Genomic DNA, 72,089 nt, shown 5'->3' with positions numbered 1-72,089 from the left:
ATATTTTCATGCGTTGTCGTAAACAGAACTCCCTCTGTACTGATACATATACGTTTTTCTTTTAATTACAGTATCTCTTTTCGGACTGGTCGGGCTTTCTAGATTTCTAGATTGGAAGAAGTTTGTTTGAAATCTGTCTTTGGGTTTCAGAAAATTCAGAATAACTTCCCACCTCTGACTTAAGCTCCCCCTTTGTAGAATGATAGGATTTTTATGCATGAACAATAACCCTGTTTTATTTTAAGAATGGGGCTCTAAAATGGATGGATGAAGAGCTTAAGTTCAGCTGCCAAATATGGCAGGCATGTTGTGTATAGAGTTTGCAAGATATGCTGTTCATTCTTACACTTAAAAAGCTTAGTCAGAACAACTATTTCATATTCCAATACATAATGGAAGCACTTTTCTTATCTTTCTTCCATGCTTTTCATTACGTGATTCAATAACCATGATGACAGGTAACTTGACTATTTTGTATCTGTATTTCAGGTCTGCACCTAATCATTTTCTTTCTAAAGAACACCTCTGAAGTATCATTACACAGGAAGTGAGTCACTATGGCTATCATGGAAATTCGAGTATTTAGCATTTTCAATATGTTATTTTCCCCCTTTTTTGTGAGTTAACTGACATAAGGTTGCTTCAAATGGAATATGTACTAATAGTTGCATCACATTATGCATTTCCTTCATTTTAAACCTGCCAAGTTACTTGTGTGTCCGTCATGATATTGGTGCGATTTATTTTCCTAAAGGGTATATTCATCTCATCAGAAATTTATTTTGTGTGGCTTTTGTCTTCCTAAATTACGCGTGTTTTTTTTCCTGGTTAGCTAACAAATTATTATTCTAGCGCATGATCTACTAAGGGCTTTTTACCTTGTTGTACAGTTTATCATTCTAGAACACTAGACTTTTCTCCACAGTTAGGATGTTGATATAAAAAGTTTAATTCATGTTTAATCCTTCCAGAGCTAAGCTTAGCTTAGAGAAACTGTGGCTTGCTGCATGCCATCCGTGTCATACAAAAATGTTAAATTCCATTTCTTCAATTTTGTACATGAATATGCTGCACTACATGAGCTGAGACATACTCAGAATGGGAGCAAAATAGTCCTGACTACTAGCGAACTCTTCTAGCTCGCCGTGTTCCCACTGGGGCCGTTGTAGTCAAGCCCAACAATTCAACTTGTGAAGATAACATGGATTTAATTTTTCCAGGACAACTAACTTTTTTTAATATTTATTAAAAATTTGCAGCCATGTTCACTTGGACAATACCTATACCTACTAGAAGAACGCCCTTGCAACGGGGCCACATTAATTTTAAAATTTCAATATCAATTATGTTAATATTATATTTAATATTCTCATACATATTAAGTGACATTGACGACATTTTTTACCATCAAATTCACACACACACACACCCTCTCCCTCCCTCTTCCTCACTCTCTCTCCCCCTCTCCCTCACTCGGGAGGTGGGACGAAAATAAACCCGAAACGGAGACTACCAACTGAGACATTAGGAGTAGAGATCATTTAGTTGATAAGAATAAATAAAAAACGGTGTTAAAAAGGAGAAACGGATTAGAATACATTGAAAAACCAAAAGGACGATGTAAAAGGGGAATCACCCTGCCCCCCGGGCCTTGCCACCGAACCGGCTCAGCGGTCCAGACCCCGCGCGGTCATCTTCTCCTGTTCCCCGAGCCGCGTCGCTACAGAGCCGGGCTCCCGCCCGACCACCTCGCTGGCATTGAAGGGGAATGGATAAGGGTGACGCCCTGCCTTCCATGCCCCCATGGCCTCACTCCTCCTCGACGCCCCCTCCCAAATCCACTTCTCCTCCTCGCTCGCTCGATCCCGTCGATCTGAACGAAGTCAGACGCGACGGCCACCATGACCGACCCCGTCCACACAGCCAATGCCCTCCCTGCAGGCTAGGAGCTTGTCGAGGAGCTCCGAACGCCTTCGCTACTTCGTCTGCGCCAACGAGATCAAGTCCAGCACCCCCGCATCGACGTCGCTGCCGTCTTCCTCAACCTTGGGCCATCGCGACATTGCCGTTTGATCCGCGCCGCCCCGAGCTCCCATTGTTGGGGAACGTAGCATAAATTCAAAATTTTCCTACGTGTCACCAAGATCTATCTATGGAGTCATCTAGCAACGAGGGAGGAGTGGATCTACATACCCTTGTAGATCGCGCGCGGAAGCGTTCAAGAGAACGGGGTTGATGGAGTCGTACTCGTCGTGATTCAAATCACCGATGATCCTAGTGTCGAACGGACGGCACCTCCGCGTTCAACACACGTACGGAACGGAGACGTCTCCCACGCCTTGATCCAGCAAGGAGGAGGGAGAGGTTGATGGAGATCCAACAGCACGACGGCGTGGTGGAAGTAGCGGGATTCCAACAGGGCTTCGCTAAGCGCTGCGGGAGGAGGGAGATGTGTCACGGGAGGGAGAGGGAGGCGCCAGGCCTTAGGTATGGTTGCTCCTCCTTTTCCCCACTATATATAGGGCCAAGGGAGAGGGGGGAGGCGCAGCCCTTGCCCCTTCCTCCAAGGAAGGGTGCGGCCAAGGGTGGGGAGGAGTCCATCCTCCCTAAGGCACCTCGGAGGTGCCTTCCCCTTTTAGGACTCTCCCCTTTTTTCTCTCTCTTGGCGCATGGGCCTCTTGGGGCTGGTGCCCTTGGCCCATATAGGCCAAGGCACACCCCCTACAACCCATGTGGCCCCCCGGGGCAGGTGGAACCACCCGGTGGACCCTCGGGACCCTTCCGGTGGTCCCGGTACAATACCGGTGACCCCAAAACTTGTCCCGATGGCCGAAATAGCACTTCCTATATATAATTCTTTACCTCCGGACCATTCCGGAACTCCTCGTGACGTCCGGGATCTCATCCGGGACTCCGAACAACTTTTGGGTTACCGCATACTAATATCTCTATAACCCTAGCGTCACCGAACCTTAAGTGTGTAGACCCTACGGGTTCGGGAGACATGCAGACATGACCGAGATGACTCTCCGGTCAATAACCAACAGCGGGATCTGGATACCCATGTTGGCTCCCACATGTTCCACGATGATCTCATCGGATGAACCACGATGTCAAGGACTTAATCAATCCCGTATACAATTCCCTTTGTCTAGCGGTATGTTACTTGCCCGAGATTCGATCGTCGGAATCCAATACCTAGTTCAATCTCGTTACCGGCAAGTCTCTTTACTCGTTCCGTAACACATCATCCCGTGGTCAACTCTTTGGTCACATTGCGCATATGATGATGTCCTACCGAGTGGGCCCAGAGATACCTCTCCGCTTACACGGAGTGACAAATCCCAGTCTCGATTCGTGCCAACCCAACAGACACTTTCGGAGATACCTGTAATGCACCTTTATAGTCACCCAGTTACGTTGTGACGTTTGATACACCCAAAGCATTCCTACGGTATCCGGGAGTTGCACAATCTCATGGTCTAAGGAAATGATACTTGACATTAGAAAAGCTATAGCATACGAACTACACGATCTAGTGCTATGCTTAGGATTGGGTCTTGTCCATCACATCATTCTCCTAATGATGTGATCCCGTTATCAACGACATCCAATGTCCATGGTCAGGAAACCGTAACCATCTATTGATCAACGAGCTAGTCAACTAGAGGCTCACTAGGGACATGGTGTTGTCTATGTATCCACACATGTATCTGAGTTTCCTATCAATACAATTATAGCATGGATAATAAACGATTATCATGAACAAGGAAATATAATAATAACTAATTTATTATTGCCTCTAGGGCATATTTCCAACAGTCTCCCACTTGCACTAGAGTCAATAATCTAGTTCACATCGCCATGTGATTAACACTCACAGGTCACATCGCCATGTAACCAACATCCAAAGAGATTACTAGAGTCAATAATCTAGTTCACATCACTATGTGATTAACACTCAATGAGTTCTGGGTTTGATCATGTTGCTTGTGAGAGAGGTTTTAGTCAACGGGTCTGAACCTTTCAGATCCGTGTGTGCTTTACAAATCTTTATGTCATCTCCTAGATGCAGCTACCACGTTCTATTTGGAGCTAATCCAAATAACTGTTCTACTTGGAGCTATTCCAAATTGTTGCTCCATTATACGTATCTGGCATCTCTACTCAGAGCTATCCGGATAGGTGTTAAGCTTGCATCGACGTAACTCTTTACGTCGAACTCTTTATCACCTCCATAATCGAGAAAATTCCTTAGTCCACTAGTTACTAAGGATAACTTTGACCGCTGTCCTGTGATCCATTCTTGGATCACACTTGTACCCCTTGACTGACTCATGGCAAGGCACACTTCAGGTGCGGTACACAGCATAGCATACTGTAGAGCCTATGTCTTAAGCATAGGGGACGACCTTCGTCCTTTCTCTCTATTCTGCCGTGGTCGAGCTTTAAGTCTTAACTTCATACCTTACAACTCAGGCAAGAACTCCTTCTTTGACTGATCCATCTTGAACACCTTCAAGATCATGTCAAGGTATGTGCTCATTTGAAAGTACTTTTAAGCGTTTTGATCTATCCTTATAGATCTTGATGCTCAATGTTCAAGTAGCTTAATCCAGGCTTTCCATTGAAAACACTTTCCAAATAACCCTATATGCTTTCCAGAAATTCTACGTCATTTCTGATCCATAATATGTCAACAACATATACTCATCAGAAATTCTATAGTGCTCCCACTCACTTCTTTGGAAATACAAGTTTCTCATAAACTTTGTATAAACCCAAAATCTTCAAAGCATACATTCCAACTCCGAGATGCTTACTCCAGTCCTTAGAAGGATTGCTGGAGCTTTGCATACTTATTAGCATCTTTCAGGATTGACAAAACCTTCCGGTTGTATCACATACAACCTTTCCTCAAGAAAATCGTCGAGGAAACAATGTTTGACATCCTATCTGCAAGATTTCATAAATAATGCAGTAATCGCTAATATAATTCCAACAGACTCTTAGCATCGCTACGAGTGAGAAAGTCTCATCGTAGTCAACTCCTTGAACTTGTCGGGAAACATCTTAACGACAAGTCGAGCTTTCTTAATGGTGACATTTACCATCATTGTCCGTCTTCCTTTTAAACCCATCTGTACTCAACAGCCTTACGACCATCATGTAGTTCTTCCAAAGTCTACACTTTGTTTTATATATGGATCCTCTCTCGGATTATATGGCCTCGAGCCATTTATCGGAATCCAGGCCCACCATCGCTTCTCCATAGCTCGTAGGTTCATTGTTGTCTAGAAACATGACTTCCAAGACAGGATTACGTACCACTCTGAAGTAGTACGCATCCTTGTCATCCCACGAGGTTTGGTAGTGACTTGATCCGAAGTTTCATGATCACTATCATAAGCTTCCACTTCAATTGGTGTAGGTGCCACAGGAACAACTTCCTGTGCCCTGCCACACACTAGTTGAAGAGACAGTTTAATAACCTTATCAAGTCTCCACCATCCTCCCACTCAATTCTTTCGAGAGAAACTTTTCCTCGAGAAAGGACCCGATTCCAGAAACAATCCCTTATTGCTTTCGGATCTGAGACAGGAGGTATACCCAACTGTTTTGGGTGTCCTATGAAGATGCATTTATCCGCTTTGGGTTCGAGCTTATCAACCTGAAAATTTTTCACATAAGCATCGCAGCCCCAAACTTTTAAGAAATGACAGCTTAGGTTTCTCTAAACCATAGTTCATACGGTGTCATCTCATCGGAATTACGTGGTGCCCTATTTAAAGTGAATGTGGTTGTCTCTAATGCCTAACCCATAAATTATCGTGGTAATTCGATAAGAGACATCATGGTATGCATCATATCCAAATAGGGTGCAGTTATGATGTTCGGACACACCATCACACTATGGTGTTCCAGGCTGTATTAGTTGTGAAACAATTTCCACAATGTCTTAATTCTGTGCCAAACTCGTAATTCAGATATTCATCTCTATGATCATATCATAGATCTTTTATCCTCTTGTCACGACGATCTTTCAACTTCACCCTGAAATTACTTGAACCTTTCAATAATTCAGACTCGTGATTCATCAAGTAACTATACTCAACATCTACTCAAATCATCTGTGAAGTAAGAACATAACGATATCCACTACATGCCTCAGCACTCATTGGACTGCACACATCAAAATGTATTACTTCCAACAAGTTGCTTTCTAGTTCCATCTTACTGAAAACGAGGCTTTCAGTCATCTTACCCATGTGGTATGATTTGCATGTCTCAAGTGATTCAAAATCAAGTGAGTCCAAACGGTCCATTTCCATGGAGTTTCTTCATGCATATACACCAATAGACATGGTTCGCATGTCTCAAACCTTTCAAAAACGAGTGAGCCCAAAGATCCATCAACATGGAGCTTCTTCATGCGTTTTATACCGATATGACTTACGTGGCAGTGCCACAAGTAGGTGGTACTATCATTACTATCTTTTGGCATGAACATGTGTATCACTACGATCGAGATTCAATAAACCATTCATTTCAGGTGTAAGACCATTTGAAGGTATTATTCAAATAAACAGAGTAACCATTATTCTCTTTAAATGAATAACCGTATTGCGATAGACATAATCCAATCATGTCTATGCTCAACGCAAACACCAAACTCGATGGTAGAGGGAGCGTACGATATTTGATCAACCTTGGAAATACTTCCAACACATATCGTCATCTCACCTTTAGCTAGTCTCCGTTTATTCCGTAGCTTTTATTTCGAGTTACTAACACTTAGCAACCGAACCGGTATCTAATACCCTGGTGCTACTAGGAGTACAAGTAAAGTACACATCAACACAATGTATATCCAATATACTTCTATCGACCTTGCCAGCCTTCTCATCTACCAAGTATCTAGGGTAATTCTGCTCTAGTGGCTGTTCCCCTTATTACAGAAGCACTCAGTCTCGGGTTTGGGTTCAACCTTGGGTTTCTTCACTAGAGCAGCAGCTGAATTGCCGTTTTATGAAGTATCCCTTCGTGCCCTTGCCCTTCTTGAAACTAGTGGTTTCACCAACCATCAACAATTGATGCTCCTTCTTGATTTCTACTTTTGTGGTGTCAAACATCACGAACATCTCAAGGATCATCATACATGTCCCCGATATATTATAGTTCATCACGAAGCTCTAGCAGCTTGGTGGTAACGACTTCGGAGAAACATCACTATCTTATCTGGAAGATCAACTCCCACTTGATTCAAATGATTGTTGTACTCAGACAATCCGAGCACAAGCTCAACAATTGAGCTTTTCTCCTTAGTTTGCAGGTTAAGAAAATCGTCGGAGGTCTTATACCTCTTGACGTGGGCACGAGCCTGAAATTCCAATTTCAGCCCTCAAAACATCTCATATGTTTCGTGACGTTTCAAAAACGTCTTTGGTGCCTCAACTCTAAACCGTTTAACTGAACTATCATGTAGTTATCAAAACGTGTATGTTAGATGTTCGCAACATCCACACACAACGTTCGAGGTTTAGCACACTGAGCGGTGCATTAAGGACATAAGCCTTTCTAAGAAGCAATAAGGACAATCCTCAGTTTACGGACCTAGTCCGCATAATTGCTACTATCAACTTTCAACTAATTTTTCTCTAGGAACATATCTAAACAGTAGAACTGAAGCGCGAGCTACGACATAATTTGCAAAGATCTTTTGACTATGTTCAGGATAATTAAGTTCATCTTATGAACTCCCACTCAGATAGACATCCCTCTAGTCATCTAAGTGATTACATGATCCGAGTCAACTAGGCCGTGTCCGATCATCACGTGAGACGGACTAGTCATCATCAGTGAACATCTTCATGTTGATCGTATCTACCATACGACTCATGCTCGACCTTTCGGTCTTCTGTGTTCCGAGGCCATGTCTATGCACATGCTAGGCTCGTCAAGTTAACCCTAAGTGTTTTGCATGTGTAAAACTGTCTTACACCCGTTGTATGTGAACGTAAGGATCTATCACACCCGATCATCACGTGGTGCTTCGAAACGATGAACTGTAGCAACGGTGCACAGTTAGGGGAGAACACTTCTTGAAATTTTAATGAGGGATCATCTTATTTACTACCGTCGTTCTAAGCAAATAAGATGTATAAACATGATAAACATCACATGCAATCAAATAATAGTGACATGATATGGCCAATATCATATAGCTCCTTTGATCTCCATCTTGGGGCTCCATGATCATCTATTACAAGAACATGATCAATCTCATACATCACATATATCATTCATCACATCCTTTTGGCCATATCACATCACGTAGCATACCCTGCAAAAACAAGTTAGACGTCCTCTAATTGTTGTTTGCATGTTTTACGTGGCTGCTATGGGTTTCTAGCAAGAACGTTTCTTACCTACGCAAAGACCACAACGTGATATGCCAATTGCTATTTACCCTTCATAAGGACCCTTTTCATCGAATCCGATCCGACTAAAGTGGGAGAGACAGACACCCGCCAGCCACCTTATGCAACTAGTGCATATTTGTCGGTGGAACCGGTCTCACGTAAGAGTACGTGTAAGGTTGGTCCGAGCCGCTTCATCCCACGATGCTGCCGAATCAAGATAAGACTAGTAACGGCAAGCATATTGAACAAAATCAACGCCCATAACTACTTTGTGTTCTACTCGTGCATAGTAACTACGCATAGACCTAGCTCATGATGCCACTGTTGGGGAACGTAGCATAAATTCAAAATTTTCCTACGTGTCACCAAGATCTATCTATGGAGTCATCTAGCAACGAGGGAGGAGTGGATCTACATACCCTTGTAGATCGCGCGCGGAAGCGTTCAAGAGAACGGGGTTGATGGAGTCGTACTCGTCGTGATTCAAATCACCGATGATCCTAGTGCCGAACGGACGGCACCTCCGCGTTCAACACACGTACGGAACGGAGACGTCTCCCACGCCTTGATCCAGCAAGGAGGAGGGAGAGGTTGATGGAGATCCAACAGCACGACGGCGTGGTGGAAGTAGCGGGATTCCAACAGGGCTTCGCTAAGCGCTGCGGGAGGAGGGAGATGTGTCACGGGAGGGAGAGGGAGGCGCCAGGCCTTAGGTATGGTTGCTCCTCCTTTTCCCCACTATATATAGGGCCAAGGGAGAGGGGGGAGGCGCAGCCCTTGCCCCTTCCTCCAAGGAAGGGTGCGGCCAAGGGTGGGGAGGAGTCCATCCTCCCTAAGGCACCTCGGAGGTGCCTTCCCCTTTTAGGACTCTCCCCTTTTTTCTCTCTCTTGTCGCATGGGCCTCTTGGGGCTGGTGCCCTTGGCCCATATAGGCCAAGGCACACCCCCTACAGCCCATGTGGACCCCCGGGGCAGGTGGACCCACCCGGTGGACCCCCGGGACCCTTCCGGTGGTCCCGGTACAATACCGGTGACCCCGAAACTTGTCCCGATGGCCGAAATAGCACTTCCTATATATAATTCTTTACCTCCGGACCATTCCGGAACTCCTCGTGACGTCCGGGATCTCATCCGGGACTCCGAACAACTTTCGGGTTACCGCATACTAATATCTCTATAACCCTAGCGTCACCGAACCTTAAGTGTGTAGACCCTACGGGTTCGGGAGACATGCAGACATGACCGAGATGACTCTCCGGTCAATAACCAACAGCGGGATCTGGATACCCATGTTGGATCCCACATGTTCCACGATGATCTCATCGGATGAACCACGATGTCAAGGACTTAATCAATCCCGTATACAATTCCCTTTGTCTAGCGGTATGTTACTTGCCCGAGATTCGATCGTCGGAATCCAATACCTAGTTCAATCTCGTTACCGGCAAGTCTCTTTACTCGTTCCGTAACACATCATCCCGTGATCAACTCTTTGGTCACATTGCGCATATGATGATGTCCTACCGAGTGGGCCCAGAGATACCTCTCCGCTTACACGGAGTGACAAATCCCAGTCTCGATTCGTGCCAACCCAACAGACACTTTCGGAGATACCTGTAATGCACCTTTATAGTCACCCAGTTACGTTGTGACGTTTGATACACCCAAAGCATTCCTACGGTATCCGGGAGTTGCACAATCTCATGGTCTAAGGAAATGATACTTGACATTAGAAAAGCTATAGCATACGAACTACACGATCTAGTGCTATGCTTAGGATTGGGTCTTGTCCATCACATCATTCTCCTAATGATGTGATCCCGTTATCAACGACATCCAATGTCCATGGTCAGGAAACCGTAACCATCTATTGATCAACGAGCTAGTCAACTAGAGGCTCACTAGGGACATGGTGTTGTCTATGTATGCACACATGTATCTGAGTTTCCTATCAATACAATTATAGCATGGATAATAAACGATTATCATGAACAAGGAAATATAATAATAACTAATTTATTATTGCCTCTAGGGCATATTTCCAACACCCATGTCTACCCCTAAGGCGCCATTGACACCGCCATGTTCTCCTCTTGCCTTTCCCCTGTTTCCCCTCTCGTTTGCTCTCGTTAGGTATCTCGCGTGGCCGAGAACCGCCGTCCGCCATGGCCACTGCAGGGGTAGCCACCGAGCTCCTCGGATTGACCCCGTGGCACATGCCCGCTCCTATGCACGCCCATGCCCGAGCCTGCCGCTCTTCTTCCGCGCCCGCGGGGCCACTCCCTCTCCATGCCCACGCCGGTGCTACACCGCGTCGGTCGCGCCCGCCGCTGCCGTCGCGCTCGCCGCAGCCACCGCACCACTGTGCCCCGCGCGACACACACCCTGGCCGCGCGCCACACTCTCGCTGGCTGCGCTCGCCCCGTCTGCCGCCGCCTATCCCTTCGCTCGCCCCGCTGTCACGCCCCTGCCTCGCGCCGCCTCATGTCGTGGCCATCTTCTGCCGGCCGCCCCCTCAGCCACGCCGGCCGCATCTCTGCCCTCCACCATCGGCCACTCGCCTCGCCTGCTGCCTGTTGCTTCCTGCTGCTATGCGCTGCTCTACCACTGGTACGCTGCTGCGCCATGCCCTCGACATCGCCGTGGACAAATGTGGCGGAGGGATTGTTAATGGAGTAAGAGAAGGAGGTGGCGGAGAAGGTGTGGAGAGGCAGGAGGTCTGGGGCGGTGTCACCTGGCTGTGGTGGAGGTGTTTATGCGAGAAGGAGCCGGAGTGGAAGGAGAGGTCACAATTGGAAAGAATCACACAAAAAAATCATAACCCGAAGATCTCAGTTCAAAAAAATGCTAATATCAATGGAGGGGTGATTTCCTTCAATAGGTGGAAAACATAGGAAATATTGGTTGTTATCAAGGAAAGGTAAAAATTTAGGAAAGTTAGGATTTTTGAATTGATTTCTATGCAAATGGGGTTTTATTGTTTGGTAACGTGATATCAGTACCTGCCCGTTTGTGACGTGTCTGATTAGGAAAGTTTGCAAATATTAAGAAACTATTTATTGGGAGGGAAGTTGTGACGTGTCTGTTATTTGTTTCCTAAAACAAATTTCACTAATAAGAGAAATCGATTGATTTAGATAAGTTAGGAAAGTTAGATTAAAATGTACTCCCTCCGTTCCTTGATATAAGGTGTATAGTATTTTGAGAAAAAATCCGAAATATAAGGTGTATTACCTTGCACCACTCGCTTGGATATTTTTTTTAGGGATTTGATTACATTTTCTTATACCAGGCAAGCTCCTCTATTTTCTCATGTCAATTAGTCAGTGTAATCTCGCCCAAAACTTGTGAAATTTTCCCTCCACGTGCGTTCTTTAATTTTCGTGCCAAAAACTATACACCCTGTATTTAGGAACGGAGGGAGTATTATTTGTTTCCTGAAAATCTGTTATTTGTTTCCTAAGACAAATTGAACCAATAAAATAAGTCGATTGATTTGCATAATTTAAGGAAGTTAGATCCGTGATTTGTTATACGTTAGGAAAGTTCTGGTTGTAATAAAGAGTGGAGAGAAAAATAAACCGGTGGACCAGGGTGGGAGGGGGTGGTGGGAGGAGAGACGAAAAAACGAGTGAAAATAAACCGCGGACCAGGGTGGGAGGGGTGGTGGGAGGAGAGACGAAAAAAACCAGCGAAACTAAACCGCGGAGACTATTCACCAACTCGTCCATTAGGAGTAGAGATTATAAGTCCTTGAAGTTCAGACAATAAAAAATGGATATCCTGAAATCTTTATTATACAATCATTTTGGTATTCTTGAACTTCAAATGACATCATCAAAAGATAATTTATGGTTTGTATTAAATTTGACCTTTAGGCATGTGGTATCATCAGGCACTATAGATATTCTTTTTTCCAAATTTCTAGACTATGAATTAAGAATTAAATACTCATGTGATTTTAATAGGATGCTTTGCTCGAGACGTGCATTGCACGTGCAGCCTACTAGTTACTATAAAAAGCAACTCGGCAAAGTCTGGCAGATGGGCCCCTCTGTCGAGTAGGCGATGGAGTTGTGACGATGATCTATCTCTGTTGAGTTTTGGCTGATGGAGCAGTGCCGTGCAGCAGAAGTAGAGTTGGGGCAGCACATCTCCGGAGTCGTCTCCTGCTCATCGATCTCCCACGTAGCCGACTGGATACCATGAACTGGTTCACCGGAGCGGCACAAGTGCATCACCTCTAATGGTATCCGCGCGTGCAGGAGGAACTCGTGCAGTGGAGTGCTAGGTCCGATCACACAACCCGCGACGAGTGGAGTTGGCTAATTACACATGCAAAACCTTAGTGACAGCGCCAAAGCGATCCCCTGAATACGTGTGCCGCACCTCCACTATATATAGGCATCCATCACGGGCTCAATTCTTGGGCCTCACACGGTTCCTAAAGCCAAAGTCTACTCGGTCATGATTCAAATACAGTTCGGATCACATCCGACCAGTGTCCTCGTATCCGACCTCATAGGTTCATTCCCTTTAGTGTGCGACCCCTTAGGATCTCATCGACTTGGTCGCAGGTCAGATCTCCTCCGATCTGCTTGGTGGTAGCGGCCTCTAGCAAGGCGTGCCGACCACCAAGTAGACAATAAAACCGGTTGGCGAACATGTACAACGTGTCACACTTATGTTTCCTTTGGCACATGATATATGTTGTCGGGCTCAAGGCGAGTCTGTCATCCTTGTGCTAGCCCGACCACTTTGTTGTTCCAGTGATGCCGACCACAAACCAGATTATCTCATAATCCTTGTCGCATGGCCATGATTATCTTGGTCAGATCACATGAGGGGCTCAGGGTATATCTCTCCTGACCGGAGTGGCAAATTCCATCTTGCTCGACCATGTCTTGCAGCTTGGGTCTGGACAAGCCCGAAACCTACCTTTATACCTACCAAGTTATGGTGTAACGTTTGGTCGGTCCAAAGTAGGCCTGTCACTATCGCGAGTATGTGCATCATCTCAGGTCTTGGGACATAGAACGTATGTTGTACTAGAGAGTCGCATATGACCTATCGCTGCGTCTCGTAGTCAGGTCTATTCGACTTGAACCATATCTAGATTTGGATCCGACGAATCCGACCATATCTTCCTGAGTCAATATTATCCGGATAGCATCCAATGCATCATGGTTAGAGAGACCGGACCATCCACCGTGTAATATGCTAGTCTAGTTAGTTGTGCGTCCACACGGCCCTTTCGACTAGGGACCATTTAGGACATTCATCATACAATGCATAGTATCGCAAACAAGTCACGTACTTGTGGATACAAATCACTGATAATGTGCAAGGACTATCTTTATTCATAAACACATAGGAAATATCATCATACATGATTGCCTCTAGGGCATATCTCCAACAGAAGAACAATAGTCGAGTGAAATATGCATGTTCAAATGGTCAAGTAAAATATTCCTATCCAAGAGTCATGAAGCTTAAGGTCCACAAACCACAACATATTCCACCTACGTTGTTACAGAAATTTGATCACACATATTTTAATTTGATCAAATGAAATAAAAATCTAAACCTAAAAACATCAAGCTCTATAGTTGTTTCGCTGCAATATCAAGAAAGCATTCATTTTTAATAAAATGAATATGCAGTTAATCCTCAACTTTGAGCATGGGCTAAATAATGGAAATGTTTTCCTAAATGCCTATATCCATGCATGTGTGAGCGCACAAGCATTATGCCGTGTGAAGGAGTGACAATTTATGGACCACTATACCATTCATGAAATATACTCCTGTGAAATACTATAAATATAACACCATCACATCTTGGTTAGGAAACAACTACTATATGTATTCCAAATCCCTATGAAATCCATATGTGACTTGTCATTCCGTAAAATCGAACATATATTTGGCTAGTTGATTAGAATTGCGATGTATTCCAAGATGTGGCTAGTTGTAGTTGTTGGGTTTTCCCCGAAGAGGAAGGGTTGAAATAGTATAGGAGCAAATGGTATTTCCCCATTTAAGAACCAGGGTTATCGAACCAATAGAAGACACCACACAGACAAGATCAACGGTACCTGCACACACACAAACAAAAGCTTGAACCCAATGACTACTAGTCAATCCCCTTGTTCTCCCAAATTCAAGGATTAAACCTGGTATTGTAGATAGTTAAAATAAAAATAAAAATAAAAATAAATAAATAAATTATAATAAATATTTACGGGTTAGTAAATATAAAGTGAATGGATCATGGGGCCGTAATGTTCACTAGAGGCGTCTTTCTCATGAGAATACTAACGGTGGGTAGAAAAATTACTGTTGGGCAACTGATAGAACAACACATAGTTATGATGATTCTTCATGGCATGATCAATATATAGGCATTACGTCTGAGACAAGTAGACCGAAAACTATCAGCATCTACTACTATTGCTCGACCCCTCGAACGCTATCCAACATGTATCTTAAGGTATTAATTTCATAATAAACAGAGTAATGCTTGAAGCATGATGACACAATATATAGACAAAGAAAGACCAAACAATTTGTTTGAGTCCCATTGATTTGCCCTTAGTTGCAACAATACAAGCATGTGCCTTGCAACTCCTCCTGTCATAGAGTAAGGACACCGCAAGATTGAACCTACTACCAAGCACCTCTCCCATTGAAGATAAATCAATTTAATTGGCCAAAAGAGATCAATACATCGGAGAGAAATACAAGGCTGTAAAATCACACATATATAAATCTCAGAAAAGAATAAAATATTTTTAATGAACAATCTGATCATAAACCCACAATTCATCGGATCCCAACAAACACACCGCAAAAGTTACATAGAATAGGTCTCCAAAGAGATCGTTGTATTGAAGATCAGAGAGAGAGAGAGATCTAGATACTGCTATGGACACGTAGGTCATGTGGGAACTACTAGCACATCATCCGATAGGTAAAGGTTGATGAAGATGGCCTCCGTGATGGATTACCCCTTTGGCAAAATATCGGAAAATGCCTCCAGATGGGATCGTGCAAGAATAGAGGTTTGCAGTGGTGATAAAATTATTTTGGGAATTTATAGTACTGGAATCAGGTCAAACAGAGGCATGTGGGTCCCACAAGCTCAGGTCGCACGCCCCTTTGTGGCGCAACCCTTGAGCTTGTGGACCACTTACAGGTCTTATGGCTTTCCTCCAAAGCATCTAGGGTCCCTTCTGGTCCATAAAAATCACTTTAAAGTTTCATCGTATTCGTACTTTGTTTGGTATGGTTTTTCTGCGAAAAAAAGAGTTGGCAAAAAATAGGAACTGATACTGGGCCCTAAGTTAACAGGTTAGTCCACAAAAATGATATAAAATATCATCTAAAGCATACAAAATTGATAATATAATAGCATGAAACAATAAAAAATTATAGATACGTTGGAGACGTATTAGCTAGCTGTTCACATAATACTTATAGCAAAGTGTGTGAAAAATGATGAGGAACCATATGGGTTCATATGATATGATTTCTTTTCTCCAAAGCAGAAAATTGAGGATTTACGGTGTGTGGAGGGGGTAAAAAATATGATGCTATACTAAAATACATCAAAGAGAGAGTGATTCATAAGCAACGGATTGTGAGCGACATTGTAATACATACTTTTGACATGTCCCAAGATTCAGGGTCAGGCAAGTTTTCACCATTCTCCCCAGCAATTAGAAGCTTCTTTCTGCTGATGAAACTAATGATTTTAATGTGGTAAAATATTGTAGTGTTTATTTTTGTTGATGAGAGTAGTGGTTGAAATGTGGCAAAGTGTGTAGGAATGTCTTACTTTGCCAATCATCGCTGACTGCCTTTGAGATGTGTAATTTGAGGTTGTGGTTTACTATGCTTTAGTTATACTAATTGGTTAATGAAGTACCACCTCATTTCTTGTAGAATGAATTGTTGCATATTCAATCCTTAAACGGAAAAAAAGACTAATCCATCAATCTATAGGTTAATTACTGATAAGCATTTATCTTTGAGTTAATAGTGTAAAAGCAGAATAAGTCCCATTTGCGGGTTAAGTTTGAATTTATGTAGGGGAATGCTCCACCATGGAATAAAATAGTTATTGTCGTGTTTGGTTCTAAATTTTGAATACATGGCCATAAAAGGCATGCCAATATTTGGCATGCAAGTTTTGGTTAGAGATGTTGGATGTGCATTTCGATGAAAGAGTAATAAATAGCCATAGGTGTGTTTGGTACTTAATTTTAAGTGGATGGTCCATGATGTTTTTATTATGTAATCGAGAACCATATTTTTTTAGCAAACGACACACTTATGGAAAAGAATTTCAGACTCGAATATATCAGATTCGCAAATGTACATTGAACAAGATTAGGGCACCGCCATTCCTTTTAGTTTTCAGAGGTATATTTGTTGACTTATTGAAGCATACATACAAATAAGTTTCACTTAAAAAATATATTTTAACCACATATTAACTGTTAAATATATCTCTAGCGTGGAAGAAAATATATTAGTAAAATTAGTGAAGCTTAACGCAAGAACTAAGTTGTTGTCTCATTTTTCCTTCTGTATTTTGTGCAATAACTTCTTTATATTAAAAAATTTATTACACATGACCAAACTTCATATGACTCAATATCTATTGGATATGGAAGTAATGCATGGATGCTTTTATTAAGAGATACTGAAATTTTCGTTGCCAATGTTGGAGACTCTAAGTGTATTATATCACGAGTGGGTCTGGTTAGACTTTCAACCTAGAAAAATATTGTTTAAAAATAATAAGATTGCATATACTTAATTTACAAATGCATTCTTCTAGTCAAGATTTTATCAGCTGACCATAAAGTTATAAATAATTTTGCATTCGGAATAAAAAGGATAACTACAATTGTTGGAAGACTTGAGTCTGGCTTGATGAATGGCAATTAATGTCCGACAAGAAACTAAGGTGCGGAATTTGTGGAGAGGAAAAACAAGTATGGTATTGTGCTAAAATGCATATCAAAGGGATTAACTCATATGTAACAAGTTGGCAGTGACGGATATTGCTATTTGTATAAAAAATTTATATTTCTTATCACATTAATTATGACTATACATTTCTATTACACATTACTATGATTCAAAAATATAATGATATTGATAAATGTAAGTTATAATATTATTTGCTATGCAAATATTGTGTATATCAGTGAAACTACAATTGCATTGTGCTACTTATAATTTGTATTTTGTTAAAAAAATAGTGATGTGACCGTTCTATCGTGTTTCGAGATATGTACTGTTAACAAGATAGTGAAATCGAATAGCATAGATACATTGCTTTTACAAAATAACACATATAATTTAATTTTTGACACTTGCATGAATTGCGTAGCACATATGTATATATTTCTATGCGTTTGTGTATATGTATGTTCATGTATATTTCATATTGTTAAATATCTTGGTTTAACTCTCTACAACGTATGAAATATCTTGATGGCATCTTATACTGTATGATTGGGAGGCACATTTATAGAAACTTCTAGAGTGATAATTGAAACATTGGCATGATATCCTATCTAGACCTTACATGGTCAAATGTGCCTTATAAGTAATAAGTTGAAATATCTGTGCATGATTCAGGTCGAGGCCTAGAAATAATCGCTAATACTAAAGGAGTTTTTACGGTAGATTGTACTGTATAATGTAAGGTGTAGTATTAAGTTGATCCAACGGTTAATATTATGCGGGTCGGAGTTTAACTCAGGGAAATTTTGGTAAAGAAAGTTACACTAATGTGCATAGATTCATCCTATAGATGAATATGTAATTATTCAAATAAATGCAAATATTGTGCATAGATTCATCCTCCACGCCTTCCACATGTCGCTAGCGGCCGCTCCGGGTCCTCTGCCAGCATGTACCAATCTCCAAACATAAGGAGTATTACTAGTTCATATGGTAGTACTCCGGATTCTATATGTGCTTGACTTGTAGACTTATAGCAATGATTTAGTTAGCTAGACCTCCTGATTGTATAAGAAGGATCTGTTGTTTTATCAACGTGGAAGTAGCAGTTGTCTCCGATTGAGAATATGCAGTAGCCTTTTAATCCAAAGAACAAGACAAAATCAGTCCGGACATATGATGTACCAGCATGGAAGTGAATCAACAAATGGTGGCCCATTTGACCCAATGTTAATGCGTGAACTGCCCAAAATACCCTTAACATCTGAATATACTATTAGAATTATATTTAGTCTTGTCTAATTTGGGTAATTGGATCACAAAGATAAACTACCTGGAATAATTTTGTGTATTATGAAATAACACAATAGTAATCACTTATGAACTTAAAAATATCATGGATTTACTATCTTTGCATGCATAAGGTCTGATTATTTCATATTCATGATGCAATTGTATCTTCTGTTATCATGTTTACGGTGCTCCTACTGGTTTCTCAAATAAAAAGGCATGATCAGAATTAAACATGGTAATCTAGTTAACATAATTTTTAATATAACATGTCGTGTGTTGATCAGAGAGGAACTTGAATAACTATTCTCGTTGTCGCCAATCAGAATGATTTGTTTTTAAACGATACATGCTATTGGTCTTTGGTCGATTTGCTCGTGCAAATTGAGTCTCTTTTCACTCTCGGGCGTATTGGACAATGGTAAGTCACTAAATGTTGTCGGTTGCTATTGGTGAATGGGAGAGCAGTCTTTGGAACCTCTCGTTCTTGTGAACTGGGAGATCGTGAATTAGGTGTTTGGGAAGCACTATGCATGACTTCTCAGATTTTTCACTACGAGGCATCTTCCTTCCAAGTCAGGCAGTGCCATGCACCACTAACTCTGTCGTTATATTCTCCGACTGGTGTTCGTCAACCACATCACCTCCATAGTATCCATGACTACTTCATGTACAAATGATTAGTATGCGTGATGTGTTCCGATCTACTCTTTAATTATGGTTGATGCAATTCATGGTGCACGCGGGAGGGGAGGGGGGCGGGTTATTTTGTATACCATGTGGAAGTCTTATAGTATTATTTTAGACAAAAGTCTCTAAATGAGGGGAGCAACGAGTCGGTGCCCAGACTCATCTGCACCTGCGAAGAAGAAAAATTCAACAAATTCTTTTTTTTTGCGTGGTAGATAAATTGGTGCGTGAGGTGCGGTCCAAATTTCAGATTAAAAAGCCACCAACCTGCCACGGACTGCAACACTCGAACAGACCACATCGGCAATCCACGCCAAAAAGGAGATAAAAAGCATGTTAGCTCCTTTCATTAGTTCATGTTGCATTCATGTTAGCTCCTTTGTTCGGCTAACAGGAATGCAACACGAACAAAGGAAAGCATGTAGGAAGAGCAAAAAAAACAAAGATAAAAGCTTGAAAGGTGATGTGCCCAACAGATTGACACCGAAGAAGTCATGATAGATGAAGCAAAATGACGCCAAGCCAACCACCAGAGGAGCAACTTGATTCAGGGCATGGTTTTCAGTTTCAGTGTAATTTCATCTAATTTTTTGGAAATTTCATTAATGTGTGTACATACTGAAATATTTGACATTGGGTCAAAATATTTCAGCAATCACGGTAGTAATTCACCAATTCAAATTATTATTTGATTTTGTTATAATTTAGTTGATCTCCATCAAGTTCAGGTGCAAATTTTGGCCCATTAGCCAAAATAAAAAATCACATAAATATTCCTGAAACTGAAGTTGAAAACCATAATCTGCATCACGTATTCATGATGAATAAGTTGCGATCTTTTTGCGGATGAGATCTTTTTGTGGAATGCATAATCCCCATTAGCTTCCCTTCCTACAAAGCGAAGTGAAAACCGCTGAAAATTTGACAGATACTGATTCATCTCTCCGGTCGCTACACAGTTTTGTACTTGTCCAACTGCCCCAACAACTTTCAGTTTAATCCATCCTGCGTCCGGTGCAGCCCAGTTTTGTTTTCCTTCTGCACAAACGTGGGAAAAGGGGTGGGCTGGTTCCCGCGCTTCAGTCCGATTTCGTGCGGGTTAGGGAAATTATCATAGACTAGCAAAAAGGCCCGTGCGTTGCAACGGGAAAAAAAAGGCACACTTTTAATTTACAAAAGATGTTCTATAATCTAAGAATTTTTAGCTATTTCTTAAATACATGAAGAGTTGTTAAAAAGGTTGTTAAAAGATACATGATTTTTTAATCATAAAAGGAGATTTTTTTTGTCTAGAAAAGAACATTTTTGTATGGTCTCATGTTGACGCACGTACTTGCGCCCCTATTTCATCACTATTTCTTGCCATGCATGTCATAGGTATTGGTCCCTATTTCATCAATATTTACAAATTATCAAATTTGTTTTTTATTTTATTTTTTGTCATGTGTGCCTCCTTTTTACCTTTTTTCATGCATATCCTGTCTTTTTTCTTCTTATATATAGGAGAATAGCACAACATGTCATCTTTATCGGATCTCCTCTGCATTTTCTCTTTTATTTATTTTATAGCAGACATCCCATCTTTATTGGGTCCTTCTTTTATTTCTTGTCATGCATGTCCTTATTTATTGAGAGTCTCTAGCAAATTTATCTTCAATTTCATGTCCAATCCTGATTTTGCTGAGGTGCTTATCTCCAATCTGAGCCAGTACCGGTATAAAAAACACACGGATAATGCATTGTTGATTAGCATTGTAGCCCAGATAGTATTCTAGAAAATAGCATGATGGACTAAGAATACATATTTATTTTGTTAGTAGGTATAGAAAATTGTTAACAGGTAAAATAACATTATATTTAGATTCTACATATTTTTCTAATCAAATTCCATATATAACATGTTAAATTTGGAGTCACGGTTTAGAAGATATGAGTATTTAAAAAACATATGATATGTACTGCGGGTTTAATGTCAGAAATATGAAAGGGGTTTTCTATAAATAGCATGACGGACTAAGAATACCTATTTCTTTTATTAATAACTAGCACAAATGTCTGCGTGTTGCAACGGGAGGCATTGTTACATGTCTCATGCTTTTACCTATTTTGCTACTTCCTTATCTTAGTTCGTGACACGCCCATGTGTTGCAATGGGACAAGAATTCCTTGCACTCCTATGGTTTGTTACCATGCTTTAAAAAAAATGTCAGTTTGATTGATGAGCATGTTAAATATGGTCATCGACACTTTTTCTTATGCTCAAGAGTGCTCCATATATTTTATTTTAATTATTGGAGCTTTCGTTGGTGCAACGCCTTACTTTTAATTATGCACCATTATGCAAGGCAGCCCACAATCTCAGTCTAGTGGGATTTATGCCATTGAATTATGCAGCCTCTCCTTTAATTATGCACTTAGAAGATGGTGCAAACGTCTTCATTGTATGGAGTTAATTTCCTTCCCAATTCTGACAAGTAATTATTCTCCTTCTCCTTGCCTGGCAGCCCCGTAATACAAGGAGTTCATTTCCTTCCGTATTCCAGGAACTAATAATTGATCGATGCAACTTTCTGTTTTACCCATGCAACAATCCTCACACAATCCTATTGATTTCCTTCATAGGAGCCCATAATGAATCCGGCTTGCCTGCTCCCTCTCTATGTTCCCATCTGTGCTCCCACTTCATCCTACGGCTGTTCTTTTCTTTTTTTCTTTTCTAATCTAATCATCTCCCCCCTGATTTTCAGGGGATGGGGCCGAGCCTTATTTTCTTCCAATCAAATGAAGCCACGTATGCGGGAGCACGAATGGGAGCATGGGAAAGGAGCAGGCAAGTCTCGTCCAGCCCATAATTCCCAGGAGTTAAATTCCTTCCAGATATTTGCCTCTAGCTCGCCCCTGTGTCACTGTCGGCTTGTTGATTCCTGATCTGGCAGGTATATTAACCGGTCTGACTATGTTTACAAAGGTGAGGTGGGACTATTAATCATCACACTTGGTTGGATGTGTTGGTTATTGTAGTTGAGCGCCTAAGAAGAGGTAATGAGTTCGATTTCCCTTTGTGCTTTTTATTTTTCGCTCCTAAATAGCCCGGTTGTTTGGTTGGGGGGCCAGAAGGCCCAACAACGCACATACACACGATCGAAGCGGGGGGTCAGAAGGCCCAACAACGCACATACACACGATCGAAGCAGGCGAAATATAGGTCGACGGTGGTTTCCCGAATTAGTACCACCTCGCTTATATTTTAATAAACTAGCAAAAGGGCCCGTGCGTTGCATCGGGAGAAAAAAATCATAATCTTCAATAGCATGACCATATTTTGCTGCATCATCGAGATAGACTATCACTCTCAATTTTTTCCTGAAATCATGAACATTTTTTTGAACTCATGCACATATGTGAAATCGTGAACATTTTTCAAATTCATGAACACTTCTACAAATTTTTGAACATTTTCTAAAATCAAGAATATTTTTTGAATTCATGAACATCTTATACTATTTGCAAACATTTTTTAAAACAGGAACATTTTGTTTGTTATTTTTTCTAGAGTATTACTACTCAAATTTCAACCATATATGCCACTCAAAATTCTCCTCCCCCAAAAATTTCATGGCTATTTAGTTGACCATTAGATGTCTATCAAGAGACAGTTGAAAAGATGATTTTATCCATGGCCATCAGGTGCATTGCCATCGTGTGTTCATGGCCACCAAGAACTTTTTTGTTAAATAATTTTCAGGATAGCGCGAGCTCATGGCTCGGAGCTGCCGCGTGTGCGTGATGCTCGGTTGCCTCCACCCTACATCATACACAGCAGCCGCCGAGCTCGCCGTTCGGCCGTATCTTTGGTCTAGACACGGCCTGGACCTGGAGCAACGGCGCCGCTGTCTGAGGCCCGCGGTTTCAATCCCTTCTCCCGCTGGCAATTGAACTGCAGTTCACGGGGCAGTAGAACCGCCTGTGGGGCTCGCGTCCATTATCTCGTGTGCTCTTGCTTGCTGCCTCCACCGCAACATGACGAACAGATCCGCGCGCCATCCGTAGCCAGTCCACACTTATATATACATGTATTCGTCTTGTGTGTAACTCTTGTCATAATGATATCCGAAAATAAGGTTGAAATATCTTTTCAAAAAATGTAAACATTTTTAATATGCTTTATATATATTTTACAATCGTTTCTGGCTTTGAGCTCCAAATTTGTGTGACTTGGTTTGTCTTTCTTTTGCTTCAATTTTTTGCTTACGAAAGACAGAGGCTTGCCGGAATTGCATTTTGCGAATGCTTTAGTGACCCTAGTTCCACACGTATATATTGATATATTCGAGATATGTATAGATTTGTTATTAGGCTATACTAAAGTACAATAAATTATTTCATAGTATTAAATTATTTTAATGTCAGTTTTGGATTTATTTTTCTTATTTTTGTCTCATTGTAGCCTGAGGTCCAAATTTATTAACGACTTGGCTCCAGTTAACATTGTGGCTCTGCAGAATCGTTGCCGTACAGCATCATTCAGCAGCTCCACACAGCCTCCGGCCACAGCCCACACACACGCTCGACTCCTTGTGTGGTTGGGCCTTTTTTTTGGATTGGGCTTAAGTTTTTTAGATGGCCTGGCCGGTGTTCAGTTTTGATATATTGGCCAGTTTTCTGTATTTTTTTAATAACCGGTGTTCAGTTCTGATACGTATTTGGCTACGGCTTGGTCGTTTGACTTGCCATGTCCGATTGAAGTAATGCACGTTCCCTTGTTGTTTTTTAATTTATGTCTCCCTGCCGTTAGGTGCACATAGAAACGTGATAGGTATCTTTTGTGAGGATGAAACGTGATGGACTATGGTTCTAAGTTTCCGATTTAGTATAGATAATTTGGCGTACGTCTCCATTAGTCTGCTATAGTTTCTACTTTTCTATTTTATACCTTATATGCTATATATGTGACAACTCAATGTGCTGGCACATATACATGTTAAATATGTGTTATGTAGAAACTATTAAATATAAATCGTTACTGTTCTCATCAAAAGGTGCAAATAATAATCGTAAAAGCGTATTACGACTGGGCGGAAGCGTACTGTGACGGTGAACCCACGGAGTCAATCCGTACTTTAGATTACTAGCAAAAGAGCCCGCGCGTTGCAACGGGAGAAGAAAATATCACACGGCCCTCATCCAATAACCATGGCATGGGTTATCGTGCGTATTTGAGAAAAAAATGACATAATTTTTAAAACCTATTTTTGAAATCATGCAGAATAAAAGAAGAAGCTCTGCGATCGGCCCAGCGGCCCATCTAACTCTTCCTAACCCTAGCCCGGTCCCATCTCCTCTCTCGTCCCCCCCCCCCTCCCCTGCATCCTCGATCCGCCCCTCCCTCGTTCCTCTCTAGCGCTGCCTCCAGGAGAGAAGCGTCGCGCGCCCGCACTTCCCGCCAGTGCCGCCTCCCATGGCCGGCCACTAAGTGCCGCCGCCGTCCCTCTGTTCCACTGCACTCTGGCCATTGCTATTTTTTTCCCACCAAGAACTATATCTAAGCGTAAAAGGAAACGCATCGATCAAGATTAAGCAAATCTCACAATATCAATTTCTTGCTCAAAATAGCACGCAAAAACCATGCAGTTTAAACACAGTGACGAAACTACTAAAGCTTTTTTTTCAAATACACACAATGCTTTATACGTATTAAAAAGAGTGAAACAACTAAAGTAAATACCACGCCTGTGCTAAGTCCACATGAACGACATCTCTTCGGGCACATCTAAACATCCTCTGATCGATCCTACCAAAATTTCATACCGGTGTCTAAACTCTAAAGATGACATACACGCGCCAGTTGAGTAAAACAAAAGCGAAATCAACGTCCGAGGCTGCACACGGCGGAGAGGACATAGAGGTTTTCTCGCAGGTAGCTGGTGTAGACGAAGGAGACGTTGCGGTCCTGCGGGGTGTAGTGGCCAGCGTTGAGGAGGCAGACGCCGGGGACTACGACGCGGAGCACCTTGGGGTTGACGGGGATGACGGAGCGGAAGTTGCCGCACAGCAGGCGGATCCTGGAGATGACGCAGGGCCTGCCCGTGCGTTCGTCGCCGGCGCACTGGTTCGTCACTGTCACCCTGTACATCGATGAGCCGTCGCACTGAGGCTCGTCGAGGCTCTGCGTTATGAAGAGGTCCTTCCGGAGGTCGTAGTGGCCAGCGGCGGCAGCGAAGGCCGGCGGTCCGGAGAGGGCCGAGGCAACCAGGACGTTGGTTCTCTGTTGGAATTTATATATCATGGAAGAAGATGTATAGTTTCCTTGTGCGTGCAATCCAAATAACACGAGTTTGTCAGATTCCATGTTTGCGTGTTTCGGGAGGTCGATCCAGCCCGGTGGCAATTTGTTTTGGGCTGGCAGCCTGTCACCGCATGCATAGTCAGATTGCACATGACGTGGTTCTCCTAATTAGTACCACCTCGCGTATATGTTTTAAATTCAAAATGAAAGCGTAAAATTACGGGAAAAAGCGTATTGTGACGGTGAACCCACGGAGTCAATCCGTGCTTTATTATTAGGGAAAGACTAGTAAAAAAAACCCGTGCGTTGCAACAGGATACAAATTTTAACTTATTAATTCCTTAGAAAGGATGAACAGGTTAACTCTGCATCCTTTGAATAGTAATGCTTAATTTGTGTGATGCTTGAATTGGATGGTGAACAACAAAAACTCACCTCATCTCTCATTTTTCCTAATGTCTATCCTCTGCTAGTTTCATGAAGATGACCTCTTTGAATACTCTACATAGTACCTGTAGAAAGCAAATAATATTAGTTTTGGAGAACAATAGTTGGGTAAATAAAATATGATGCTATTATTTTCATTACAGAGTGATGTGCCAATGGAAAGTACCCATATGCATGTTTTTACTCTTAACAATCTCATGCCACGATTGCATCCGCAATCTAGGGAGAACTTTTCTCAGATAATGGGGAAAAAGAACAAACTATCAGATAAGATTTATTTTTCTCTCTGATGAATTTTTCGTAATAACGAAAAAACTATCATAAGATCTCTTTTCCTGGTCTGATCAATTTTTGTAATAATGAAGCAACTATCAACTATTGGATGAAATGAATTACCCAAAAATATAGGGAGAATTATTTGAGTGAAGCTATAAAAAATGAATAAAATCATCCAGTAAGTTAGTCCACATGAAATCAATGAACATACTTCTCATGTCGCTGGCAAGTTACCTTTGATAAACTATAAGCAAATAGTTATAGTTTTCTTGTCAAGAAAGGCAAACAAAATCCATCAGAAGACGTTAACTTACCATGCAATTGTATGTTTGTGTATCTTGTCGACAGAAGGTCTTAGCAACTATCAAGTTTGGCAACTAAGCAGTGCCGAGTAATTTACTTCATAATTATGCACTCTGACAGGTAGCAACAGCAAGGTATTCCAGCGTTATTCCCTTTCGAATATAACTTTGTCGCCATCCCTTCCATCCGTCCTCTGATCTCTCTGTCCCTGGTGATCAACATTATTAGAATTCAGAATAGGACCAACAGTTTCTTACTTTACGGAACCTGCAAAACCATCGAGCGACCAGAGGCACACCCAAACACGCACACAAGCGGATTCCATCACCATCAATTTTCTTGAATGGATAGATAGATAGTACACTACATCATTCAATACTAAAAAGTATTAGTGGTCTTCCGCTCTTCCTTGTTGAAGCCTTGTCTAAAGTACATCTAGCCCCCATCAACTCAAAGGAAAACAAAAGAAGAATTCATAATCGCGATTGCTGCTATCGATCACAATCATGGCTCTTCACAAGCTTCTGCCGGTCTCCATGCAGCCGCCCTGTAGAGCTACTCCACTGCGGCCGCGCACTCCAACGGCGGCGCAGCGAGGGCAAAGGCCAAGCCGGTTGGCTACCTCGGCTGTCGGGATGATCGGGCTATCGTTGGCGCTGGGGCTGCACACGGCGCGCCAGCAGCTTGCAAAACATCCGCCTCGACAAGCTCAAGTTGAGATCGTGGGCTCGTGGCCTAGGTAGCGGACCTTGACCTCGCCCTCCATGACACCGAGTGTTTTCATGGCAGCTCCATGTTCCAGATGGTCGCCCACGTCCGGGACGATCGCTCTCTCGCCGGATCTTGGTATGGTGGCGGCGATGGATCCGTGGAGGTTGGATTTTTCTGCGGGGTGGGAGATGAGAGAAGAACGTGCGTGCTGACCGACTTAGGAGCGGAGGACGTGTTCGGATCTGTCTTGTTTTTTATGGGCCTCTGATTCATCTTCTAATCGGTCTCTTCGTTCGATTTGTTTGTTGGGCCGAATACGTTGAAGCCCAATATACCGTAGCTCGCTTGTGTTCGATCTGAGCGGACGAAATTTCAATGATAAAAAGCAATAGTACCACCTTGGATGTAGAAAATAATATAGGTGGAAAAAGTGAAAGCGTAAAATCACGGGAAGAAGCGTATTGTGACGGTGTACCCACGGAGTCAATCCGTGCTTTATTATTACTAGCAAAAGAGCCCGTGCGTTGCAGCGGGATAACAAAAATTATATTTCGCCACTTATCACAATTGCTCCGTCTCCTCATTGTCATCAACCTATTCATCCTTTCGCCCTTTTGCAAGTTTTGTTATGTACACAAGCTCGTGGTTTTCATCATCATACTGAGCAAATGCTAGTTAGAAAGGAAAGGTGGAGGTCAAGGGCTACTTTGAGTGCCATCTTAATAACTGGAGTCTTGATCTGTCTTCCTCTGAGTGCCTTACTTGAATGAATGCGACGTAAAAAAATTAGTCCGTTGAAAGAATTTTTCAGGTATGCATGTATATATATTTAAAATTTATACACATTTTTTCTCAAGAATTTTTCATATATAACATGTTATATTTTTAGTTAGTGTCTGACAGATAAATATTTTGAAGAGTATTTTAATCTATCAGAAAAAAGAAAAATTAAACAGGAAAAGGATGTATATATCTAGAGTCATATGTCCACGTTCAACAGATTCAGATAGAATATCAGGGGGAGATGAGCAAAAAAGCCGTGTGTATCGTTTGTGCCTGACTCGGACGAATGTGACGTAAAAAATTAGGAATAGATGATACTATTAATCAATAAATATCTATACCTACTAATAAAGCACAACTATTCTCTTTGTCTCCCAAGGTTGTGCCAACTATTTTGGTTACCTCCCAAAATTTGAAGTTTGTGCCAACTATTGTATGTCCGTACATGATCTGATGCGCACGTACATGATGAGTTGATGGACTGCACGAGATGCTTCTTCTAGTGATTGCTTCTCTAGCTCAGCCAGCGGATTAAGGAGGTTGAAGTCCTTCTGCAACAGCTTCTCGGAGTCCCAACAAGACAAATATGTTAAATCCATGGCAAACAGCACGGAAGCAGGAGCATCATGCCGCAGGATAGTGTCCACCACACGTATGTATGTGCTCTCATTTATATCCTCGGGTTTATATCCTCTGGTTTCTCCAGGTAAGCACAGCCTTTGAGGGGAAACTACCGAAGAAGAGAAACTTGCCATGAGAGATGACATCCCAATAGACATTGTTGATCTGCTTTTCAAAAGTCAGGATGAGAGACCATGGATAACTAAGGCTTCTGCTGAAGATTGACACTACTTTTCAGCAGAAGCATTTGAAATCACGCTACTTTTCAACAGAAGCCTTTGGAATCAGATAGTTCTAGAATTTTGTAGCAGGCTAACAGACAAATAGAGATGGAGGGAGAGGGAGGACCGGAGGAGAGATGCTGTCCGGAGGGCTTGCCTGGGGCTGGATGTGGTCACAGGGCGACGACGAGCCATGGAGGGGGCACGCTGGAGGGAGCAGCTTAGGTTCTCGCCATCTTCCATGCTTGCTCTCCCTCATCCTTCCTCGTTTTCTTCCAGGAGCACGGCGGAGCAACCATGGCGCTGCCTCGCATAACCACGACGCCTTGTGCCGCCGACGCTCGCCTGGATCCGGACGCCGCCGTCGTTCTGCGCGTCCAGCCCATCCGCCGCCGCCCTGTGCAGACCTCATTCGATCGGATCCGATTGGATCGAGCCGGAGAGCCGCCTGCCGCCCCACACGCTCGTTGACCCGCCTCGATCCAGAGATAGGAGTAGGCGTGCCGGCGGGGTCGGCGGTGGCGGCGCGCGGCGGCGGCCGGCCGCGCGCGGTGAGGTGGGGCGGGGCATACCAGGAGGTGGCGGCGGGCTGGAGGTGGGATCGGGAGGCACGGTTATGCGGCGTTGACCGCCTGAACACCCCACGCATGGGCCGCCACAGCTGCATCCGGCCCAGACGCAGAAGATGCATGCCAGATGGGCTGAAGCCCAGGCGCGGAAGACGCAAAATTGAATTACGAGACAGAAATTTAGTACCACCTCGTGTATATGCTTTCAATTTAAATTGAAAGCGTAAATTCACGGAAAGAAGCGTATTGTGACGGTGAACCCCCGGAGTCAATTAGTGGTTTATATTATTATTATTATTATTATTACTAGCACATATACCCGTGCGTTGCACCGGAAGACAAAATCAATATGTATTCAAATGTAATTAGAATTTTATGGACAAAATATAATGGCTCATGAACAATTTAATGTTTACAAAGATCTATGGACGCACATTGTCACAAAATAACTTATATATCGGTTGCACTTGCACTTGAATGTGTTAAAATAAACCTATACTTCCACATCATATGCAATTAAAAATATAACTAATTATCTTTGATCCAACGCGCATACCTTAAAAAAAATTTCTTAGTCGAAAGCACTTCCTAGATTTCAAACAAAATGTCAAACTCTATGGTTCACAACAATGTTCCTCAATTGTCAACACACCCCGGGTATTGCTTAAAATCGACACAAAGCGCCCCTTCTTCTGCCAAATTGTCTTTCCCTAATAATAAAGTATGGATTGACTCCGTGGGTTCACCATCACAATACGCCTCTTTTTGTGAATTTACGCTTTCAGTTTGAATTTTAAACACATACGCGAGGTGGTACTAAAATAAAGTTCCCATATATTAGCTCTTTTTGCTCAAGCACCCATGATCGGTTTCCCAGGAACGATCGATCCTTCCTGACGGATGCCTGGTCAAATTGTTCTGGCCCATGCGGCCCAATGAAGCCTGTCAAAAAACGGCCACACAAAAAAAGTTGCTATTATGAGGACTCGAACACGGGTTGCAAGAAAAGTGCACAAATCGAGCGTCCAACTCAGCTGGCCCATCCTATGCTTAGAGTAACAAGGATTACCTCTCTTAGTCTATCAGAGAATTTTCAGCCGCCAGGCCACATTATTCCGGCCCACCTTGCCGAAGGAAGCTACACAAGCGAACGGGCGAAGCTGGCCCACAGCCCGGTGCAAAAAAGTATTCGATGGTGGGCTGAATCAAACTCTGAACTGCATATACGATAACCAGTGTCGCTACCAACTGACATAGCTCATGGTGTATTTTCCTTAAAAAGAGCTCATGGTGTATTATATTTAGGCTGTTGATTCATCTTTTAAATAGTCCCATACCGCTCTCTTAAACCCAATCTTTATAATTTATATACATCTTCAAATTTTCTCTATATCAAGGAGCCGTCTCGGGACCCAGTATAGAAGGAAATAAGTCCTTCCATAATAAAAGATAAGGAAGGAAAGAGGGAAAAATAAAGAAGGCAAGAGGGAGGGACTTCATGTTTCTTGACAGAATAAAGAAGGAAGGAGAGAAAAATAAGGGAGGAAAGAGGGCAGGGATTTCATATGGAAAGAGGAGGGATTTCACATGTCGCATGGCAGAATAAGGAAGGAAACAGGGCGGCGATTTCATGTGTAGACAGAGAAAAAAAAAATGGAAAGTGAAAGTTGTCCCATATAATTAAGTAAGGAAGGAAAATACAGAAAACTAAAAAAGAAAAAAGAGGGAGGGTCTCCAAATGGGGGATATGATGGCACTAAACGGCTCCGTCCATGGATAGCAACGGCATCAGGCAAGTTGAACTACTTTTTATATCTGAATTGATGACGTCAAATTATAACTCAAAATCAAATTATGTTGGAATTGTTTAACATGCACAAAAAATACTATGTCTAAATCACAATAAACAGGATTCATTCTATGTTGGTCATGTACAATATTTTTCTGATAACAAAACAAATTTTTGCTCTTAATTTTCTGCTCGACCAGCTAGCGCCCGTCACAAACTCTTACAATCCTTCTAATAAAAATAATGTTGATCACCAAAGCACAAGCAGTCGTACTCCCTGCTGTGTGCAACACAAACTCCACACTTTACTTTGTTCTATTAGCCAACGATGGAGGATCTTTGTACAATGCTCCTAATATCATTGCCCCGCAAAAAATGCTTCTAATATCATTACCCCGCAGAAAATGCTTCTTATATCATTGGACACAAAATAGTGCTATGCTACCCAGTCCCTAAACCTAGCCCACACTGGTTCATAAAAATCTTTGTTGCCTCCGTAGTGAAGCAAGAATGCTATACTAAGGGCCCGTCCGGAAGTGCTCTGGCTTCCCAAACGAGCCAGCTTCTCCATGAGCCAGCGCTAGCTAGCTTCTCGCGGGAGCCAGCGATCGTTCGGCTGTAGAAAACGCTTTGCCGCCCCCTGTAGCGAGAAAAACGGTTCGCCGCGCCCTGTAGCGAGAGGAAAGTGCTTCAAGGAGGCACTTCGGGAGGGCATTCCATGTAATATCCAGCAACTCTCACTTCTCGTTTTCCAGGAGCTGGGCGATCGTAACTTCTGTTTTTTGCACTGCGGGTCGAGTGGATTCCGGGAGCAGGCTTCTAGAAGCTGTGGCGTTCGGCCAGCTCCTCGCCCGCATCCGGAGAAGCGTGGAGCCGGAGCACTTCCGAACGCAGCCTAAGACTTTACTATTTTTATTATAGTGTGATATTTTTGGGCATCACCGCATCACTGAGTAACGCCAACAAATACGTGAAGAGATACTTGCGACCAGGTAGATATTTCTGTGATTTAAATTGCACACACCTACAGTACACTTATAAATTCCTTTTGTTGTTATGTTTTTGCACAACACATCTTTTCATGTTGTTTCTCATGTGGTAGTGTGAAAGATTTCAAAGAGTTTACTAATGTCATCATGTCTGGCAGTCGGTCGTGGGAGGAGGAGGACATGTCTGGCAGTCGGTCATGGGAGGAGGAGGAGAGGGAAGGGTCTTGAGCTATTGGGTTTAGGAAGTATGGTTTTTTTCTTCTTCCGTTGCAACGCACGTGCATTTTTGCTAGTGTATATATATATATATATATATATATATATATATATATATATTAGGGAGGGATAGATAGGGATAGAAAATTAGGGAAAGATAAATATATAAACTATTTAAGCGGGACGAAACCAATATATAGATTAGCACTGCGTCGACGCGCTCCCACTCCCCTGCACGTCTATATTAGCCTTGCCATATCGCCAATCCACGCCAACTCCCCGATCTACTCCAGCCAACACCTCCGTGATCGAATCCAATCTAAGAAGCGAAACGCGGAGCGGAGCAGAGCAGAGCGCAAGATCGGAGCAGACAGAACAGGGGAGATCCATCCATCCATGGAAGCGTCCAAGTTCGGCTTTGGGCCTGACGCGCCACCGGCGTCCAAGTTCGACCCCACCAAGTAAACAATCTCCCATGCATGTATATCTCTTTCAGCTCGTGGCTGTCGACGAAGTCTCTGAATTTAGCCATCATAGAGCGGTTGAGGTGGCTGTTATTCTTTTCACTCGCGCGGAGGATCATGTTGAAGTCGCCCATGACCACCCAAGGCCCCGGACAGTAGGCCCTTCTCGAGTAGAGGTCAAGGAGGAATTGTGATTTGAGCTCATCTCCTTGTGGGGCATAGACGACCGTGAGCCACCACGACGTGCCATCCTTCAAGTGCGCCATGCCTGTTATGAAGTTAGCGTCAAAGTAGAACCTGTCTAAGGACAGGACCGTGCTGTCCCAAGCAACTAGAATGCCACCACGCGTGTCGTCCGCCGGCAAGTAAGCATGGCCGTCAAAGGACGGACCCAAACATTCTATTACTGTAAAATGATCAACAACATCCAATTTAGTCTCATGGAAACACACCAAGTTGACTCTAACCGAAGTCACAAAACACTTCACCGCCTCCTTTTTGTGGGGCTGTTAAGCAAAAAAACACGCAGTGTAAATTGTGAAGCGCGCGCAATCCGGCGTCTTAAATTTACAGCTTTTGATAGCGTTTTTCAAGGCGCGCTCAACACTTTTTTACGCGCGCACTGTTTTACAGATTCTGTTGGTCCCAAAAAATCTGGATTTTAGCGTGCGGCCTAGTTTTTGGGCGCTTGTTGGAGATGCTTTTAGATGACCAGGTGTAGCTTAGTTTGTGTTAGAGACAGACCAAAAGCAGTGCATGGTATTTTCCTGGCGAAGCTTAATACCCATACATTTCCAGTGCTACACTGAGGATTTTGTTGCTCACCCACAGTTGACATTCTGCCGAACAGTTGGTGGAATGCATCACGAAAGACGGGGAGGGATTGTGGAGTCCGACTTCAGTCCGAGCGCGGGAAGGGCATGTTTTCAGTCCGATTTCATGGGGGAAGCGCGTCGACGCGTTCTGCCGCCCCGTCTATATATACTCCTAGTAGCTAGCTTGCCACAAATCGTCCTCCATCCATCCATCTATCGACGGGACCAAGAAACTAGACCTACCTAGCTGACTCCTCCGTCGATCGATCCATCCATGGAAGCGTCCAAGTTCGGCTTCGGGCCCGACGCGCCGCCGGCGTTCAAGTTCGACCCCACCGACAACGACATCGTCGCCTACTACCTCCTCCCGCGCGCGCTCCGCCTGCCCAACCCGTACGCGCACGCCATCATCGAGGACGACCCCGGGAGCGTCCCGCCGTGGGAGCTCCTCCGGAAGCACAGCAGCGGCGACGGCAAGATGGACCACGCCTTCTTCTTCGGCCCCCGCACGGATCCGTCGAAGAACGGCGGCCGCAAGAACCGCACCATCAAGGGCGCCGGCGTGTGGCAGGGGCAGAAAGGGAAGGAGCACACCGTCACCCTGCTCCACCCCGCCGGCGGCGAGCTGGACGTCACGTACAAGCGGTACGACCTCACCTTCTACCGCACCAAGGGCGGGGCCAGCACGGGGTACATCATGCACGAGTACGAGATCATAAGGCCGCCGCTCCCCGGCACGGTGCTCAGCCACGTCAAGATCAACAAGCACCCCAAGAAGGTAAAGGCTGCCGCCGGCGAGCAGCCGGGCACGAGCTACCAGTACGAGATGCCGAGCGACAGCAAGGGATCCAGTTTCAGTGGAGCACAAGCTGGTGCTCTCTGTGGTGGCACCGGCAGTGGCATGGCAGATTCCGGCTGCTATTACACTCCTCTCAAGTATCCGTTCCGGGAAGACTACCGCCTCCCAGTCACAGATCAGCCTGGCGCGAATTACAATGCCGGGGCGATGAAGAGCGACAGCCAGGGACTCATATTCTCTGGCGGCGGCATGGTGGAGACGGACGGCGCGTACAACACCAACAATTACGGCCATTACCAAGAGGTTGCCCCATGGCCCTGTCAGCTGGGCCAGAGCTACAACCACAGCCAGTACTTGGCTGGAGATGCCGCCATGATGCCCTCCCACGGCGAGGGGTTCAGCGTCCAGCAACCAGCCGGTGCTCTCTCTTGCGACGCTGAAAATACCGCCCTGATGTGCTCCGGCGGCAAGCAACAAGCCGGATTCACCGGCGCTCAAGCTGATGCTTTCTCTGGCGGCGGCATGGTGGAGACGGACGGCGCCTACGGTGACCCGGTTGCTAGCGGCGCGTACCACAACCAGTACCCTTATCAGCTGGGACAGAGCCACGACCAGAGCCAATACTTGGTTGGAGATGCCGCCGTGATGCCTTCCCACGGCGAGGGGTTCACCGTCGAGCAACAAGCCGGAGCTCTCTGTGGTCACGCTGAAGATGCCGCCGTGATGTGCTCCGGGGGTGAGCAACAAGCCGGTGCGCTCGGTGGCTATAGCAATAATGGCAATGTCATACGAACTGAGAGTGCCGGCACAACTATTTCGCTCTGCGATGGCGGGGAGGAGAACGGTGCCGAGATCGACGACGACGTCTTGTTCGGCAACCACGACGGCGACTTCAATTGTGAGCAGAGCAACGATGAGATGTACGACATCTTGTTGGGCGACAATGACGGCCACATCAATCGTGAACAGAGTTGATTTCAGCTTAATGCTTATTGTTTGGACTTTGGACTACCTACCTGTGTGATTTCATTCTGAATTCTTAGATACCTGAAGTCTGTTTTAGTTACTCCAGAGTTCTAACATCCATGATATTCATTTTCCTGGTATGTCCAACAATCAGCCAAACAGAATGACTCCATCAGCATCGAACAGATACGCTTAGCCAATGCTTTTGAGTTTGGACTAGGTATGATTCACTTTATAGGTCTCATACTTGTGCTTTTAACACTTTTGATTTGGTTGCTGTCTGAATGTGAGTTCAGAGTTAAGTTGCAGCATGCCATTCACTTTCGGGTATGCCTACAGGTCCGCGAATCGTTTTCTGTTGCACTCCATAGCTATTCCGTCCCCTCCGGTAGTTCGTATCTACACTTTCAGTACCAAGCTTTGTTGCAAAATGTCGTGTTGTCAAATATTTTGTCATCTCTTCACTGAAGTTTTGCAGTATTTCTTGTTGCAAAGATTGATATCATGAAGAAGTCGTTTCTGAGAAATTTCCTTGTAGTTCTTAGTGATAAGAGTTAATACTTTGTAGTAACACCGGTGATGCGGCCACTGATCCATAGTGAATTAGTAGAAGCAATACTTATAGGATGGGATAGAGTACAGAGTACACATTTTTAGAGCACACTAAGCATTTTATTTTTAATAGTTTTAAAAAAATTATGGGTGTGTCTTGGGCTCAACTAGATGTTAAATAAGGGCATCTTCAACATGGACCCTCAAACCACCCGTAACCGTTCGGACCACGTGGTCCGGACATGTTTTACCATTCAACGCGGGCCTTTCCGCAGATCGGTCCGGACGTCATTTTTTTCGCAAACTGGAGACAAGCTAACGGGCTTTGTGGACGTCCGGCCCGCTGCCAAGCCCGTATCCTTTCCCGCCAAGCCCGTATCCTTTCCCGCCATGGCCCATCAAAAAACCATCCCGCACCTGCGTCCTTTCCCGCCCAAAACCAACCGCCCACATTCACGCCACTCTAGAGTGGCCACACCGCATTGACGACGGCCCAGGCCGCTCGCTGCAGCCGGCATTGAAGTGACTCGCCGGCCTAGACTCAACTTGCGCCGCGTCCCCGGTCTCCACGCCTTTCCAATGCCGGAGAGACGTTTACTAGACATGACATGACGGATATCTACCACGCCAGTTCAATGTCAGGCCTTTTGCCTGTCGTCATTAAACAGGCTTCTGACCAAGGAACCAACTCCGTCGCCCGCACATTGACACATCCGGACGCCTTGCCACACCGGAAACTGCAATTTCAGGGTGGCCACACCCGGCTCACAACTTATCCGCTCCACATCCTCCTCCCGTGCACTACATCCGAGCGGTAGCGCTTTGTGACAGAGTCTGTCAACGGAGCAGAAGCACAAGGTTGCCGCCCTTGTGGCCGCATGGTAGAGCCGCCGTGCCAGCCAGATCGAGGCCGGCATGCAGGCCAGCTCGCCCGAGGTTTCCGACGATGACGACCCCACGGTGGAGACGGTCTTTGACGACACCGTGCTGGAACCCATGCCTATGCATGTTGGCATCACCATGGAGCAGACACGCTTCACCTTCCCCTTAGCAGAGGACCAGCCTATGTCGGCTCCTATGTCGGTGTTCCGGCAGAACCCGTTGGTGGAGGGCCAAATCAATGGTGAGCGCGCGAGCAAGGAACCCATGGCTGCCATGGCCGTGAAGAACCCCAACTTCGTCGCCGAGCAGTATGTCATCTACGAGGATGCTCACGCTGAAGTCGCCGCTCGCTCCGCACAGCCCGGGCAGCCGGACGCGGACACTGACGCGACATTGGTTGCAGGCGATCGCGGACCAGAACACCGCCAGCTGCACGTCCTATGTGCCGCTAATGAATTTTCAGGACCTATGGGTGGGAGATGTGAGCCTAGGCCCCTCCATTTCCATCGTGCACCTCACATCCACCGCCAACGGACAGGCCGCGAACTCCTCCGAGGATGAGTAGGGTATGGGAGGTGGCAGGGCATTGTGTCCCAATTGGGTCGGTCCGTCTCCCATGTTCTACTCTTCCTCGCCGGAGACCGCACCTTCACTTCACAGGTCTTGTTGTCGTCACTCATGGAGACGATAGATGGAGGACGCGGTCCCCGGAAGGAAACAGCAAGGACTTGGATGATGGATGCCGCCATATTCTATATTTAGGTCTGCAACCCCTTTTTTTAAATGAAAATTGTATGAAATCCAGCTGGTTTCCATGAATTTTGTCCGGTTTGTTCAAATCTTGTTTGAAATATATGCGGATAGCGTTGGATGGCCGGCTCTCACAACCATGTCTGCGGACTAGTCCCCCATGTCCATTACGGACCCTAACTATGTCTTATCTAGGTATGACATTAGTGCCATCTAATTTTAGAACAAGCCCACCTCCCACATGCATTTTTTTAAACAAGTAAGTTGACCATGTTCATTTATCAAGCCTTTGTTTGCTTAAAAAAACTTTGTCCGTTGGTTGATTTGCTCCGTGACATCATTTATCAAGTCTATTCGACCAACGCCATTTGGGTCGGGCTTTAGTGGGTTGGCTTGTTTTGAAGGTTCTTACTTCGGGGGCTCCCGTTTAGGTTTACATATGACATGATTCTTACCAAAAGGACAAAATCATGGATTTATTATGCGTGGAGGGGGAAACAAATATGATGCTATACTAAAAACATTGAAGAGAGGTTAATTCATAAGCAGGGAGTTGTGAGTGACACTATAATGCATAATTTCACATGTCCCAAGAGTCAGGAGCCTAGTTTTTACCATACACCTCTGCATCACAAGCTTCTTGCATTTGATGAAAGTAATGGTTTTAATGTGGTAGAATATTTTAGCATTTTTTTATGAGATTAGTGGTTGTAATGTCGCAACGTGTGTAGGAATGTCTTACTTCGCCAGTCACTGTTGACTGCCTTTGAGGTGTGTAATGTAAAGTTGTGGTTGACTATGCTTCAGTTATACTAATTGGATAATGAAGTAATAGCTAATTTCTTTTAGAATGAATTGTTGCATATTGAATTCTTAAACCAAAACACAAAAAGGCTACTCCAACAAACTATATTTTTATTCCTAATGTGCATTCTTATGAAGAGTACTAAAATAGCCATCGGTGTGTTTGGTACCTAATTTTGAGTGCATGGTCCATGATATTTTTATTGCATAATTCAGAAATGCCTTTTTTAGTGAATGACACACTTATGGACAACAATTTCAGACTCGAATATATTAGATTCACAAAAGTTCATTGAAGGTGATTAGGGCACCGCCATTCTTATTAGTTTTCAGAGGTCTTAGTGATGATTTTAACCACATATTAATATTCAGTTGATAAATTGTATTTTAACCACACATTAATATTCAGTTGAAGGTGAAGCATATATACAAATAATATTTAGTTGAAAATTGTATTTTAACCACATATTAATTATCAAATATGCGTACAGAGTGGAAGAAAATATATTAGTAAAAGAAGTGAACTTTAACGCAAGAACTAAGTTGTTGTCTATTTTGCCTTCTGTATTTTGTGCAATCATTTTTTATAACAAAAATTTATAATATACATGACTGAACTGTATAGGACTCGCTATCTATTGGATATAGAAGTAACGCGCTGGTTCTTTTGTTAAGCTATACTAAACTTGTTGCTAAAGTTGGAGACTCTAAGTGTGATTGCTATTTATACAAAACTTTTATATTTCTTATCATGTTATGACTATACATTTCTATTACATATTTAGTATAAATGAAAACATAATAATATTTATAAAGATGTAATTTATAGTATTATTTGTTATGCAAATGTTATGTATGTCATTGAAATTACAATCGCATTGTGATACATATAATTTGTACCTTGTTAAAAAAAGGGGGGGGGGGGATGTGACAGTTCTATCATGTTCCGAGATATGTACTCTTAACAATATAGTGAAATTTAATAACTTAAATGCATTCCTTTTTTACAAAAAAACACATATAATTTATTTCACTTTAATTTTTGACAAGTGCATGAATTGCATAGCACATCAGTAGATATTTCTATGTGTTTGTGTATGTGTATGTTCATGTATATTTGGATATTGTTAAATATCTTGGTACAACTCTATAAAACGTATCAAATATCTTAATAGCGCATATAGTGTGCGATTAAGGAAGCACATTTATAGAAACTTCTAGAGTATAAATTGAACCATTTGCATGATTTCTTATCTAGATTTTACATGATCAAATGTTCCTTACAAATAACTAGACCATGATGGTGCGCTTTGCCGTGCCCACCCATATTTTATGGAATAATTGATCAACTTTAAGAAACATGTATTAATATTTAGAATTGAAAATACATACAAGATATGGTAATTTTTTTTGAGTTATATTGTTTGAAATTGTCCCATGTTATGTGAACAAACTTCGAAGTGTAAATGACTTTGCGTTGTTGCAGAGTTAGAGATTTGATTTCAACACATTGTATGTAGTACAAATTCATTGCTTAAGACTCAAAGCATCCAAGATTTTTTTTTGCAAAAATAAAATAAAATGAAAATGTTAATGTTAGAATAATAGACCGCGATAAAAGGCTATGGATTAGGCATGTCCATCTTGATATCAGGGTGGCGAAGTCAGCGAAGTCCTGAACAAGGAGCGCGAGCTTGATATCAGGGTGAAGTCCTTCACGGAGCTTTTCCTGTCTGCGAGCATCAGTAGAGATATCTTCTTCAGCATAGAGGGACAAGTCAAGTAACTCCCGCTGATAATCATCCATGGTCTTGTTGCCCTGTGTGAGGTTGCGGAACTCTCGCTTCTTCTTGTCCATGATTCCCTGAGGAATGTAGAGGGCACGAAAAGTAGCTTGGAACTCCAGCCAGATAATGGCTGTCCCCACAGGTTGTGTACGCATGTGATTGTCTCACCATTGAGCAGCGGGACCCTTGAGGAAATAGGATGCAAAAGTGACTTAGTTGGCAGGTCAACATTAGTAGACTCCAACTCATAAGCGATGTCGAGCCAGTCAACAACATGAAGGGGTTGTGTTGAACTGCGATAGATAGTAGGGTTGAGGCGCATAAATTCTTGCAGAGTTACTGGGGTTAGCTATTGATTCATATTGGGTCACGGAAACTGAGCCATGAGCCCTTCCATAAAGGTTCGGCTCACACTGTTGTATCATTCTGACCATATATTCGAGTGGTGGTGGGTTGTTGGCACCACAGCCACGACCACCTGGTCTAAGCATCCTACTAAAATGAACATGGATAGTTTAGCACTGGGCAATTGTGGAGACATGGAATCATTCATGAGGCAACAAGCACAAAGAAAGAAGTGTGATAGATACAACATAGTAGCCAAGCACGATGAAAGGACATGCGGTGCCCCCATGTGTGGTTTTGGTAATTGATGACAATCTCTATGGACTAACGGTTGCCTTGAGTTATATTTGAAGCATTTGTCCATAGGATTGTCTTGAAGTCCATGTGTTGGTTTCAAGGAGTTTATGAGATGGCCAAAGTGCTTTTCAAGGAATTATCCAAAGATTGGTCATGTGTGAGTTGATATGGCCAAAGTGCTTTTCAAGGAATTATCCAAAGATTGGTCATGTGTGAGTTGAGCTTATTGCAAGCATGTCTTGAAGAAGAAGATTGTGTGATCATTCATGATTACCTTCAAGACATCATCCAAATGAAGAGAGTTGGAAAGATTCAATGTTGATCAAGACTAAGTCAAAGGTGAATCAAGTTGATCAACTCACAAAGCGTAGAAGAAATACCGAGAGGGATCAAGTGATCCCATGGTATGGTAAGCATTGTCCATTACGCTTTGTGTACTAACCCATGGTCTACGTGAGAGTTCTTTGTGGGGTTAGGTATGTTTCCATGGTCTTGCATCAAGAGGAAGACCTCATACAACCCATGGAGGATGACATCAAGTGGTGATCGTCATCAAGTTTGCAGTGTGCAAGTTCAAGTGGAGCAACTTGAAGAGTGGCTCACCCATAATGGAGTATGGGGGAGCAATCAAGCTTGAAGCTTGCCGTCCATTGTGGTGTTAATGGAATTGTGAAGATGTGCCAAAGAGTGGCTCACCCATAGTGGAGTATGGGGGAGCAATCAACTAGTCTTCATCGACCCAACACAATTAAGAAAGGTGGTCCAACTTGAGGAAGTCAAGATCGTCATCATATAGCTCAAGTGGACTATGTGCAAGGCAAAGGTTTGCCCTTGATAGGCTTTCTATTTTACCGGTCTCATAGTGGTAGTTGGGAGACCGGGTCGTAGGATCATTGTCGTACTATCAAGGGGGGCGGGCTCTCTAGGGAGTAGCTTGATCGTATCATTAGTCGAGAGCTCAAACCATTGCATCCTTGCATCATATTTCTTGGTTCTTGTTTGGTTCCATTTGTGAGTCTTAGAGCTTATGGTCATCTTGATGACAAGCTTGAGTTCATCGAAAACGGAGTTCGCATGCATCTTCTATGATGTTTTCGGTGTTGGAGGTTTTACCGGTCTTATCCGAGGAAGGGTTCTCACCATTTTATTATGGTCCTTTTCTCATTTGCTTCTTATTGATATTTCTCTCAAGATTGTGTTAGCCCCTGTCGTTAGCTTTCCAACAAACTTGATTTTGTCGAATTCGGAGCTCGTATGCGAAAGTTGTGGCTGTTTTGATATTGCCTGTTTTACACAGAGAGGTTGTACCGCCCCATGGAGAGGTTGTACCGCTTGACCGGTACAACCGGTGTTTGGAGCGGTTGTACCGCTCCAGAATTGGTCTGGAGGTTGTACCGGTCATGTACCGCTCTACCACCGGACTGGTCTCTGGTGTGGTGCGGTTGTTGGGCGGTTGTGGGCCGGTTGTACCGCTATTTGCCTGTTACCGGTTGTATCGGTGCTCATAGAGGTTGTACCGCTCCTATGTTTTTCTGCACATAACGGGCAGATTCATGGGGACCTATTTAAGGGGGTCTTCTTCCCCAATGGTTCCCTATCTCTTGAGCTCGTTTTTGCCCCCATTGTTGACCTTCTTTGAGCTTGCTAACTCTCAATCCCTCCATGGATTCTTGCTAGTTTTTGAGGGAAAAGAGAGAGGAGATCTAGATCCACATTTCCACCAATCACTTTCTCCTCTATGTGAGGGGAACCCCTTGGATCTATATCTTGGAGTTCTTGGTGTTCTCCTTCTTGTTCTTCCTCTCATTTTCCTCCCTAGCATTAGTTGCTCCGGTGGGATTTGAGAGAGAAGGACTTGGGCACTCCATGTGCCCTTGCCATTGCATTTGGTGAATCGGTTTGAGTTCTCCACGGTGATACGTGGAAGTGAAGTTTGAGAAGCTTATTACTCTTGGGTGTTTGGGCACCCTAGAGCTTGTTCCTCTTGGGTGCCTTGGCGCCCTAGACGGTTGGTGTTGTTCGGAGCTCAATCATTGTGGTGTAAAGCTCCGGGCAAGCGTCGGGGTCTCCAATTAGGTTGTGGAGATTGCCCCGAGCAATTTGACGGGTACCGGTGACCACCCCCAAGGGTTGCCAAAGTGCACGGGTTCGGTGACCGCCCCCAAGGGTTGCCATTTGTATGGGTTCGGTGACCGCCCTCAAGGGTCCCTTAGTGGAATCACGGCATCTTGCATTGTGCGAGGGCGTGAGGAGCTTACGGTGGCCCTAGTGGCTTCTTGGGGAGCATTGTGCCTCCACACCGCTCCAAACGGAGATTAGCATCCGCAAGGGTGTGAACTTCGGGATACATCATCGTCTCCGCGTGCCTCGGTTATCTCTTACCCGAGCTCTTTACTTATGCACTTTACTTTGTGATAGCCATATTGTTTCTTGTCATATATCTTGCTATCACATAGTTGCTTATCTTGCTTAGCATAAGTTGTTGGTGCACATAGGTGAGCCTAGTTGCTTTAGGTTTTGTGCTTGACAAATTAACCGCTAGGTTTATTCCGCATTTGTTCAAGCCTAAAGCGTAATCATTTTAAAACGCCTATTCACCCCCCCTCTAGGCGACATCCACGATCTTTCAATTGGTATCAGAGCCTCGTCTCTCTTTATTAGGCTTTACCGCCTAGAGAGTAAAGATGTCGACTGGGGGATTAGGATTCTCCGACACTCTTAGTTTCGATGGCACAAATTTTGATGTTTGGGTAATTCGCATGCTTAAACTCTTTAGGGTCATGGACCCAAATTTAGAGCGAATTGTAGATATGGGTTTTTCTCCTCCGAAGGATCCCCAAAGATTATCTTTAGAGGATGAGAAAAACTCTTATCTCAGTGCTCAAGCTTCTAATGTGCTTTTCGATGCTTTGAGCAATGTAGTTATATTTCAACTCATGCCGTTCCGGGATGCTCATGAGTTGTGGACGAAGCTTCAAGAAAAATATGGTGTGTGCAAGATTTGTGGGGATGATTGTTCTCCCTCCACCTCTGGTCGTATAGTCTTCTCAACTTCTTCTACTTCACCTACATGTGGTTTGCCACAAGGTAATGATATGGTGAGTAGTGTTGGTCTTTGCAATGATGATAGTATGCTTATTGTGGATGATCCTTCATCACTATCTTATTGCAATGCTCCTTCTTTGGACTTTAACACTTCGAGCACTCTAAATGTTTCACATGCTTGTGTTAAAAGTTCTTGCATATCTTGTAGAAATTGCTTGCTCAAATCTCATGATGATATGCTTGCTATGTCTTGTTGCCATGATAAAAATGTATCTATTTCCTCGAGTTGTTGTGCTAACAATGTAGAGTAAACCCAACACTCCATGGAACAAGATGTGGTCTTGAACGGTGCTTCAAGGGATCCTACATCATCATCGGTTGCTTTTTGCCTTATGGCCAAGGCTTCAAAGGTATCTCCCACTTTGAATCCCAATATATCTTGTGATAATATTGATGATGGCAAGAGTGATGATGATGTCAATTATGATGAAGAGAATGATGATGTTGCCTCCTTAAAAGTTAAGGGGGAAATAATTTTTAAAGCTCTTCTTAAGAATAAAATTGCTCGTTCCAACTTCATGGAAATCATGTCTATTGCTATTGAGGGCAAGAAATATATTGATGAGTTGGAATCTCGTCTTGAGGAGCATGGGGTCACCATTGATAAAATGGAAGGTCATGAGCGTGATTACGCTAATGAGATTGCGGACCTCTCTCAAGCTCTTGAACTTGAACAAACCACCAAGGAATCTCTTGAGGAGACTTTTGCTCTAGAGTTATCTAGAATGAAGGAATCTCATGATAGAGCTCTTGAGGTGGCCAATGTTTTTTAAACTAAAAATGCTAAGCTTGAAGTTGCTCATGCTGGACTCCTTGAGGATTTTGAGCACCTCGAAAATGGCTCAAGGGTCATCAAGGGTGAGCTCATCAAACTCACCGAGTCTCATGCTCAACTTGAAGCTTCATATTCAAAAGAGCTTGCCAAGTTGTCTTCTCCTCTTGTTTCTAATGATGATGCTTGTGCCACTAACTCTATCTCTTGTGAAGCATCCATATTGAAGGAGAATGTTGAGCTAAGGGCTCAACTTGAGTTGCTATCTAGCAATTATGGGATGTTGGAAGAAAATCATGTAAAGCTCACAAGCTCTCATGATGATCTTCTAGTATCCCATAATGTGCTAAAGTTAGCTCATGAGGCCATGCTTGCTAAGGTAACATCTAGTGAGCCTCATGTGGATACTAGCACCACTTTTATTCAAAATGCTATATTGCCTTGTGCTAGTCCTCGCGATTAATCCATGCATAACATTGGTACATCTTGTGATGAATTGCTTTCCTTGGCTTGTTGCTCTAAAGATGAATCTTATACTTCCTCTAGTTCTTGTGTTGAGACTAACCATGTAGAGGAAATCAAAGAGCTCAAGGCCCAAGTCACTTCCTTGAAGAAAGACTTGGAAAAGAGTCATGAAGGGAAATTCACACTCAACAATATCTTGAGTGTGCAAAAATCCCCCAATGACAAAGGTGGACTTGGATTCAACTCCAACAAGAAGAAGAAGTCCAAGGTGAACAAAAAGAAGGGCCAAGAACAAGTCAAGAATTCGGCCAAGATTGTTTGCTTCAAGTGCAAAGTAGAAGGGCATCATGTTAGATCTTGCCCATTGAAGAAGAAGCCCATTAGTGACAAGCAACAAGGGAAGCGGCCACAAGTTCACTCTCATTCTCAACCTCAAGTTGAAGAAAGGCCTCTTCCCAAGAAAACTCAAGCAAATGCTTCTCAAGTTGAGAAATCAAGTGAGAAGAAAGTGAGGAGTAGACGTTGCTACCTATGTCGCGAGAAAGGTCACCTCGCCTCTTCATGCACTAGTGGTAACTTATCCAACCCAATTATTATTGATGAAGTCTATTCTCTTGGGAAGGATAAGGTTGGCAATGTGGTTGCCAAGTTTGTTGGTGCTCAAAGTGGTTTGAAGCAAAGAACCATTTGGGTAGCCAAGCCTATTGTGACTAACCTCTCAGGACCCAACTTGGTTGGGAACCAACAAGCTCAAACTTGATCAATAGGTGATGTTGGAGGTCATTGGAGACTTGGCTACATTATGAAGAATTAAGGGTACTTCATCATTCTTATTGTCTCAAGCCAAGTCAATTGAATCATCAAGATTATATCTTATATCCAATGTGCCTCCTTGCGGTAACTTGTACCTCAATTGCTTACATTGAAAGTTACTTGCCCCCTTGCATGTTTTGGTTTTGTTCCTTGCATGTGTTTGTATATGTTGTGCTTCCAACTTGATTATCTTGAGCAATCAAGTATGTGTTTTGGTTTGCACATCATGTACGTGTGTGTCATGCGTTGAGCCTTTTGCATCTTGTTCTTTTCTTAGTTGGCTCTTGTGAGAGATTAATGGAATATCCCATTATGGGGGAGTGATGTGCTTTGTGCACCTCACAATTCTATATATGTGTGTACATGAGTAATACCATCTAGTATTGATATTTCAAGATTATCTAGTCACTATGTGGTATGTCTTCTCATGAGAAATTCAAATTCTAAATTGTCCATTAGTTATCTCGTGTTGGTTCGTTATTTTGCCTCTTGTTTATATTTAATTGGTATCACATTATGGGGGAGTGATATGCTATGTGTATATTACTAGCCTAGAAAATGTGTACTTTTGAGATATTGTCACCTAGAATTGATATTGTAAATTATCTTGTTCCTAGGTGGCATGTTAGCTCTACAAGTTGCAATTTGCTTTTTGTTTGGTGTGAAGATGATGTCGGATATCCTTGTTATCTACCACCGGGAATTATTCCCAAATACTTCTTGTCTTTTGACAATTGGTACTCACTTATGTGTGGTAGAAATTATTGATCATCTTTACATTGGCCTTTGCTTTTATTTGCTTTATCTCTTGCCTAGGGTTGTGTCAACTCCCATTGTATTCCATACCACTTGTGGATCTTGTTAATTTCTTGACCTTGTCTAGTGTTTTCTAGATATAGTGAAAGTGGTGATCCCACCTCGTGCATTTTGTATTCAAATGCAAATTCTCTATAATGCACTAGTCTTGGGGGAGCTATCCTATTCTCTATAAAACACTCATCTTGTGATCCTTATCAAGTGTGTGTTTGTGGAAGGCAAGCCGTTTCTTTTTGGTTCTTTGTGCCATCATGAAACTTTGTAGAGGGCTTGGTTTGTTTGGAACCATTCTCTCTTTTGGGAGTTTGACATCTTTCTTTTTGAGTGCATCAATGGATATCTCATTCCTTGATGTATCTTTTATGGATATCCTCCAAGTGATGATTTATTCATTTGGTATCTTTTCTTCGCTTGGTATTTCTTTGTCTTTTGGTCTCGGTTCTTGAAAGTCTTGAGCATGCATATTTACTTACTGTAGTTTCTTTGGCATGTTTTCTTTCTTTGACCCAATATATAGGGGGAACTCCACCAAGTCTCAAATTGGATGAGATGTGCATGAAATTCATTTTCATATCTATATGCACATATTTATGTGGAGTTTGTCCTATGTGTTGTCGGTTCTCTAACTCTTTGGTCCCAATGAGTTTGGGTACCATTTTGTTTGTGTTGTTGTTCTAGGAACAAGTGGAGATGCATTGGATGCTCGGCTCACTCACAAGGAAGGTGTTGTCACCATGTGCTTATTGGAGTCAAGCTAGGATGATCAATGAACTACTTTGTACCTTCAATTGGTATCTACTACATCCTTCCAATGTTATCTCGGTAACAAGTATCTTCATATACTTCATGCACACATTTCTTGCATCAACCTTGTGTAGGTTGTATCATGGCATGTTATCCATTCTTTCTTGTGATACTTGTTTCCTTTCTCAAAGCATCCCAACAATGATGTCTTGTTGCTAGTTGTGATGTCTTTGATGTTCGTGTGGTTGGAATTCATTTATATACAATAAGACCATATCTAGCCATGTGCTATGCTCTCAAGCAAATATCTTATTGGTATATGTATGACTTCCTTTTGGATATCTTGTTCCTTCGTGTTGTAACTATTTCAGGTGTACATCCTTCTTTGTAGATATATATATATATATATATATATCATCATAATTTCGTCTACATAGAATCTTATACACTTGAGAGAAGTTGCATCTCTAGATGATATCCTTTCTTTCACGTCCACCTTGTCTTTCTTATGTTATTTCTTTGGTGGCTCCGTGAAAGCTTTTGCCTTGAGTGCGTGTCTTCTATCGTTGCATCTTGATGCGCTCATGTGTGGTGAAGATTATTTTCCTCATGCTTATCTTTACGAGGTTTTTGCCATCTTAATTGTCATCCCTCGTCTTGATGCGCCTTTCATCTTCTATCTTCACCGCGAGTTGTCACAAGCATAGGTTCTCTATATGTGTATTAGTAAGCTTGTGAACCCATTTGCTAGTTGTGTGTGGGAATGATAGGCCTTGCGCCGTGTGCCTCATTCTTTCAAGACTTTATTGATGCTTAATGCTCATCCGTACATTAGTCTTCTCAAGTGCATTGCCTTGACTCACACACATCTTTTTGGTTGAGCCACCTCTTAAGTTGCCTCTCTTACTTGTTGCTCAACCATGTGTTTGTTACATGTACTAGGCTTAGTTTCCTATATGCTCACTTGCACCTGTTGTAAGTTTCTATTGATTTTGGGGGAGCTGTGATCCTATTTTATGCACTTTGTATACAAATACAAAAATTCTTATGTGTGCACAAATCATGGGGAGCTTCTCTAGTTTCTTTAGAACACTCCTTCGCTCATATCATAATATCCTTTATTCATGTAGCTCGTAGGATCTTTGGTCTAGTTGGTTCAATTGATACCCGTTGATTGCTTGCTTCAATTGGTACCTTTTGATTGCTTGATTGCTTGTTTCTTTCTTTGTTATGTCCTTGTGGCATATCATTCCTTTAGCAATCTTGGTGCCTCAATATAGTTGATCTTCCTCCAAGTATTACCATTGGATATGTGTATTGCATTCCACTCTCTTGTTGAGAAATACACAATTTATGGAGGAACACCTTTTATATTGGCCTTCTAAGCTTTTCGCCCATTTTGGCAATCGATGCCAATGGGGGAGAAGTTTCAGAGAGTTTTGTGGATAAGTTTAAAGAGTTTTTTCTTCTTCATTTGGTTTTGTACCTAAGCATTTGCATCTCATACACATGCATTGTTGGTTGTTGTGTTGCATGGTGATAAATAATTCCTTATATAAACTCTCTTGAAAGTGATTGTCATCAATTACCAAAATGGGGGAGACTGAAAGGACATGCGGTGCCCCCATGTGTGGTTTTGGTAATTGATGACAATCTCTATGGACTAACGGTTGCCTTGAGTTATATTTGAAGCATTTGTCCATAGGATTGTCTTGAAGTCCATGTGTTGGTTTCAAGGATTTTATGAGATGGCCAAAGTGCTTTTCAAGGAATTATCCAAAGATTGGTCATGTGTGAGTTGAGATGGCCAAAGTGCTTTTCAAGGAATTATCCAAATATTGGTCATGTGTGAGTTGAGCTTATTGCAAGCATGTCTTGAAGAAGAAGATTGTGTGATCATTCATGTTTACCTTCAAGACATCATCCAAATGAAGAGAGTTGGAAAGATTCAATGTTGATCAAGACTAAGTCAAGGGTGAATCAAGTTGATCAACTCACAAAGCGTAGAAGAAATACCGAGAGGGATCAAGTGATCCCATGGTATGGTTAGCATTGTCCATTACACTTTTTGTACTAACCCATGGTCTACGTGAGAGTTCTTTGTGGGGTTAGGTATGTTTCCATGGTCTTGCGTCAAGAGGAAGATCTCATACAACCCATGGAGGATGACATCAAGTGGTGATCGTCATCAAGTTTGCAGTGTGCAAGTTCAAGTGGAGCAACTCGAAGAGTGGCTCACCCATAATGGAGTATGGGGGAGCAATCAAGCTTGAAGCTTGCCGTCCATTGTGGTGTCAATGGAATTGTGAAGATGTGCCAAAGAGTGGCTCACCCATAGTGGAGTATGGGGGAGTAATCAACTAGTCTTCATCGAGCCAACACAATCAAGAAAGGTGGTCCAACTTGAGGAAGTCAAGATCGTTATCATATAGCTCAAGTGGACTATGTGCAAGGCAAAGGTTTGCCCTTGATAGGCTTTCTATTTTACCGGTCTCATAGTGGTAGTTGGGAGACCGGGTCGTAGGATCGATTGCCGTACTATCAAGGGGGGCTCTCTAGGGAGTAGCTTGATCGTATCATTAGTCGAGAGATCAAACCATTGCATCCTTGCACCATCTTTCTTGGTTCTTGTTTGGTTCCATTTGTGAGTCTTAGAGCTTATGGTCATCTTGATGACAAGCTTGAGTTCATCGAAAACGGAGTTCGCATGCATCTTCTATGATGTTTTCGGTGTTGGAGGCTTTAGCGGTCTTATCCGAGGAAGGGTTCTCACCATTTTATTATGGTAATTTTCTCATTTGCTTCTTATTGATATTTCTCTCAAGATTGTGTTAGCCCCTGTCGTTAGCTTTCCAACAAACTTGATTTCATCGAATTCGGAGCTCGTATGCGAAAGTTGTGGCTGTTTTGATATTGCCTGTTTTACACAGAGAGGTTGTACCACCCCATGGAGAGGTTGTACCGCTTGACCGGTACAACCGGTGTTTGGAGCGGTTGTACCGCTCCAGAATTGGTCCGGAGGTTGTACCGGTCATGTACCGCTCTACCACCGGACTGGTCTCTGTTGTGGTGCGGTTGTTGGGCGGTTGTGGGCCGGTTGTACCGCTATTTGCCTATTACCGGTTGTACCGGTGCTCATAGAGGTTGTACCGCTCCTATGTTTTTCTGCACATAACGGGCAGATTAATGGGGACCTATTTAAGGGGGTCTTCTTCCCCAATGGTTCCCTATCTCTTGAGCTTGTTTTTGCCCCCATTGTTGACCTTCTTTGAGCTTGCTAACTCTCAATCCCTCCATGGATTCTTGCTAGTTTTTGAGGGAAAAGAGAGAGGAGATCTAGATCCACATTTCCACCAATCACTTTCTCCTCTATGTGAGGGGAACCCCTTGGATCTAGATCTTGGAGTTCTTGGTGTTCTCCTTCTTGTTCTTCCTCTCATTTTCCTCCCTAGCATTAGTTGCTCCGGTGGGATTTGAGAGAGAAGGACTTGGGCACTCCATGTGCCCTTGCCATTGCATTTGGTGAATCGGTTTGAGTTCTCCACGGTGATACGTGGAAGTGAAGTTTGAGAAGCTTATTACTCTTGGGTGTTTGGGCACCCTAGAGCTTGTTCCTCTTGGGTGCCTTGGCGCCCTAGACGGTTGGTGTTGTTCGGAGCTCAATCATTGTGGTGTAAAGCTCCGGGCAAGCGTCGGGGTCTCCAATTAGGTTGTGGAGATTGCCCCGAGCAATTTGACGGGTACCGGTGACCGCCCCCAAGGGTTGCCAAAGTGCACGGGTTCGGTGACCGCCCCCAAGGGTTGCCATTTGTACGGGTTCGGTGACCGCCCTCAAGGGTCCCTTAGTGGAATCACGGCATCTTGCATTGTGCGAGGGCGTGAGGAGATTACAGTGGCCCTAGTGGCTTCTTGGGGAGCATTGTGCCTCCACACCGCTCCAAACGGAGATTAGCATCCGCAAGGGTGTGAACTTCGGGATACATCATCGTCTCCGCGTGCCTCGGTTATCTCTTACCCGAGCTCTTTACTTATGCACTTTACTTTGTGATAGCCATATTGTTTCTTGTCATATATCTTGCTATCACATAGTTGCTTATCTTGCTTAGCATAAGTTGTTGGTGCACATAGGTGAGCCTAGTTGCTTTAGGTTTTGTGCTTGACAAATTAACCGCTAGGTTTATTCCGCATTTGTTCAAGCCTAAATCGTAATCATTTTAAAACGCCTATTCACCCCCCCCCCTCTAGGCAACATCCACGATCTTTCACACAACATACATATCCATACATAAAGTCGATTACAAGCCAGAAGTACAAGTTCGAAAAGGGAAATAGTCTAAACCAACTAGGCGGCACGCAGGCACGCGGTGGAGGGATACAACAACGGGACATAGCGATATGCTACATCAACGTCGGGGAAAACCTCTGAGGCCAGGTAGCTGCAGGTGACAATGAAGCAGATGGCCCTCGATATGATGGGCCTGCACTCCGTGAACACTCTGGTGCAGGACCTGGTCCCGGACTGGAAGAAGAGGTCCACGTGAAGGAGTACTACCTCCAACAGCAGGCCACTCAAGACCTGGTAGCAGCTCTGTCCTGCGCGGGTAAAGGATGTACTCTGGATATATCCTCGCATTGACTGCTGGAAGCAACTGTGTCAGAGCATCATGGAGACGAGTACGAGTGGCGTACGACTCGACAGCAAGAGCTTGGACAGTGTGATCCAGAGCCTCAAGGTACCGAGCCATAACCTACGGGTCGTAACAATGGCTCACGTAAGGGGTGTAGACAATAGTGTAGTATCCACTCACATCCCCGGCTGGGACATACGGGATGTATCTGAACCCAGTCTCCTCCAAACGGGTGTGCTCTTCATGGAGACGGGTGATAGAAACAAGGGCAACATCATGGACTGCCATCTCAACAATCACTCCAACACCCTGAAAGGTGTGCAACTCAGTGATGGAGACATCATGCCGATCAAAGATAAGAACCACTACGCGGTACTACTCCTGGTCGAACTCGCGTTAGTCCTCGTAAATAGTGTACTAGGGATACCGGTGATATCCCAGCCTGGTCAAGAAGTCGACTAGAATAGCTGGGAACCCAGTCGCATCAACAGCCATAGTTTGGCGCATGATCTGTGTTGCGGGACGCATCTGAAATAAAGAAGTTCAAAGATGTCAAATGACAGTGTGTGCATCATTCAATATTCATTGAGAGAAATAATTAATGTTAATCCAGCTCTTTGGGTGGATGTGATCACGAGATCCTAATGTTAAAGTAAAATCTTTAACCCGAATATAAGAGAGATCAGAATCCCAGAGTAAAGACGAGGAATAAAAGATCCTAATACCACCGATTTGTTATGTGGGCCCGTAAGCCACAAACAATGTTAGTAAAATAGTTTTTCAAAGACTAGACTCAACTTTGACCAAGGAGTTGGAAAGGGGCTTCCTACAGGCAGTCGGCTCTAATACCAACTTGTGACACCCCCGACTTAATCGTGCACTAACCATATACACAAATGCGCATGATAAAGATCAGAGACACACCAGAAGATATCACAACACAATTGTAGACACAAATTTAAACATAAAGCTTTATATTACAAGTCAGGGCCACGAAAGCTCAAATACATAAGTTAGCAGAAGCGACAACATTTGAGTATAGCCATAAGATAAACAAGTCTGCCTTAAGAAGGCTAGCAGAACAACGACATCTAGAACAAAAAGGCGAAGGCCTCCTGCGTGGGGCCTCCTTACTACTCCTGGTTGTCGACGGTCTCCATGTAGTAGTAGGCTCCGTCTGGGTAGTAGTAGGCTCCGTCGGGGTAGTAGTAGTTGCCAGGGGGGTCAGCTAGCTCTTGGGCTCCTTCATCTGATCGCAGCAATCGGGTAGAGGGGAAAAGAGGTAGCAAAGCAACCGTGAGTACTCATCCAAAGTACTCGCAAGAATTACATCAGATCTGTACTGGATATGCATCAGTATCAAAGGAATGGGGTTATATCTTTGGACTATACTGCAGAAATGCCAGAATAGAGGGGAAGGCATAGCCTATCGAAGACTAGCATCTTGCAGCATCTTGCATCATTAGAAGAGTGCAAATTAGCATATTATAAAGTAACAATATATTTAGTAACTCCCAGAGATCCTTCCTCGACTCCCTGCGAGAAAGCAATTCTGGAGCCATCATATCCATTTAGTGTCTCCAGTATCCACTTCTAGTTGTAATAGATCGGGATACAACTCCGAGCGTCCGTTACCATGGACACGGGTATTCGAATAGATATACTTCCCTGTAGGGGTGCACAAACTTACCCAACACGCTCGATTAACTCCGGCCAAACACACTTTTCTGGGTCATGCCCGGCCTCGGCTGATCGACACACTGTAGTCCTACCTAGGCTCAACAGAGAGGCTAGCACGCCGGACTACATCCTAAATGTTAAGGGGTCATGGGCCAATTGTCCTTTGCAATCCTGCACGTTGCGAACATGGCCTAGAGCAGACCCACCCCCTTATACAAGCGTGGGTGGTTACCGTCCAACCGGGCGCGCACTGCTAAACTGCTGACGCCTGAGAGCTTTCGGAAGAATCGTACGACGCCGAGTGCCCATACTTATTCCTGCGTGGTGGTTAGTGCGACAAGGCCAGATGCCTACTCATATGACATATCCAAACCCGTTAGTGTCTTCGGAGCGCGCGGAGACGATTCATGATCCTGTCGCCCCGTCTCGTGGAGTTACGGCAAGGTTCAGGCACATCCCTCTCCTGGGGCGGTCTTCCTGCCTAGCCGTGCCACGTAGTTATCTCGCGGGTACCCTCACAGTCAACCCGACTTCAGTAACTCTCATGGGTACCCCTCGAGGTCGACCCGACTTCAAAAAGGGACTGAGATAAAGTCAAGGTAACCGTGCGTGCATAACATCAAGGGGGAAACCCGAGGAATCACCCTCGATGGATTCCCACTCGATGTAACTGTCAAGGTGAACTTGGAGGAATCACCCTCAATAGGTTCACAATTGAGGAGCTGCACGACAGAGGCATCATCATAGGTGGTGAAAGAGGAATCACCCTCGATAACACATAGCCGATTAGCTACGCTACAAAGGTATCATCAAGAGTGAGGTAGGAGGTATCACCCTTGGCACTCGATAGTAGCTCTGCAGAGTCGTACAACTAAAGGGGGATGCCGGTGACGTGTCGGTATCTACTCGTTGATCACATTGATCGAGTCACCGGTAACAAAGCGGGGCAAGAAAGACAAGGGCGAGGGGTCACTGATGGATCACTAACCAACCTATACTAAGCATATAGGATAACAGATAAAGTAACAATAGCAAATTACAAAAGCAGGCTATGCATCATAATAGGAGCTATCGAACAACAGTAGCAAAATCTAATGCAAGCCTAGCTCTGCTGAAAGGGACTGGTCATCAGGAGTGTAGTCGTACTCGGGAGCAGCGTCGGTCTCGGGATCTACCGGAAAGAAGAGGGAGGGGGGACTAATTTTTGTCCGTCCGTACCCTACTTTCTCGTACGTGGTTAGAAGCATAGAAAAATCCTTCCTCTGTTGTGCAAAGATCGAACTCATGACCGGTCGTTGAGTTCAGAACGAGGCGTCCAACTGAGCTAACCCATGGATCACAGACATGGGCCATCGGTAGTACTGTTCAATAATGTTATCAGTAGCACCAATACTTATAGATATACGTAGATCTCTCTGACGACCATCGGTCGGGAACTCGGGATAACCATATCGAATCTTCATGATTCATGGGGAAATATATATTGTGTTTGAATGTTTCTCTTATTTAAAGCTCATGTTGCTATGAATTTTGTACAAATTTAGACTTGTTCTCCGCGATCATTTCTGAAAGCAATTCTAGCTCAGGTTCTTACTTACCTTTCTAACGTTTCTAAGATGTTGTGAGTTTTGTACAGATTTGCCGAAGAGACGGGCGAGGACACCGATCTAGGGAGAGGTGTTGCCGTTTCCCGTGTACTGACTGGAGAAGTCACCTGAGGGTGGGCTGGTTTAGGCGTTGGTGTTGCCACCGCAGGTTTTGCAATGCTCAAGACCAGTGCATCTCACCACATCCAGATCAACAACCTTGCTTCATGATTAGCTAATTCCTCTCAGCTCCAGTTCATTTAAGCGGTTTCTTCTAGAGAAATGCATAGATGAATCCGGATATATATGAATCCACTTTAAAAAACATATTTTGCAATGTTAAAAAATTCTGAAAAAAGATGCGCGCGGACATCTCCATATTCTATGTGCGTGCAGAGAGTTTCACAGAAAAATAACTTTTTTGTAGCCTGTGCAAAAAAAGATAAAATTTTGTGCCGTGAAACGCTATTTAGAAGCAGTAAAATTTGTCTTTTTTACTGAGACAAAACAAAAATAATTTTTTACATAAAACTTTGTGCCATGGACATATCTTTGCCAACATGTATGCATAATTGTTTTTAGAATTTTTGAACATTACAAAACGCGTAAAAAGTACATATTTGAAAAGCGGGTGCAGATGCCCCCGTGTGCAGATCGTCCACTCTCGTTTCTTCTACTTCTAATATGATATCTAATATCTTGTAGCAACTCCAACAGCTCCCTTAAAAAACTTCTCATACAACCATAGTTTTAAATAGCACGCTAAGCATCTTAGCGGCGGACCTTTTCCAAATGCTACAGCGTTGCTAAAGCGTGCTATTTAAAATGTTTATTCATTTGTTTGAACCAAAGTCTCTATAGCAGGCTATTTAAAACAGTGCATACAAGTGGTTTTACGGGATGCCCAGAAAATTTAGGGGAACTTGTGAAAGATCGTGGATGTCGTCTAAAGGGGGGGGTGAATAGGCGATTTAAAATAATTACGGTTTAGGCTTGAACAAATGCGGAATAAACCTAGCGGTTAATTTGTCAAGCACAAAACCTACAACAACTAGGCTCACCTATGTGCACCAACAACTTATGCTAAGCAAGATAGACTACTAGGTGATAGCAAGATATATGATAAGAAACAATATGGCTATCACAAAGTAAAGTGCATAAGTAAAGAGCTCGGGTAAGAGATAACCGAGGCACGCGGAGACGATGATGTATCCCGAAGTTCACACCCTTGCAGATGCTAATCTCCGTTTGGAGCGGTGTGGAGGCACAATGCTCCCCAAGAAGCCACTAGGGCCACCGTAATCTCCTCACGCCCTCGCACAATGCAAGATGTCGTGATTCCACTAAGGGACCCTTGAGGGCGGTCACCGAACCCGTACAAATGGCAACCCTTGGGGGCGGTCACCGAACCCGTACACTTTGGCAACCCTTGGGGGCGGTCACCGGTACCCGTCAAATTGCTCGGGGCGATCTCCACAACCTAATTGAAGACCCCGACGCTTGCCCGGAGCTTTACACCACAATGATTGAGCTCCGAACACCACCAACCGTCTAAGGCACCAAGGCACCCAAGAGGAATAAGCTCTAGGGTGCCCAAACACCCAAGAGTAATAAGCTTCTCAAACTTCACTTCCACGTATCACCGTGGAGAACTCAAACCGATGCACCAAATGCAATGACAAGGGCACACGGAGTGCCCAAGTCCTTCTCTCTCAAATCTCACCGAAGCAACTAATGCTAGGGAGGAAAATGAGAGGAAGAACAAGAAGGAGAACACCAAGAACTCCAAGATCTAGATCCAAGGGGTTCCCCTCACAAAGAGGAGAAAGTGATTGGTGGAAACGTGGATCTAGATCTCCTCTCTCTTTTCCCTCAAGAACTAGCAAGAATCATTGGAGGGATTGAGAGTTAGCAAGCTCGAAGAAGGACAACAATGGGGGAAGAACATGAGCTAAAAGGATAAGGTTCATTGGGGAAGAAGACCCCCTTTTATATGTGGGGAAAAATCCAACCGTTATGCTCACAGCCCGCACAGAGCGGTACTACCGCTCCAAGGAGCGGTACTACCGCTAGGGCGGAAGTATCCCATTGAAAAACAACAGCGAGGAGGCAAAAGGCCAGAAGAACCGCCGGAGCAGTACTACCACTCGTCCTCACGGTACTACCGCTCGACCTCACGGTACTACCGCAAATGGTAGCGGTACTACTGCTTGCGAGCGGTACTAAAAAAATACATCCGGACCTACCACCGCAAGACTTGGGACGAGTTTTTGGTTCGGAGCGGTACTACCGCTGTAGGAGCCGCGGTAGTACTGCTCTGGAGCGGTAGTAAAAAATTATATCCGCTCCAATTCGCGGTAGTACCGCTGCAGCCTTTTCAGAACACCAAAACTGCCACAACTTTTGCAAACGGACTCTGAATTCGATGAAATCAAGTTTTTTGGAAAGCTAGCGACAAGGGCTAACACAATCTTGAAAGAAATATCAATAAGAAGCAAATTAGAAAAGGCCCATAAGAAAATAGTGAGGACCCTTCCTCGGATAAGACCGGTAAAACCTACAACACCGAAAACATCATAGAAGACGCATGCGAACTCCGTTTTCGATGAAACCAAGTTTGTTGGAAAGCTAGCGACAAGGGCTAACACAATGTTGAAAGAAATAACAATAAGAAGCAAATTAGAAAAGGCCCATAAGAAAATGGTGAGGACCCTTCCTCGGATAAGACCGGTAAAACCTACAACACCGAAAACATCATAGAAGACGCATGCGAACTCCGTTTTCGATGAACTCAAGCTTGTCATCAAGATGACCATAAGCTCTAAGACTCACAAAGAGAACCAAACAAGAACCAAGAAACATGATGCAAGGATGCAATGGTTTGAGCTCTCGACGAACGATACGATCAAGCTACTCACTTGAGAGCCCCCCTTGATAGTACGACTATCGATCCTATAACCCGGTCTCCCAACTACCACCATGAGACCGGTAAAATAGAAAACCTATCAAGGGCAAACCTTTGCCTTGCACATGATCCACTTAAGTTAGATGATGACGATCTTGTCCTCCTCAAGATGGACCACCTTTCTTGATTGCGTTGGGTCGATGAAGACTAGATGATTGCTCCCCCATACTCCACTATGGGTGAGCCACTCTTCGGCACATCTTCACAAGTCCATTAACACCACAATGGATGGAAAGCTTCAAGCACTTGATCTCTTCGTGATTCTCCACTTGAAATTGCACACGGCAATCTTGATGACGATCACCACTTGATGTCATCCTCCCCATGGGTTGTATGATATCATCCTCTTGACGCAAGCCCATGGACACGTACCTAACCCCACATAGACTCTCACATAGACCATGGGTTAGTACACAAAAGTGCAATGGACAATGCTTACCATACCATGGGATCACTTGATCTCTCTCGGTACATCTTCTACTCTTTGTGAGTTGATCAACTTGATTCACTCTTGACTTAGTCTTGATCAACCTTGAATCTTTCCAACTCTCTTCGTTTAGATGATGTCTTGAAGGTAAACATGAATGATCACACAATCTTCTTCTTCAAGACATGCTTGCAATAAGCTCAACTCTCAAATGACCAATCTTTGGATAATTCCTTGGATAGCACCTTGGTCGACACAAACTCTCCTTGAAACCAACACATGTACTCCAAGAAAAGCCTATGGACAAAACCTTCAAATATAACTCAAGGAAACCATTATTCCATAAAGATTGTCATCAATTACCAAAACCAAACATGGGGGCACCGCATGTTCTTTCAATCTCCCCCATTTTGGTAATTGATGACAATCACTTTCACGAGAGTTTATACAAGGAATTATGCATCACCAAGCGATGAAACAACCAATAATGCATGTGTATGAGATGCAAATGCTTAGGAATAAAACCAAAGCAAGGAGAGAACTCTGAAGACTTCTCCACAAAACTCTCTGAAACTTCTCCCCCATTGGCATCGATTGCCAAAATGGGCGAAAAGCATAGAAGGCCAATATAAATTGTGTTCCTCCATAAATTGTGTATTTCTCAACAAGAGAGTGGAATGCAATACACATATCCAACGGTAATACTTGGAGGAAGACCAACTATATTGAGGCACCAAGATTGCTAAAGGAATGATATGCCACAAGGACATAACAAAGAGAGAAACAAGCAATCAAGCAATCAAAAGATACCAATTGAAGCAAGCTATCAAAAGATATCAATTGAACCAACTAGGCCAAAGATCCTACGAGCTACATGAATAAAAGATATTATGATAAGAGCAAAGGAGTGTTCTAAAGAAACTAGAGAAACTCCCCATGATTTGTGCACACATAAGAATTTTTGTATTTGGATACAAAGTGCACAAAATAGGATCATGGCTCCCCCAAAATCAATAGAAACTTACAACAAGTGCAAGTGAGCATATAGGAAACTAAGCCTAGTACATGTAACAAACACATGGTTGAGCAATAAGTGAAAAAGGCAACTTAAGAATGGGCTCAACCAAAATGATGTGTGTGAGTCAAGGCAATGCACTTGAGAAGACTAATGTACGGATGAGCATTAAGCATCAATAAAGTCTTGAAAGAATGAGGCAACACAGTGCAAGGCCTATCATTCCCACACACAACAAGCAAATGGGTTCACAAGCTTACTAATAAGCATATAGAGAACCTATGCTTGTGACAACCCGCGGTGAAGATAGAAGATGAAAGGCGCGTCAAGACGAGGGATGGCAATTAAGATGGCAAAAACCTTGTAAAGAAAAGCATGAGGAAAATAATGTTCACCACACAAGAGCGCATCAAGATGCAACGATAGAAGACACACACTCAAGGCAAAAGCTTTCACGGAGCCACCAAAGAAATAACATAAGAAAGACAAGGTGGACGTGAAAGAAAGGATATCATCTAGAGATGTAATTTCTCTCAAGTGTATATGGTTCTAGGTAGACTAGATCATGATGATATATATCTACAAAGAAGGATGTACACCCGAAATAGTGACAACACGAAGGAACAAGATATCCAAAAGGAAGTCATACATATACCAATAAGATATTTGCTTGGAAGCATAGCACATGGCTACATATGGTCTTATAGTATATAAATGAATTCCTACCACACACACATCAAAGACATCACAACTAGCAACAAGACATCATTGTTGGGATGCTTTGAGAAAGGAAACAAGTATCACAAGAAAGAATGGATAACATGCCATGATACAACCTACACAAGGTTGATGCAAGAAATGTGTGCATGAAGTACATGAAGATACTTGTTACCGAGATAACATTGGAAGGATGTAGTAGATACCAATTGAAGGTACAAAGTAGTTCATTGATCATCCTAGCTTGACTCCAATAAGCACATGGTGACAACACCTTCCTTGTGAGTGAGCCGAGCATCCAATGCATCTCCACTTGTTCCTAGAACAATAACACAAACAAAATGGTACCCAAACTCATTGGGACCATAGAGTTAGAGAACCAACAACACATAGGACAAACTCCACATAAATATGTGCATATAGATATGAAAATGAATTTCATGCACATCTCATCCAATTTGAGACTTGGTGGAGTTCCCCTTATATATTGGGTCAAAGAAAGAAAACATGCCAAATAAACTACAAGAATTAAATATGCATGCTCAAGACTTTCAAAAACTGAGACCAAAAGACAAAGAAATACCAAGCGAAGAAAAGATACCAAATGAATAAATCATCACTTGGAGGATATCCATAAAAGATACATCAAGGAATGAGATATCCATTGATACACTCAAAAAGAAAGATGTCAAACTCCCAAAAGAGAGAATGGTTCCAAACAAACCAAGCCCTCTACAAAGTTTCATGATGGCACAAAGCACCAAAAAGAAACGGCTTGCCTTCCACAAACGCACACTTGATAAGGATCACAAAATGAGTGTTTTATAGAGAATAGGATAGCTCCCCCAAGACTAGTGCATTATAGAGAATTTGCACTTGAATACAAAATGCACGAGGTGGGATCACCACTTTCACTATATCTAGAAAACACTAGACAAGGTCAAGAAATTAACAAGATCCACAAGTGGTATGGAATACAATGGGAGTTGACACAATCCTAGGCAAGAGATAAAGCAAATAAAAGCAAAGGCCAATGTAAAGATGATCAATAATTTCTACCACACATAGGTGAGTACCAATTGTCAAAAGACAAGAAGTATTTGGAAATAATTCCCGGTGGTAGATAACAAGGATATCCGACATCATCTTCACACCAAACAAAAAGCAAATTGCAACTTGTAGAGCTAACATGCCACCTAGGAACAAGATAATTTACAATATCAATTCTAGGTGACAATATCTCAAATGTACACATTTTCTAGGCTAGTAATATACACATAGCATATTACTCCCCCATAATGTGATACCAATTAAAGATAAACAAGAGGCAAAATAATGATCCAACACGAGATAATTAATGGAAAATATAGAATTTGAATTTCTCATGAGAAGACATACCACATAGCGACTAGATAATCTTGAAATATCAATACTAGATGGTATTACTCATGTACACACATATATAGGATTGTGAGGTGCACAAAGAACATCACTCCCCCATAATGGGATATTCCATTAATCTCTCACAAGAGCCAACTAAGAAAAGAACAAGATGCAAAAGGCTCAATGCATGACACACACGTACATGATGTGCAAACCAACACACACATACTTGATTGCACAAGATAATCAAGTTGGAAGCACAACATATACAAACACATGCAAGGAACAAAACCAAACATGCAAAGGGGTAAGTAACTATCGATGTAAACACTTTAAGCACGAGTTACCGCATGGAGAAACATTGGATATAAGATAGAAACTTGATAATTCGAATAACTTGGCTTGAGACAATTAGAATGATGAAGTCCCCTTAATTCTTCATAAAGTAGCCAAGTCTCCAGTGCCCTCCAACAACACCTATTGATCAAGTTTGAGCTTATTGGTCCCCAACCAAGTTGGGTCCTAAGAGGTTAGTCAAAATAGGCTTGGCTACCCAAATGGTTCTCTTCTTGACACCACTTTGAGTACCAACAACTTTGGCAAACACATTGCCAACCTTATCCTTCCCAAGAGAATAGATATCATCAATAATATTTGGGTTGAATAAGTTACCACTAGTGCATGAAGAGGCGAGGTGACCTTTCTCACGACATAAGTAGCAACGTCTACTCTTCACTTTCTTCTCACTTGATTTCTCAACTTGAGAAGCATTATCTTGAGGATTCTTGGGAAGAGGACTTTCTTCAACTTGTGGTTGAGCATGAGATCGAACTTGTGGACGCTTCCCTTGTTGCTTGTCACTAATGGCCTTCTTCCTCAATGGGCAAGATCTAACATGATGCCCTTCTACTTTGCACTTGAAGCAAACAATCTTGGCCGAATTCTTGACTTGCTCTTGGCCCTTTTTTTTGTTCACTTTGGACTTCTTCTTCTTGTTGGAGTTGAATCCAAGTCCACCTTTGTCATTGGGGGATTTTTGCACACTCAAGATATTGTTGAGTGTGAATTTTCCTTCATGACTCTTTTCCAAGTCTTTCTTCAAAGAAGTGACTTGGGCCTTGAGCTCTTTGATTTTCTCTGCATGGTTAGTCTCAACACAAGTACTAGAGGAAGTATAAGCTTCATCGTTAGAGCAACAAGGCAAGGAAAGCAATTCATCATAAGATGTACCAATGGTATGCATGGATGAATCACGAGGACTAGCACAAGGCAATATAGCATTTTGACCAAAAGTAGTGCTAGTATCCACATGAGGCTCACTAGATGTTACCTTAGCAAGCATGGCCTCATGAGCTATCTTTAGCACATTATGGGATACTAGAAGATCATCATGAGAGCTTGTGAGGTTTACATGATTTTCTTCCAACATCCCATAATTGCTAGATAGCAACTCAAGTTGAGCCCTTAGCTCAACATTCTCCTTTAATATGGATGCTTCACAAGAGATAGAGTTAGTAGCACAAGCATCATCATTAACAACAAGAGGAGAAGACAACTTGGCAAGCTCTTTTGAATACGAAGCTTTAAGTTGAGCATGAGACTCGCTGAGTTTGATGAGCTCACTCTTAATGACCCTTGAGCCATTTTCGAGGTGCTCAAAGTCCTCAAGGAGTTTAGCATGCACAACTTCAAGCTCCTCATTTTTAGTTTCAAAATCATTGGCCACCTCAAGAGCTCTATCACGAGATTCCCTCACTCTAGATAATTCTAGAGCAAAAGTCTCCTCAAGAGATTCCTTGGTGGTTTATTCAAGTTCAAGAGCTTGAGAGAGGTCCGCAATCTCATTAGCGTAATCACGCTCATGACCTTCCATTTTCTCAATGGTGACCTCATGCTCCTCTAGATGAGATTCCAACTCCTGAATGTATTTCTTGCCTTCAATGGCAAGAGACATGATTTCCATGAAGTTGGAACGGGCAAGTTTATTTTTGTGAAGAGCTTTAAAAATCATTTCCCCCTTAGTTTTTAAGGAGGCAACATTATCATTCTCTTCATCATAATCAACATCATCATCACTCTTGCCATCATCACAAGATATATTGGGAATCAAAGTGGGAGATACCTTTGAAGACTTGGCCATAAGGCAAAATGCAATAGATGATGATGAAGGATCCGTTGAAGCACCATTCAAGACCACATCTTGTTCCATGGGGTGTTGGGTTTCCTATACATTGTTAGCACAACAATTCGAGGACATATATGCATTTTTATCATGGCAACAAGACATAGTAAACATATCATCATGGGATTTAGTCAAGCAATTTCTACATGATATGCAAGGACTATCAACACAAGAATGTGAAACATTTGGAGTGCTCGAAGTGTTAAATCCCAAAGAAGGAGCATTGCAATAAGATAGTGATGAAGGATCATCCACAATAAACATACTATCATCATTGCAATGACCAACACAACTCACCATATCATTACCTTGTGGCAAGCCACATGTAGGTGAAGTAGAAGAAGTTGAGAAGACTATACGGCCGGATGTGGAGGGAGAACAGTCATCCCCACAAAACTTGGACACGCCATATTTACCTTGAAGCTTTGTCCACAACTCATGAGCATCCCGGAACGGCATGAGTTGAAATATAACTACATTGCTCAAAGCATTGAAAAGCACATTAGAAGCTTGAGCATTGAGATAAGAGTTTTTCTCATCCTCTAAAAATAATCTTTGAGAATCCTTTGGAGGAGAAAAACCCATATCTACAATTCGCTCTAAATTTGGGTCCATGACCCTAAAGAGATTAAGCATGCGAAACAAAGAGAGACATCAAAATTTGTGCCATCGAAACTAAGAGTGTGAGAGAATCCTAATCCCCTAGTCGACATCTTTACTCTCTAGGCGGTTAAGCCTAACAAAGAGAGACGAGGCTCTGATACCAATTGAAAGATCGTGGATGTCGCCTAGAGGGGGGTGAATAGGCGATTTAAAATAATTACGGTTTAGACTTGAACAAATGCAGAATAAACCTAGCGGTTAATTTGTCAAGCACAAAACCTACAACAACTAGGCTCACCTATGTGCACCAACAACTTATGCTAAGCAAGATAGACTACTAGGTGATAGCAAGATATATGATAAGAAACAATATGGCTATCACAAAGTAAAGTGCATAAGTAAAGAGCTCGGGTAAGAGATAACCGAGGCACGTGGAGACGACGATGTATCCCGAAGTTCACACCCTTGCGGATGCTAATCTCCGTTTGGAGCGGTGTGGAGGCACAATGCTCCCCAAGAAGCCACTAGGGCCACCGTAATCTCCTCACGCCCTCGCACAATGCAAGATGCCGTGATTCCACTAAGGGACCCTTGAGGGCGGTCACCGAACCCGTACACTTTGGCAACCCTTGGGGACGGTCACCGGTACCCGTCAAATTGCTCGGGGCAATCTCCACAACCTAATTGGAGACCCCGACGCTTGCCCGGAGCTTTACACCACAATGATTGAGCTCCGAACACCACCAACCGTCTAGGGCGCCAAGGCACCCAAGAGGAACAAGCTCTAGGGTGCCCAAACACCCAAGAGTAATAAGCTTCTCAAACTTCACTTCCACGTATCACCGTGGAGAACTCAAACCGATGCACCAAATGCAATGGCAAGGGCACACGGAGTGCCCAAGTCCTTCTCTCTCAAATCCCACCGAAGCAACTAATGCTAGGGAGGAAAATGAGAGGAAGAACAAGAAGGAGAACACCAAGAACTCCAAGATCTAGATCCAAGGGGTTCCCCTCACAAGGAGGAGAAAGTGATTGGTGGAAACATGGATCTAGATCTCCTCTCTCTTTTCCCTCAAGAACTAGCAAGAATCATTGGAGGGATTGAGAGTTAGCAAGCTCGAAGAAGGTCAACAATGGGGGAAGAACACGAGCTAAAAGTATTAGGTTCATTAGGGAAGAAGACCCCCTTTTATATGTGGGGAAAATCCAACAGTTATGCTCACAGCCCGCACAGAGCGGTACTACCGCTCCAAGGAGCGGTACTACCGCTAGGGCGGAAGTACCCCTTTGAAAAACAACAGCGAGGAGGCAAAAGGCCAGAAGAACCGCCGAAGCGGTACTACCCCTCGTCCTCACGGTACTACCGCTCGACCTCACGGTACTACCGCAAATGGTAGCGGTACTACTGCTTGCGAGCGGTACTAAAAAAATACATCCGGACCTACCACCGCAAGACTTGGGACGAGTTTTTGGTCCGGAGCGGTACTACCGCTGTAGGAGCCGCGGTAGTACTGCTCTGGAGCGGTAGTAAAAATTACATCCGCTCCAATTCGCGGTAGTACCGTTGCAGCCTTTTCAGAACACCAAAACTGCCACAACTTTTGCAAACGGACTCCGAATTCGATGAAACCAAGTTTGTTGGAAAGCTAGCGACAAGGGCTAAGACAAAGGCCCATAAGAAAATGGTGAGGACCCTTCCTCGGATAAGACCAGTAAAACCTACAACACCGAAAACATCATAGAAGACGCATGCGAACTCCGTTTTCGATGAAACCAAGTTTGTTGGAAAGCTAGCGACAAGGGCTAACACAATGTTGAAAGAAATAACAATAAGAAGAAAACTAGAAAAGGCCCATAAGAAAATGGTGAGGACCCTTCCTCGGATAAGACCGGTAAAACCTACAACATCGAAAACATCATAGAAGACACATGCGAACTACGTTTTTGATGAACTCAAGCTTGTCATCAAGATGACCATAAGCTCTAAGACTCACAAAGAGAACCAAACAAGAACCAAGAAACATGATGCAAGGATGCAATGGTTTGAGCTCTCGACGAACGATACGATCAAGCTACTCACTTGAGAGCCCCCCTTGATAGTACGGCCATCAATCCTATAACCCGGTCTCCCAACTACCACCATGAGACCGGTAAAATAGAAAACCTATCAAGGGAAAACCTTTGCCTTGCACATGATCCACTTAAGTTAGATGATGACGATCTTGTCCTCCTCAAGATGGACCACCTTTCTTGATTGCGTTGGGTCAATGAAGACTAGATGATTGCTCCCCCATACTCCACTATGGGTGAGCCACTCTTTGGCACATCTTCACAAGTCCATTGACACCACAATGGATGGAAAGCTTCAAGCACTTGATCTCTTCGTGATTCTTCACTTGAAATTGCACACGGCAATCTTGATGACGATCACCACTTGATGTCATCCTCCCCATGGGTTGTATGATATCATCCTCTCAAGCCCATGGACACGTACCTAACCCCACATAGACTCTCACATAGACCATGGGTTAGTACACAAAAGTGCAATGGACAATGCTTACCATACCATGGGATCACTTGATCCCTCTCGGTACATCTTCTACTCTTTGTGAGTTGATCAACTTGATTCACTCTTGACTTAGTCTTGATCAACCTTGAATCTTTCCAACTCTCTTCGTTTGGATGATGTCTTGAAGGTAAACATGAATGATCACACAATCTTCTTCTTCAAGACATGCTTGCAATAAGCTCAACTCTCAAATGACCAATCTTTGGATAATTCCTTGAATAGCACCTTGGTCGACACAAACTCTCCTTGAAACCAACACATGTACTCTAAGAAAAGCCTATGGACAAAACCTTCAAATATAATTCAAGGAAACCATTAGTCCATAGAGATTGTCATTAATTACCAAAACCAAACATGGGGGCACCGCATGTTCTTTCAACTTGCCTCATACCAACTTTTGTCAGTTCCCATAAACTTCTTCCCCTAAATCCTTTTTTTATTTTAAATAAAACAAAAAATAGATAATGGCTAGGACCTGCCAGCCCATGACACACGTGAAGGTGGGTGGTGCAATTGCTGTCGGCGAGGGGCGGCACAAGGCTGCATGGCGGCACGAGCACGGGACGGCCGTCGGCGAGGCGTGGTGCGGGCAGCACCGTAGGTGTGGCGCTAGGCGGCGGCGTGAGTGCAGGATGGCTTCTGGTGAGGGGCAGTGCAGGCAGCGTCGCGGTCGTGGTGCCGCCGCCGTGTTCCGATGGGGCGGGCAGTGAAGTTTTAGACGATTACTAGCCCGCCAAAACTTTATGGGAAGATGGTCTTCCATAAACCAACGGGAAGAAAAGGGCCAATTCTAAGGGATTCTTTAAAGTTATGGCCACTTTATGGGACTGTTTGAGAGACTTTTTGCCTCAAGTTTTCATAAATGGTGGTTAATTAGAGATAGGGGAGCTGTTGAAGATGCTCTTATATATACTCGCGGGCATATGTATCCATCCTCCACGCCACATGCCACTAGCGGCCGCTCCGGATCCTTCGCTAGCCAATCACACATCCACGTCTCCAGAAAAATGTGTTGATCAGTCTTCAAACGTGAGGAGTATTAATTGTAGTTAAACAAGATGGTAAAGCACGCTCTGCCACGCCCGCTACAGTTGTGTTTGGCAACCAGGCATTCATCTGTTCTGAGCTTGATCCACTGTCGAAGACAAAGGAAAACACCAAGCAAATTTGCCTCACAACCACCAACAAACTCACCTGGAAAGAAAATAATGTTCAGAAAAGAACAACCAGAAGAAAAATTCACCCACACCTCACCCAGCCATCTCATATGCTTTGTTTTATAATGTATTTTGGTCTGTTGCTTTGTCTTACATCATCCTTATTTAATAACATGATGGTTGTGTGTATCCTAGGATGTCTCTATTCCTATAAAAAACTCAGTTGGTGATGATGGTGTGTCTGTCATCCGTCATTTCTGACCATTAGATCTGCATCTAACGACTGTGAGGTAAATTGTGCCTTTTTGCAACATGACCCCATTTCTCTACTCCAATTTGCAGAAAACCCCTTAGTATCCTGAAATCAACGACATCCCTCCTTCACCTCATCAAAACAGTCACGAGGACTATATTTTGAGTGAAACCTAATATGGATACATTTTTAGAAATATTATTCATCACCCAGGATGCAGAATAAATTATTCCTGACCTGAAGTAATCTTACGATCGTTCGATAAATTACACTTGGTATACAAATACTTACACTTATATTGCTTCATTACATAAAATTTGGCATAAGAAAACAGAAATATAGGTCATAAGACCGAAAATTGCATTTTATGTATACTATACACTGTGTTTTAATGTTCGTAACATTATGTAACATAAAAATATTTTTTACGATGATTATATTTTTTTTTACTTTCTCTTTTTACGCATGAAATAAGACAAAATTTATGAAACGTAAAAATACAGAGCATTGATGCTAAAATAGAGAGGGGTGAAGAATAACTACCAAAATTACAGTGTTTTTCTTTATGTTTGTGAAAATATATTATTCTACTTTGGATCTGTTGCAACGCATGGGCACATTGCTAGTAGAGGCCAAAAGGTACATCATTCTTCCTTGAAAAGAAAAATAAACTCAAACACCAACCACTCACTCTTCGAACAAACACACACCTTGGGCCAGTCTGCAAACACAGAACTGCAAAATGAATTCCAAATGCAGACACAAATTTCCCAGACCCAAATCAATGAACATCGAAATGTTTTTCTGCCGATGAACAACAGCAGCAAAACAAAACGGTTGCTTCCCTGGCCCCTCACATGAATGAATTTTTAGCTTACCAGTGAACACTAAAATGTTTTTCAGAGAGAGAGGGAGAGAGACGTGTTGACAAAATAAATTCATGGAGTACATTATACATATGCATTTTGTGATACATTCATGACATAACCAGGCCCCCATCAGTCGTCCCACCGAGGGTGTTGAGTCTAGGTCCGTTCATGGAGGGAAGGGACGGCAGGAGATGGACCCCGTGGGGTTCGGCAAATTGATCGAGCGAGGTGGGCATACAGAAGAAGAGGCGCGTCGGCTCTCGACGTTGGTAGACACAGTGAAGGCATCAGCCAGTGGCGGCTGCGGGATGAGAAGAGGAGAAACGACCGGATGGGCTAGCGTTGGCAAGAGAGAGAAGATAAGATTTCCACCGTGGTTGTTTCGTTTCAGCCTCGCTGTATCACAGGCCAAGTCTAGGGTGGGATTCGTTCGCAGTCACATGATAGATGGACTCGCAGTCAACAAACTCCAAGTTCAGACAAACCCGATTGTTCCCGTCGAGTGGAGATGGCCTGAGCGTGCGGGTCTTTAGCCCCGCATAAACCTGGAGGGGATGCTTGATTCTCATTGTGTGTCATACTACGAGCTAGCTTCACTGGAAATTTTATTATTACTAGTTTGTAGCATCATATGGTCGTACTCCTAATTGTCTAGGTACTTACTTGTGGACTTGTAGCAATGATTTAGTTACCTCGACCTCTTGATTGTATGAGAATTGTTTTCTTTAGTTGAAACTGATTGTATAAGAATTGTTGGTGAGCAAGAAAAAAAAATCCACCCCTCCCGCCGTCGTCGCCCCCACGTCAACACATTGGTTCGTGAATATATACTGACCAATTCTTTCAACCCAAATGATAAGTGTCACACGTGTGACACGAAGCACTCCGATTCTGACGTTTTTTACAACTAAAGTTGCCATCCAAAAAGAAAAAACCAACCCAAAGAAAATTGAAACTTGTCATTTGAAAAGAAAGTTGTCATGCTTGACAATTAAAGTTGCCATCCTCACATCACTGAGCTTGTCATAAAAAACGTTCGAAGTTGCCATGTGTTCATGTCACACGTGTAGCATTTATCAGAGTCCTCCTTTCAATAATGTACGAATACTTGTCCTCATTTGTTACAAACGAACTGATTCAATTGTTAATTGCGTACCGTATAGGAAGGTGCTTAACTACAACAACTCATCTCATCTCTGTAAACGCACCATCAAAATTTCATTGAAGAATAGTCAAGCGATCTGGTAGGTTTACAAGTTTTGTTGTGGTTTCGAGCATACAATTTTAACAGTGGCTGTCTCTGCTGTAGAAACCGAATGACTGGAACAGTTCCCCTTTAACTTCCATCAACAAGACAACAAGAGCTATGGAATACTAGTGTTAAAGCACAAACTGCAGGGGTGCAAGATACATTAGAGAAGAACAATCCTTTTTTCACTCACAGTTTTACAGATTACAAATAATCAGAGGCTGTCCCTAAGCTTTCAAGGGAGCAGCACATGTGGGGTATGTGTGGTCACTCTTACAGTTTGATCTACACAGCGGATGATTTATGCCTAGGCACCAAAAATGTGGAGGTTTTATAATGAATATGTGCATGTTCGCGCTCACACGAAGAGAAAGGAAAAACAAGCTAATATCAGTCGGTTTTAAGTAACTTCCATTATGAACAAGCAGGCCGATTTGTACCACCTGCCGATCCTCTCAAAGTGTTCCAGTGAAGTTAGCGCATAGTATGATATACTGCAATCCAGGTGGCCATTCAGTCAATCAAGCATTCAACCTCAATGTGAGATGGATTAAGCTCACACAGATTGCTTGTGTGTTTGTATGTCTCTGTAGAAAACCTCCATGAGTATTATTTCAACAGGCAGCCATCAATGGTCTAAAGGCATCAACAATCCTGCCAAAATCAGATTGATTAAGTCGTCAGTGCATTTGTTACGGGAACGGCACAAAAATGCGAAGTGCAAGAGCAAGAGCTGAATAATCTTAGCAAACATTATTGCGATATGTCAGGAATTATACTGAAGTCACATTAAAAGCCTAGCTGCAGCAATTCTTGACACAGAAATGACTGTCAGATTCTTCTGCAAGTCCGAGTATTTGATCAAAAAAATTCTTCATAAAACTTCGTCATACAACACAGAAGCGGGTCAATTTTTCATGCTCTGGCATTCATCTTCTTCTTGCTGTTGACACTCATCATTTAGTTACTAGCACAGACTACATCATAATATGGGCATTTTAGGACCTGTTCGGATCCTCTTTGGTCCACAACTGC

At 43.2% G+C, this 72,089-nt stretch overlaps 3 protein-coding genes across 5 annotated transcripts in view; 1 reads left to right on the top strand and 2 right to left on the bottom strand.

Moving 5' to 3' along the window:
* Positions 1-24,794: 24,794 nt before the first annotated feature.
* Positions 24,795-29,730, bottom strand: LOC125524261 (protein TAPETUM DETERMINANT 1). 3 transcript variants are annotated; one of them, XM_048689338.2, is made up of 4 exons: positions 29,190-29,327; positions 26,708-26,904; positions 26,106-26,182; positions 24,795-25,649 (listed from the first exon to the last, which is right to left on the bottom strand). In XM_048689338.2, exons 3-4 carry the CDS (start codon positions 26,115-26,117, stop codon positions 25,251-25,253), a joined length of 411 nt encoding a protein of 136 aa, XP_048545295.2. In that variant the 5' UTR covers positions 26,118-26,182; positions 26,708-26,904; positions 29,190-29,327; the 3' UTR covers positions 24,795-25,250. The 3 variants fall into 3 exon arrangements, 2 of the variants coding, with proteins under 2 accessions (XP_048545295.2, XP_087392226.1); XR_015611244.1 differs by lacking the exons at positions 24,795-25,649; positions 26,106-26,182; positions 26,708-26,904 and adding an exon at positions 28,352-28,920 and having other exon boundaries at positions 29,190-29,323; XM_087536100.1 differs by lacking the exons at positions 24,795-25,649; positions 26,106-26,182; positions 26,708-26,904 and adding an exon at positions 28,352-28,750 and having other exon boundaries at positions 29,190-29,730.
* A 4,418-nt stretch (positions 29,731-34,148) lies between these two features.
* Positions 34,149-35,648, top strand: LOC147958069 (uncharacterized). The gene is made up of 2 exons (XM_087531938.1): positions 34,149-35,103; positions 35,374-35,648. Exons 1-2 carry the CDS (start codon positions 34,149-34,151, stop codon positions 35,646-35,648), a joined length of 1,230 nt encoding a protein of 409 aa, XP_087388064.1.
* A 35,569-nt stretch (positions 35,649-71,217) lies between these two features.
* LOC125520146 (putative sugar phosphate/phosphate translocator At1g06470) overlaps positions 71,218-72,089 on the bottom strand; it is a 6,588-nt gene continuing 5,716 nt past the window's right edge. The window contains exon 12 of the mRNA XM_048684979.2: positions 71,218-71,708. The gene's annotated coding sequence lies outside the window, so the exon portion shown is untranslated. The remainder of the gene's footprint in view (positions 71,709-72,089) is intronic.

Source organism: Triticum urartu, chromosome 7A, assembly GCF_056163025.1.
Source record: "Triticum urartu cultivar PI428250 chromosome 7A, HENAU_Tu73, whole genome shotgun sequence".
Classification (NCBI taxonomy): domain Eukaryota; kingdom Viridiplantae; phylum Streptophyta; class Magnoliopsida; order Poales; family Poaceae; genus Triticum; species Triticum urartu.
The sequence above is the reverse complement of the archived record's forward strand: the minus strand, read 5'-3'. Positions and strand labels throughout refer to the sequence as shown.

What these genes read in the sequence shown, in the direction of transcription:
- LOC125524261 (XM_087536100.1), bottom strand. Translation starts at nt 29,723, where the DNA reads ATGCATCTTCTGCGTCTGGGCCGGATGCAGCTGTGGCGGCCCATGCGT. An exon ending in GTGACCACATCCAGCCCCAG is followed by an intron (nt 28,751 to 29,189) that starts GCAAGCCCTCCG and finishes GACTCCGAGAAG; the next exon opens with CTGTTGCAGAAGGACTTCAA.
- LOC147958069 (XM_087531938.1), top strand. Translation starts at nt 34,149, where the DNA reads ATGGAAGCGTCCAAGTTCGGCTTCGGGCCCGACGCGCCGCCGGCGTTC. An exon ending in ACCAGCCGGTGCTCTCTCTT is followed by an intron (nt 35,104 to 35,373) that starts GCGACGCTGAAA and finishes GAGCTCTCTGTG; the next exon opens with GTCACGCTGAAGATGCCGCC.